This window comes from Drosophila miranda, chromosome 4 (assembly GCF_003369915.1).
Source record: "Drosophila miranda strain MSH22 chromosome 4, D.miranda_PacBio2.1, whole genome shotgun sequence".
Classification (NCBI taxonomy): Eukaryota; Metazoa; Arthropoda; class Insecta; order Diptera; family Drosophilidae; genus Drosophila; species Drosophila miranda.
Genome location: NC_046677.1, coordinates 4,337,276 through 4,398,223, shown reverse-complemented (window position 1 = coordinate 4,398,223; position 60,948 = coordinate 4,337,276). Strand labels below are relative to the sequence as shown.

At 42.4% G+C, this 60,948-nt stretch overlaps 4 protein-coding genes and 12 long non-coding RNA genes across 42 annotated transcripts; 1 reads left to right on the top strand and 15 right to left on the bottom strand.

Moving 5' to 3' along the window:
- Nucleotides 1–11,908: 11,908 nt before the first annotated feature.
- LOC108151266 lies at nt 11,909–13,510 on the bottom strand. 2 transcript variants are annotated; one of them, XM_033393467.1, is made up of 5 exons: nt 13,345–13,510; nt 12,564–13,282; nt 12,265–12,491; nt 12,061–12,208; nt 11,909–11,994 (listed from the first exon to the last, which is right to left on the bottom strand). In XM_033393467.1, exons 1-4 carry the CDS (start codon nt 13,409–13,411, stop codon nt 12,196–12,198), a joined length of 1,026 nt encoding a protein of 341 aa, XP_033249358.1. In that variant the 5' UTR covers nt 13,412–13,510; the 3' UTR covers nt 11,909–11,994; nt 12,061–12,195. The 2 variants fall into 2 exon arrangements, with proteins under 2 accessions (XP_033249358.1, XP_017135277.1); XM_017279788.2 differs by having other exon boundaries at nt 12,265–13,282.
- Nucleotides 13,511–14,586: 1,076 nt separating this feature from the next.
- LOC117189003 lies at nt 14,587–14,807 on the bottom strand. The gene is made up of 2 exons (XR_004473059.1): nt 14,743–14,807; nt 14,587–14,676 (listed from the first exon to the last, which is right to left on the bottom strand). It is a non-coding gene; the product is annotated as an uncharacterized LOC117189003 (long non-coding RNA).
- A 4,351-nt stretch (nt 14,808–19,158) lies between these two features.
- LOC117188607 lies at nt 19,159–20,436 on the bottom strand. Its single transcript, XR_004472721.1, has 4 exons — nt 20,384–20,436; nt 20,254–20,322; nt 19,737–20,189; nt 19,159–19,682 (listed from the first exon to the last, which is right to left on the bottom strand). It is a non-coding gene; the product is annotated as an uncharacterized LOC117188607 (long non-coding RNA).
- Nucleotides 20,437–21,329: 893 nt separating this feature from the next.
- LOC117188602 lies at nt 21,330–24,649 on the bottom strand. 3 transcript variants are annotated; one of them, XR_004472710.1, is made up of 8 exons: nt 24,630–24,648; nt 24,500–24,568; nt 23,987–24,435; nt 23,703–23,871; nt 22,153–23,662; nt 21,658–22,100; nt 21,528–21,596; nt 21,330–21,463 (listed from the first exon to the last, which is right to left on the bottom strand). It is a non-coding gene; the product is annotated as an uncharacterized LOC117188602 (long non-coding RNA). The 3 variants fall into 3 exon arrangements; XR_004472709.1 differs by having other exon boundaries at nt 22,153–23,640; XR_004472711.1 differs by lacking the exon at nt 21,658–22,100 and having other exon boundaries at nt 22,153–23,640; nt 24,630–24,649.
- Nucleotides 24,650–25,575: 926 nt separating this feature from the next.
- LOC117188600 lies at nt 25,576–31,898 on the bottom strand. 9 transcript variants are annotated; one of them, XR_004472692.1, is made up of 12 exons: nt 31,721–31,898; nt 31,591–31,659; nt 31,078–31,526; nt 30,794–30,995; nt 29,172–30,731; nt 28,763–28,831; nt 28,250–28,698; nt 27,966–28,134; nt 26,416–27,903; nt 25,906–26,363; nt 25,776–25,844; nt 25,576–25,711 (listed from the first exon to the last, which is right to left on the bottom strand). XR_004472692.1 is itself a non-coding variant. In XM_033392604.1 (3 exons), the coding sequence occupies exons 2-3, from the start codon at nt 30,838–30,840 to the stop codon at nt 30,471–30,473; spliced, it is 330 nt and encodes a 109-aa protein (XP_033248495.1). In that variant the 5' UTR covers nt 30,841–30,995; nt 31,078–31,369; the 3' UTR covers nt 30,407–30,470. The 9 variants fall into 9 exon arrangements, 1 of the variants encoding a protein (XP_033248495.1); XR_004472694.1 differs by having other exon boundaries at nt 29,172–30,635; XR_004472693.1 differs by having other exon boundaries at nt 30,794–30,927.
- A 768-nt stretch (nt 31,899–32,666) lies between these two features.
- Nucleotides 32,667–36,001, bottom strand: LOC117188603. 4 transcript variants are annotated; one of them, XR_004472712.1, is made up of 7 exons: nt 35,824–36,001; nt 35,694–35,762; nt 35,181–35,629; nt 34,897–35,098; nt 33,275–34,834; nt 32,866–32,934; nt 32,667–32,801 (listed from the first exon to the last, which is right to left on the bottom strand). It is a non-coding gene; the product is annotated as an uncharacterized LOC117188603 (long non-coding RNA). The 4 variants fall into 4 exon arrangements; XR_004472714.1 differs by having other exon boundaries at nt 33,275–34,738; XR_004472713.1 differs by having other exon boundaries at nt 34,897–35,030.
- A 768-nt stretch (nt 36,002–36,769) lies between these two features.
- Nucleotides 36,770–37,578, bottom strand: LOC117188604. Of its 2 annotated transcripts, XR_004472716.1 has the most exons (3): nt 37,378–37,578; nt 36,969–37,037; nt 36,770–36,904 (listed from the first exon to the last, which is right to left on the bottom strand). It is a non-coding gene; the product is annotated as an uncharacterized LOC117188604 (long non-coding RNA). The 2 variants fall into 2 exon arrangements; XR_004472717.1 differs by lacking the exons at nt 36,770–36,904; nt 36,969–37,037 and adding an exon at nt 37,065–37,326 and having other exon boundaries at nt 37,378–37,571.
- A 3,284-nt stretch (nt 37,579–40,862) lies between these two features.
- On the bottom strand, nt 40,863–47,568 carry LOC117188601. 4 transcript variants are annotated; one of them, XR_004472706.1, is made up of 6 exons: nt 47,554–47,568; nt 43,253–43,454; nt 41,715–43,190; nt 41,191–41,662; nt 41,061–41,129; nt 40,863–40,996 (listed from the first exon to the last, which is right to left on the bottom strand). It is a non-coding gene; the product is annotated as an uncharacterized LOC117188601 (long non-coding RNA). The 4 variants fall into 4 exon arrangements; XR_004472708.1 differs by lacking the exon at nt 47,554–47,568 and adding an exon at nt 43,537–43,551 and having other exon boundaries at nt 41,715–43,212; XR_004472705.1 differs by lacking the exon at nt 47,554–47,568 and adding an exon at nt 43,537–43,551.
- LOC117188609 lies at nt 43,922–44,357 on the bottom strand. The gene is made up of 3 exons (XR_004472725.1): nt 44,181–44,357; nt 44,051–44,119; nt 43,922–43,986 (listed from the first exon to the last, which is right to left on the bottom strand). It is a non-coding gene; the product is annotated as an uncharacterized LOC117188609 (long non-coding RNA).
- On the bottom strand, nt 45,128–45,931 carry LOC117188606. Its single transcript, XR_004472720.1, has 3 exons — nt 45,735–45,931; nt 45,326–45,394; nt 45,128–45,261 (listed from the first exon to the last, which is right to left on the bottom strand). It is a non-coding gene; the product is annotated as an uncharacterized LOC117188606 (long non-coding RNA).
- A 370-nt stretch (nt 47,569–47,938) lies between the features above and the next one.
- On the bottom strand, nt 47,939–48,333 carry LOC117188610. The gene is made up of 3 exons (XR_004472726.1): nt 48,198–48,333; nt 48,068–48,136; nt 47,939–48,003 (listed from the first exon to the last, which is right to left on the bottom strand). It is a non-coding gene; the product is annotated as an uncharacterized LOC117188610 (long non-coding RNA).
- An 811-nt stretch (nt 48,334–49,144) lies between these two features.
- Nucleotides 49,145–49,948, bottom strand: LOC117188605. 2 transcript variants are annotated; one of them, XR_004472718.1, is made up of 3 exons: nt 49,752–49,948; nt 49,343–49,411; nt 49,145–49,278 (listed from the first exon to the last, which is right to left on the bottom strand). It is a non-coding gene; the product is annotated as an uncharacterized LOC117188605 (long non-coding RNA). The 2 variants fall into 2 exon arrangements; XR_004472719.1 differs by lacking the exons at nt 49,145–49,278; nt 49,343–49,411 and adding an exon at nt 49,439–49,700 and having other exon boundaries at nt 49,752–49,943.
- Nucleotides 49,949–50,964: 1,016 nt separating this feature from the next.
- LOC117188608 lies at nt 50,965–52,307 on the bottom strand. 3 transcript variants are annotated; one of them, XR_004472724.1, is made up of 5 exons: nt 52,255–52,307; nt 52,125–52,193; nt 51,612–52,060; nt 51,328–51,529; nt 50,965–51,287 (listed from the first exon to the last, which is right to left on the bottom strand). It is a non-coding gene; the product is annotated as an uncharacterized LOC117188608 (long non-coding RNA). The 3 variants fall into 3 exon arrangements; XR_004472722.1 differs by having other exon boundaries at nt 50,965–51,265; XR_004472723.1 differs by having other exon boundaries at nt 50,965–51,265; nt 51,328–51,461.
- Nucleotides 52,308–53,201: 894 nt separating this feature from the next.
- LOC108163303 lies at nt 53,202–57,282 on the bottom strand. Of its 5 annotated transcripts, none has more exons than XR_004472700.1 (9): nt 57,070–57,268; nt 56,575–57,017; nt 56,445–56,513; nt 55,936–56,380; nt 55,652–55,853; nt 54,054–55,589; nt 53,530–54,001; nt 53,400–53,468; nt 53,202–53,335 (listed from the first exon to the last, which is right to left on the bottom strand). It is a non-coding gene; the product is annotated as an uncharacterized LOC108163303 (long non-coding RNA). The 5 variants fall into 5 exon arrangements; XR_004472702.1 differs by having other exon boundaries at nt 54,054–55,529; XR_004472701.1 differs by having other exon boundaries at nt 55,652–55,820.
- LOC108163304 (male-specific sperm protein Mst84Da) lies at nt 55,810–59,487 on the top strand. 2 transcript variants are annotated; one of them, XM_033392605.1, is made up of 2 exons: nt 55,810–55,832; nt 59,224–59,487. In XM_033392605.1, exon 2 carries the CDS (start codon nt 59,244–59,246, stop codon nt 59,400–59,402), a length of 159 nt encoding a protein of 52 aa, XP_033248496.1. In that variant the 5' UTR covers nt 55,810–55,832; nt 59,224–59,243; the 3' UTR covers nt 59,403–59,487. The 2 variants fall into 2 exon arrangements, with proteins under 2 accessions (XP_033248496.1, XP_017154006.1); XM_017298517.2 differs by lacking the exon at nt 55,810–55,832 and adding an exon at nt 59,071–59,163.
- On the bottom strand, nt 58,299–59,070 carry LOC117185888. The gene is made up of 2 exons (XM_033392603.1): nt 58,983–59,070; nt 58,299–58,909 (listed from the first exon to the last, which is right to left on the bottom strand). Exons 1-2 carry the CDS (start codon nt 59,044–59,046, stop codon nt 58,383–58,385), a joined length of 591 nt encoding a protein of 196 aa, XP_033248494.1. The 5' UTR covers nt 59,047–59,070; the 3' UTR covers nt 58,299–58,382.
- Nucleotides 59,488–60,948: the final 1,461 nt, after the last annotated feature.

Genomic DNA, 60,948 nt, shown 5'->3' with positions numbered 1-60,948 from the left:
CGTCCAAGGAGGGCGAAGAATGCGGAATGCGTCTACATTTTCGAACTTCGACAAACTGTCGGGGGAAAAGTTTGTCAAGCCGGGAAATCCCGTCGAGAGTGAGATGTAAAATTTGCACAAAATGTAAGGACGTGGCATAGGAAAATGCATTCTCGATTGGAAAATTGAACAAAAGTATTTCGAATACGTGCGGGAATATTTATGTGGCTAATTCTTAACGGAAAAAGAAAAACGAAACTGAGGCAAAAGTTGGGTGGGGTTTAAAATGCAAATCTTTTCTGAAAGTACGGAAGTTGACACTTAAGTTTATAAATCCAATAAAAATCACATTAGCCCCGCGGCGCTGCGGCGGCGGAAGGCAAACAGCGGCGGACTCTGATATCCTCCCACAAAAGTGGAACTTAAACGAGAAGGAGGCAGTCCCCAGAAGTAGCTAAGCGCAACTTGAGGCACCCCTGCCCCCCGCGGCATAAGAAATGCTAATGATCGCCCACAAAAGTGTTTAAACGGAAGCCGGCGAAAAATACCACAAAAGGCTTTTAAATATACTCCGAGTAAAAGCGGTGAAATGTCCACTAATGGTTCGTGAATCTATTCGTGAATACAAAGAGTATTTTAAAGAGATTTTGGTTTAGTTTTTTTTATAGAATTTGTCATCCCTAAAATGGTTCATTTCGGACTTTTGGTGCCATTTATCGTCAGAATCGATCAAAAATAAATTAAATAAATAAATTTAAAAATTTCATTTTACGTTTCCATGGGGTCCTTTAATATGACCTTAAAGGTAAAGGACATTAAAACTGTAAAATAAAATTTATAGTTTTTATATTATATTAATATTCATATTACATTCGAGAATATTTTACATTAATTTATATTTTAACTTTAATTGTTAGAAATAAAAAATATTATAATAACGAGGGGGAACGTTATGAGTTGCTGCGGACACCGCAACTCTACAGTTATACCCGATACTAAGTCAGTATGGCTCTCCTCCGGCAGAGGCCGCTAATATTAAACGACACGACAAAGAGTGCGTGCGAGAGAGACAGAAAATCAGTCTGAGCGTGACGTCGGGGGCTGCGTAGCCAGTGCAAATTGATTTGTTCCTTTTGGCTATAAAAATGATCTGATCTGATCCAGATTCAGCGATCTGATTGATATGGTCATTATCTATGATTCTGCGTTTTTAGTTTTCTCGAATCTGCAATATTGTGGATGCAACAGATTTTCGTTCTTTGTGTGGGCGGAAGGGGGTGGCGCGAAATTTTGAGGTACACGTTTTATAGTAAGATCGAACAGGAGTGCGGATACCAAATTTGGTTACTCTAGCCTTAATAGTCTCTGAGATTTTTGAATATCCCCAGATTTTCGTCCTTTGCGGGGGCGGAAGGGGGTGTGGCGAAATTTTGAAACAAACTCGTCTCGGTCCGATATATTAGGAGTGTGGATACCAAATTTGGTTGTTCTAGCTTTTATAGTCTCTGAGATCTAGGCGCTAATGTTTTACTCTAAGCAAAGCCGCCTATGCTACGTGTGTGTTAGAGAGAGACAGGGCGAGAAAAAATGAAATTGTTTTCTTGATGCTGGCTATAATAATAATACGATCCAATTCAGATTCCGCAGTCTTAAAGATATGGTCATTCTTTACAATTCTCATATCTTTAAAATTGTGGATGCCACAGATTTTCGTCCTTTGTGGGGGCGGAAGTGGGCGGGGCAAAGTTTTGAAATATTTTTGTAGCAGTGACATATCACAGAAGTCTGGATCCAAAACATCGTTGCTCTAGCTTTTATAGTCTTTGAGCACTAGGCGCTGAAGGGGACGGACAGACGTACAGACGGACAGACGGACGGACGGACAGACAGACAGGGCTCAATCGACTCGGCTATTGATGCTGATCAAGCATACATATACTTTATGGGGTCGGAAACGATTCCTTCTGGACGTTACACACATCCACCAAATCTAATATACCCCAATACTCATTTTGAGTATCGGGTATAAAAATAAATAATGAGCATAAATTATAAAAATAATAGAACAAATAATAAAAATAAGAGGTATTTCAAATATTTATAATTCATGATTTGAATTATAAAAATTGTTTTTTAATTTTAAAATATTTGTTTCCTTTTATTTCGATTAAAATTAAATTTATTATAAAAGTGCGTTGGGGCGGTTTCTTCCATCTTTTCTGCTTGTGCGATTATTTGTGCATTTAAATTTATACATAAGCAATTACGAGAAGTACAAGGACTCCTGCCACAAAATGGGGCACTTGTCTAGGCGTGAAAGGCGCCACCGATGGATGGCCTGATGCCTGATGGCTGACACAGAAGCATCTGTGCCTGTGCCTGCCTCTGTGTGTGTGTGTGTGTTGGTGCGGCGCCAAAGACCAATTATGCGCACATTTCATGCATAAGAAAATTCAATTCCACGTTCATTTGCACATGCAAATCAAATTTATTTGCGGCAAACACACTCTCCTGTGGCTGCAGGACATGCCACCCCCCGAGCAGGACCTTGCCACCGCGCACTGCATTTGCAAGTAGTTGGTGGAGAGAGCCTGCTGTCTTCCGTCACTCCCAGCCTTTGAAAATGTTTCTCAAATTCTGCCGCGAACTTTGACAGCATCTTCCCCCTTTTTGCAGGCCCTTTTTCCATCCTATTTTCAAGCATTTTCCTTGCCATTTCCAACCAATTTCAATATGCCTTTTCCACGCACTTTCACAGCTTTTCAATTTTCCATTTAGTGGAGTGGCAGAGTGCCGGATGGGGGGGGGAGTTCTATGGTAATTCTAATGGCATTTCATCGCAGCCCATGAAAAGCCCTCATCACATGTGAATGTTCTTTTGTATCTCCTGAATAGATGGATGTATCTTAGATAATTACCGTTGGGAAAATGCGGTATTTTCATGGAAAATTCCCTGATTTCTTTGCCTCTCTAAAGCAGGTGAAAGATTAAGCAGCCCGTCATGAAAACGCTATAAAGATATTTAACATTTTCCCTTATTAAACAATAAAGGAAATCCTTGTTCTCTCTCTGTCTCTCTCTCTCTCTCTCTCTCTCTGTGGATCAAGTGGCTTTCCATGTGTTTGACATTTGTCATCCGTCCACTCCATTGCCGGACCCTAGAGAGGACTCCATATATAGAGGGCACTACATTATACTCATCCGCTCTTTGTAGTAGTCGTGGCCCCCCCCCCCCCCCCCCCCCCCCCCCCCCCCCCAACGGAAGGGAGGGCGCCTGCCTGGCTCCACTCGAAAACTTGAATAATTAAAAATACAATATTGAAGTGCAAACATCTGGCAGAAAGAACGGAAAACAAAAACAGGACAGCAGATGACCGTCTCCCTGCTGCACTTAGTCAAAGATATCCACTCGCAAGGACAACGAAGGGAGATCCTTGGGTGACACTGGGACATGCCGGGAAATGCTGACAAGCTGCGCAAACAATCGAAGCAAAAGGCATGACGGGACAACAAAAGAGTGAAGAAAAATGCAGTACGGGTCTGTGGGTCTCTGATTTTGCTGCAGGCTGCAGGGAATGTGGGGTTTGGGGCCAGGGGATGTGTGTGTGTGGTGGAGTGCTTATGGGTCAACGCCAGAAACAAGCTATGAGAATTTGCCACGCTCCTCTGGGCTGATGAATGTTGGCAACCGAAACGGGGACCGCCGGGAGATGCCAACGTGACTGGGAATTTTCCTCTTAAATCTAGAGAAGATGGGTGTTTATATGGAACTTATAAGAAATTTAACAAGATAAACTTGTTGGCCATCCAAAATGTAACCCTAGATGTGCCCTAGATGGTTTTTCCATCCCAAATACCCTTACCATTAGCAGACATCCTTCAGTATGTTTCATATGGAAACCGATTGCATGTGGGGCATATCCTTCAATCAATGGCTCATCTCTAGACCCAAAGAAATGTCAACGTTGTTGTTGGTGGGGTTTTCTGGCCGCATGCCTTTGTTTAGCTTCACTCTTGGCCGCTGGTCATCCGCTGTGTTTGCTCCTCCACTGTACTGTTTTATTTATTGTTTGCGCTCATTTGAGTCAATTACGACAAACGGAGATTGTTAATTGTTTTGCTGCTGCTACGAGTATCTGCAGAGTGTGGTGGCCGGCCGTTCAAGTCTAAGACAAACAAGCCGCATCCTGCATCAGGGCTCAGAGAGGGGTAGCGGTAGCCTCCTCGTCCTCGTCCACGTCTCTTCAGATTGTTTCATATTATTTATTCGTCCTGAGACGACTTGGTTCTTCTTTGTTTTTGCTGTCTGTCTGTCTGCCCGACTCCTGTTTTGTTCTGTCGTTTTTGGCATTTGCTACGCTCTCTTCTCTCTCCCTCTCTGTGTGCTTGCTTTTGGCCAATAAACGAGCCAACTCCGACGGTGGATGGGCCCTCTTGGGGTCGCGTTTAATGGTGCGTTTAACATTTCATTCGGTCTCTAGAAAGAGTATCCCCTTTTCGCCTTCTGGTCTGGCAGGGCGGGTGGGAGAGGGGATGGAAAGGAGGCCATGCTGCTGATGTTGACTTGTTGTCCTGGCTCCTGTGTGTGTCCTGTCTCTTGCGTAAACTTTAATTGACTGTCAGTTCATTTGAGGTAAGTTTTAATTAATTTTTGCTAGCGTTTGCTTGGGCTGGCACTTGTGTCTACGACAAGGACTCGGGGACGTGGATATCCCAGCGAAGGATACAACAGGCTAAGTGGTGCATGACACTCAAATGTCCTGCTAATTGTTTAGCTAACATTTTTTGCGGCCACGCCTTCCTTCCTGCCATCCTTGAGGGTTCCTTTTTATGAGGGGGCTCTCAACTTTTGCATCAGCGAACATTAAAATTATTAATGGCACTCAAGGTCTGAAAATCAAACAAAAGGCGGAGTTTTTTTAAGGATTTGAACAGGATATTAATATGAAATTTCATATGCCCGTTGTTCCAGCAGACGATCGTAATTACTCTATCGTAGCGTGTGCGATGTTGTGAGCAGAGCTTTTGCTCTCACACGCCGCGCTCTTGTACTGCTCTCTGCGCATTCAAGATCGGCTCGACGGTGGAGTCGGCGAGCTCTGCTATCTCTGGCTGCGACCAGTCGAGTAAATGCTTTGAAGTCGAGCACTTGTTTTATTTAGTCATAAATTACCTGACAGTTTAACGTAAAAAACCGAAACTAGAGCCCGCTGGACCGGAGTCATCATAACGTTTGTTTTGGAAAAACTCTTCCGAATTTTCATTGGCGCCCGAGCAGGGACATCGGCATCCAGCATTTCGTGGAAATTCGCACGACAAACCAGTGACCTACAGTGCATCTTCGTTGTCTCGGCACAAGTCATTGGTTTTTTTTGTTCTGTTGCGAATAGAGCTCTAGCTGGCTGGTTTTGTGCGACAAATTGGATTCATCTTTACTCAACAAAAAAGGAAAGTGTTCGGCTAATCTATGCCGAATTCTCAGGTATTTAGTGCGAAAAAAATTGAGTGCTAGAACCAAGCCACCGTTTTGTGCGCTGTGTTTCTCTATTTGGCCACTGATCTCAATTTCATTGGCACCTCGTTGAATTGGAATACCAATTAAATAAAACACAAAGTAATAAAATAAACCAAAGTGAACAGCCAGCAACATAAAATATTTATTATATGCGGAATATTGGTGGATTGAAGAAAAGTGCAAATTGATGAGGGTTTACGGTACTTGCTAATCAGACGCTCCGGTCATTGCCGCTGTTTTCAATTCTCTTTTGCGAAGTACCGCTTATTGGTGCTGCCTTTACTTCGGTAACGCTATCGTTGCGCCAAATTGTGCATAATTTGGCTGCGTTTGGTTGTGTGCATTGGCAGCATAATTTGTGTTTGTTTCGCTGCGTTAACCCTTTGAAGCCGATACATAGTTTTTTGTGGAAATTTCGCGTTCTTTCATAGTTTTTGCATACCCTACAGTATTTTGGTTAACCATTGTCTAAACCCAGTGCATTACTTTCCGACCCTCTTGAAGTAAGAGAAAGCGCCAGAATGAGTGAAAAGGAAAGGGAAATTGTTACCAGGGAAGGAGGTTCAAAAGAAGGAGGGGGTCCAAAAGTCCTGCAAAAGTTAGCAACAGCAATGCAAAGACACGATAGGGTGATGGGCGATCTAAGGCGTGTGAGAACGGCCTTTGAAGAAAAAACTATTTCGTTCGACTCTCTTCAAATTAAATGCAGACTCGAGCTGATCGAAAATTATTGTGAAAAGTTGATGGATATACAGGCAGACATGGATTGTTTAAATCCCAACAACGATCTACGAGCATCGGTCGAGGATATGTGTGTTACCACAAAGGCTCTGTACATGTCTGCACTTAAAGAACCCGAAACTCAGCGAATACAGAGGAGGGATAGGAGTAGCCAGCGTCATTCATCACATCTGCCTAAAATGAATCTCCCCAAGTTTAGTGGAAAACATTCTGAATTTAAAAACTTTATAAGCCTTTTCGAGAGTTTGGTGCATAACGACCCAATATTATCAAATGTGGAAAAATTCAACCACTTACTGTCGTGTCTCGTTGACGATGCATTGGGAACAGTGAAGGCGTTTCAGATCTCTGCAGACAATTATGAGAAGGCTCTTGATAGTTTGAAGGAGGTTTACGACAAAAAATATTTGATCTTTTCTGATACTGTTTCGCAGTTGTTTGACATTCCCAGCACAACAAAAGCTTCTGCTTCATGCCTTAGGTCCCTCATTGACACGGTGTCAGCCATATATTCTTCTCTGCAGTCGTTAGGAAGTGAAAAAGACATAAATAGCGCGATGCTAATTCACATAGCGCTGTCTAAAGTAGATCCCACAACGAAGTCTCGGTTCGAAGAGCAACTGGATTACGATAAACTACCGTCTTGGTCCGAGTGCGCAGCCCAGCTGAATCGGCGCTATCAGCATCTAGCTGCCGAAGAGTCAACACGGAATAAGGGTAAAACTAAACAAGAGACAAGTAAAGGACCCACTAAATCGTCATTTTCATGTGCAAAGACGGATAGGCGAGCTGATTCGAAATGTAGCTATTGCCACGCGGGGAATCATACCATAAGCAATTGTCAATCGTTTAGTGCTCTTCCTGTTCTTCAACGGTTCGATATCACCAAGCAACTCCGACTGTGCATAAATTGTTTGAAGCCAGGTCATACAGTGACGAGGTGCAAGACAGCAAAATGTCGAGTGTGCTCTAAGCCCCATAACACTCTGCTTCATCGATACGGGGTTGAGCCACAGCAAAATGGGCCTAGTTCTGTGCCAGTAGAACATTCGTCATCGTCTGAGCCTCAGACAGCTTATTCTAGTCACGTTGCTAGTGCTGACCAGGTTATTCTTGCTACCGCTGTTGTAAAGGTGCAAGATCGGTCCGGACAATTTCAGTATGCACGTGCACTTCTAGATTCCGGCTCCCAAATTAATTTTATATCCGAGGATCTAGCCCAGCGCTTACGATTGCGCCGTGATGAGTCGTGCCTTAATATCACAACTGTTGGAAAAAACTCGCCCGTCATAAAGCACAAGATTCATACTTCAGTCCAATCTCGTATCAACGATCACAACTTTGATTCCGATTTCTGGGTGTTAAGGTCGATTTCCACATACCAACCCGATCATGTTGTCAATTTCGCCCAATGGAAGATACCAGCAAACCTGCAGATGGCAGACCCGCAGTTTTACAAGCCTGCTTAGGTTGACTTATTGATAGGGGCAGAAACCTTTTTTGAGTTAATGTGTGTAGGCCAATTAAAGGCAAGTTCCGAACATCCAACAATCCAGAAAACATTGTTGGGATGGATTGTATCAGGAAAATATAAGGCATCAGCACAGGATGCTGTATGCCATATCGCTGTTGGTAGCGATCATTGTTCTCTCGACTCTCTGGTGGAGCGCTTTTGGGAATTGGAACAGGTCCCAGAGAAGTCGAAGGCTGTATATACAGCTGAACAATTGGCTTGCGAACAAAACTTTAAGCAGACTTTACGCAGGCTCGAATCGGGTCGTTTTGAAGTGGGGCTGCCATTTAAAATAAATCCCAACGTGTTGGGTTTCTCGTTCGAGACGGCAAAACGCCGCTTTCTATCCCTAGAACGCAGACTTGCACGAGATCAGTATTTGCATGATCTGTATATGGAGTTTATGAAAGAGTATCTCATCCTTGGCCACATGTCATTGCTTCCAGACACTCCTCCAGGACGCCATTACTACATTCCACATCAATGTGTCCTGAGACCTGATGGTAAAACCACCAAGCTACGCGTCGTTTTCGATGCATTGAGCAAAACATCGACTTCAATCTCATTAAATGAGACTTTGATGGTGGGTGCAACTATTCAGAGGGAGCTTTACGCGACTCTTGCCCGATTTCGATTAAACCGTTTTGCGCTCACAGCTGACATCTCCAAAATGTATAGGCAAGTTCAGGTCGCCGAAGAAGACCGAAATTTCCAATTGATTCTGTGGAGGGAAAAGGCAAATGTAGATGTTCAAACGTATCGCCTGAATACGGTTACTTATGGGACAGCCTCAGCTCCATTTCTGGCCATCCGCTGTCTCGTTGAATTGGCAGACGTTTATGCTGAGTCCCATCCTATTGCATCACAAGTCATAAAAAGTGACTTTTAAGTCGATGATATGCTTACTGGAGCAAACAGTCTGGAAGATTTAGAACGTATTCGGCTGGAAGTGTGTGAGGTCTTAGAATCCGGGGGTTTTAAGTTGGCCAAGTGGGCGTCAAATCATCCCCAGCTGCTGTCCGATAGTGTCCAGGAGAAATCGCTGCAGTTTGATCCTTCGTCGTCTGTTAAAACGCTCGGAATTAGATGGAATCCGCAAAATGATTTGTTCCATTATCATTTAGATGACTCATTTGATTCATTGACCCCTACAAAGCGAAACATTTTGTCAGTTGCGTCCCGATTGTTCGACCCATTAGGGTTATTATGTCCCTTAATAACGAGGGCAAAAATATTGCTGCAGCAATTGTGGCGGCAAAAGTTGGATTGGGACGAGTCGGTTCCCATGAGTTTGCACACGAGTTGGAACCACTTCAAGCAAAATTTGTTTGAATTAGACAAGATAACCATACCTCGCTACATTGGCCTTCCCACGCATAAAAGCGTTCAGATTCACGGATTCGCAGACGCATCAGGTGAAGCGTACGGATGCTGCATTTACATCCGTACCAGTGATGGTAAAAATGTCGTGTCTAAGCTTCTTACCGCAAAGTCTCGAGTAGCTCCTCTCAAAACGAAATCGATTCCAAGACTCGAATTGTGCGCAGCACTCCTGTTATCCACTTTATGGGCTCAAGTAAAACCGCTCCTGGACAAGTTCATGATCGAAAGTGTGAACTTTTGGTCGGACTCCCAAGTCACCTTGTACTGGCTGGAAAGGGATCCAGCCACGCTCGCAACGTTTGTGGCCAATAGGGTTGCTGAAATCCAGGAATCGTCAAGCGGTGTGACTTGGCGGCACGTTCCTACTGAGCAAAACCCAGCCGATTTGGTGTCACGTGGCACAGACGTAGACGGTGTAACGTGCTCATTGTGGACTGAGGGTCCCCAATTTCTGCTCAGGAATTCTGAGGAGTGGCCATGTCTACATCAGGTTGAGTTGTCCCCAGAAATGGAACGGTCGGAAAACAAGAAGTGTTTGGCAACACATTCAGTGGCAAAGTGTCAGGCCAATGATTTCATCGAGTTGATTGAAAGATGCTCTTCCTTTGAGAAATTGCTTCGGATTATGGCATATGTAAACCGGTTCCTACAAGGAAGAAAGCGTAGTCGAGAGGTCGTTCTGTCAGCCAAAGAACTTAAGGTCTCATTTCTAAGGCTGGTAGAAGTAGTCCAAAGACACGAGTTGGGACCAGAATTCCACAAGCTAGCGAGGTCGGAAATCCTGTCACCGCATCTTCAACGACTAAACCCGTTCATACATACGAGCGAACTCGACGGAGTAACGCTGCGACTGATTCGAGTGGGAGGAAGGTTGCTCAACGCAGAGATTCCGTATGACGCCAAATTTCCTCTGCTGCTGTCGCAAAAGTCGCAGTTCGTGACGCTTTATCTTCGCAATTTGCATCGGACTCACTACCATGCAGGCGCCAAAGTCATGGTTTCGTTGCTAAGGCAGCAGATATGGCTAATCAATGCTCGAGAAGCATGTACAAGGATCCTGAGAAATTGTGTGCACTGCTTCCGATACAAGCCAGTCCTACAGGGACAGATCATGGGAAACCTGCCAGCTGATAGAGTGCGAAGAGCTCGGCCCTTTTTGATTTGTGGGGTAGATTTCTGCGGCCCATTCTACGTGTCTCTCAAGATTCGCGGCAGGCCCCCTATTAAGACATATGTAGCCGTCTTCGTCTGCTTTGTATCAAAGGCTGTTCACCTGGAGCTTGTAGCAGATTTGTCCACTGATAGTTTTTTATCTGTTTTTAAAAGGTTCATCGGGAGAAGAGGCCTTCCGGAGAAGGTGTACAGCGACAACGCCACCAACTTCGTGGGCGCGAGCAAGGTGCTGAACGAGCTGCATCAAGCGTACCAGAGGGACCAGGACCGGCTCAAGGCGTACGCAGCGCGCCAAGGCGTCGAGTGGTGTTTCATACCACCGAGAGCACCACACTTCGGCGGATTGTGGGAGGCAGCCGTCAAATCAGCCAAGCAGAGGTTGGTACGCGGAGTGGGCAACGCCAAGCTCACCGCGGACGAGCTGTGCACCCACCTGGTAGAGGTAGAGGCTCTTCTCAACTCCCGGCCAATCGCGTCCCCAGGCAACGATCCCAGCGATGGAGAAGCGCTAACGCCAGGGCACCTGCTGATCGGGCAGCCGCTTCTTTCGCTACCGCCCGAATCAGATCACGACGACAGATGCAGCAGGGGAAGCTTCGCGTACTTGAAGCGGTGGCGAATGCTGTCAGCGCTCAAGCAGCAGTTTTGGCAGGGCTGGTCCAAGGACTACCTGGTCAGCCTGCAGAAGCGTCACCAGTGGGCTACCAAAGGGCCAGACTTGGACATTGGCTGTCTAGTGCTCGTCCACGAGGACAACACACCGCCACAGAAGTGGACCACAGGACGAGTGGTGGCCGCAATCAAGGGAGAAGATGGGAGAGTGCGCGTCGCCGAGGTGCGAACACCCGCGGGCGTAATTAAACGCCCCATACACAAATTGGCAAAACTGCCAATAGACGGTTGAAGCACCGGAGGTCTTCAACGGGGCCGGAATGTTGCAGCAGACGATCGTAATTACCCTATCGTAGCGTGTGCGATGTTGTGAGCAGAGCTTTTGCTCTCACACGCCGCGCTCTTGTACTGCTCTCTGCGCATTCAAGATCGGCTCGACGGTGGAGTCGGGGAGTTCTGCTATCTCTGGCTGCGACCAGTCGAATAAATGCTTTGAAGTCGAGCACTTGTTTTATTTAGTCATAAATTACCTGACAGTTTAACGTAAAAAACCGAAACTAGAGCCCGCTGGACCGGAGTCATCATAACGTTTGTTTTGGAAAAACTCTTCCGAATTTTCACCCGTTTTATGGCTGCCTTTTTGGGGCTGTTCTCTTGAAGATAACTTTAATTTGAAGGCTTAAATACGATCCAGTTCCAAAGAAAGATTCCCTTTAGATGGTTCGGGCATTCAGATATGTTTAGAGACTAGAGATTTCTTTATTTTCAAGGAAACAACTATCCTACGTCAATGCCAACTCTCAAAAGGCAGATGTCTCTTTTAAAAGGACGACCCTGAACCTACTTTCAAGCCATATAATGTTGAAACCCTATCTGGAGTGTCCTCAAAAAACATGGAACTTTGCAGATCTTTGGTAGTCTCTTCCCCAGGCGGACTTTACAACAAATGAAAACTCTATCGCCTCTCAGAAAACTGATTTGCACCCTTGAAATATGGTTACATTTTTTTTATTTCATAAAATTCCATTTACATTAGCAGAACATCTCGAATAATTCAACGTCCGAAACGTTCTCGAGCCTGTAATTGTCATAGATACAAACTTGGAATTCATGCAATTCAAAAGGTTAGGAAATAAATCCTTACCCTCTGTTCTTCTGCTTATGTCCATGAAGAAATTCTATCCGGTCTTCCCGCTGAAGATCCTACAGATCCCTTCCAGTCGAAGGTCCAGGAGATTGCATCTTCATCCTCTTCGTGGGATACATTTTCGATCTGGTCTCAGGGGTTGAGCCTGGGGAGCACGAGCACGGCTTATAGCTGTAGGCCAATGCAATACAAATCTCTTACCAATTTTCAACAATTTCTTCGTTGGCCCTTTCGGGGCTCTTGGTGATGCGGGCCGTGCGTTGCGATGGAATGTGTTCGTAATCTGACTGTTTTCCTTGACTTTCCTTTTTGGGCACCTTTTGATCCTTCTGCAGCTTTTTTTCAGGAAGCTGCTTCTTGGGCAAGAATTTATCAACACTATTGATTTTATTCAGTTTCCAGTGATAGTCGTGGCGGAATATTTTGGGCTGAAAGTCGATTAGCATATGAGCGCATTGCTCCATCCTTCGAATGGTGCACATCGTGCGATCGTTTCTTACGATTTTCTTCTTTATGCTGGCTATATCTATATGCCTATCTCGGAGAGTGGTAGATTCCATCGAAGGCGCCTTCTCCTCCTCGACTGGAGGGAGCATGTCCCTTGCCCTTCGATTGGGCTCCCCGTTGCCTTCGATATTTTGCTTCGTGCTGGCTATATCAATAAGGTTATCTATATACTCCAACTGCCGATCCTTGAGACTCTGCTGCTGCTGCTGCCCGACACTCTTGTGCTTCCTTTTGACTTCTGGGAGTGTGGCAGATTCCTTTGGAGGATGGATGTCCCTTACCCTTCGATTGGGTTTCCTCTGATCGCGTTGATCCTCCTCGTGATGGCTTTCTCCGAGCCGTGCGTACCTGCTGGCCAGATCGGATGTCTCATAGCCAAACGGCGACCCCACCTGCGTGATGTTGTACTGCATTAGGTCCATGAGGCGCTGCGTTGTCCTTCCCTTCGTTTCCATGGTATTGGGGGCGAGGCTTTGCTGCTCCACGCGATGCCTTTTCAGTAGGTGACTGCTGAAGTTCTGCTGCATGGCCGCCCTTGCCAGTTCGCCTCGCCTTTCCTCAATCGGCAGCAGCGATTCGATTGCATTCCTTAGAACCGTGCTCAAAGGACCTTTTTTCGACCAGCCCGTGGTGTCTTTGCCGGTTGGCTGCTGCGGATCCCGAAGCGTATTCAAAGTATATTTATTCATTGCCCGACTCCAACAACTAAATGCTACAAGCGATTTATCTTTTTTAATGGTTTTCTCCAATGAATGGATGTATCTGATGGCTTACCGTTTTTTCTCACATTAAAACGTGTGCAAATCTTCGTTAAAACATAAAATGTACTTTTGACTGCCATAATTATCACAAAAAAAAAAATTAAAACAATATAAACTAAAAAAAAACTTAAAATTTCGACATCTAGGTTGTTTACCCTCGGAACTTAGTCAAACGAATGAGAGTTTCGAGTTTTTGGACAGCCCAAATCGACATCAATACGGAAAACCGGGCTACTAGACCAAGACCGGGCTGTAAGACTATTGTGGTATATTGTGGCATACAGTATAAACAGATATATAAGGCCAATAGTGGAAAATCATTTCAATCGACTTGCAAATGAAATTTCTGTATAAATACGGCATCATTTTACGAAATAGTGAGACTCAATCAAAATCAAAAACCAAGTAAATTGGACAATCCATCATTCTATATTAATCAAGAAAAGACTAGTAAAGAAACAAATAAATTAATAAAGGGTGAATATATCCCCATATATATATTTTATTACAGGGTAATACAGGACTTGATGTCGCTGTAACAGCTCTCTTCAGGGGAACAGCTGTAATAGATGAACAGCGCTGTTAGCAGCCCCAAGTTAATAGTCTGTTGAGGCTGTCTCCAATAACAGCCTGTTACAAAGCTCTGTATCCACTCTCTGAGAGCTGGCAGCGCTCTAGCTCTGTAGCTTTCGCTCTTAAGATCCACGCGGCTGTCAAGATCCACAAGGCTGGACTTAGCTTTTAAGCAGGAACATATGTATGTACCTTCATATATAATTAATTACATATCAATGAAGACGCTGCGGTACCCTGCAGTACGGGTCATTAATGACTCAGCTGCTGACACGTCGATGACCGCGTCACTACCCCCGATGACATAGTCGATGACCGGCCATACGCTGAGACATTGTCATCGAGCATTGCCGAAAAATTATGCACTTAATAAGCGATGATTTTTCACGAAAAATCATGCATTTTATAAGTGATGATTTTTTGGCTTAAATCATCGCTTATTAAATGCATGATTTTTGCCTAAAGATCATGCACATAATAAGCGATGATTTTTACCTAAAAATCATGCATTTTATAGGTGATGATTTTTACCTAAATATCATGCACTTAATAAGTGATGATTTTTTACGAAAAATCATGCATTTAATATAAAAAGTAATACATTGTAATTGTTTATTTTTCCAATTATTTTTATTTATTATTATTCATTATTGTCTGCTTTGTATTTTTTTTTCTCTTGAGGTCTTCTGAAAATGACTATTCTTAATGTTGTGAATAGCCTTCCGAATCACTTTTTCTGCTGGCTCGTCGGGTATTTTCATCTTCACCGCCGCTGAAATAATTTTTTATTTAACACGCGTACAACACATATTATTAATTATTTAAAAACTGCACTTACCTGATAATAATAATAATCACAGATTACATATTTTCACTTATTAAAACTCCGTGTGACGATTGGAAATAGCAAAGAACAAAGCAAAAGAGTTCTGTCGACGCAGGCGCAAAGAAGACGAAAAGATAAAACGAAGTTCTCTGCTACTGCGCACGGTCGGCAGAACCGAATTACGTTCGGCACGCGCGGAAAAGAAAGAAACAAAAGAAAAAACAAAGGGTTCGATTTGGCTGGCGTCAACGCCTCGATGACATTGTAGATGACATTCGTCATCGCTCACTGCTGGTACTGCAGGGTACTTATTCTTCGCCTACACTACTTCGACTACTTTTTTGTACTTGGACATCCTGCGGACCTATCTTCCTTTTTTTTAGGTTTTTCCTTCGAGTCATAAATAATCAAATCAAAGCCCCTGTAAAGCCACTAGATGCCAGATACCTTCCACAGAATTGGGATGCGCTTCATTAAACGCTTCAATTAGTTAACTTTCAAATGAACCAAAAGGTCTCAAGGAATGTTGCTCAATATTTAACAACTTGCGTTTGGGGTCGAAACCTTTCCAGAAAACACCTTGAACATGACTTAAGCAACCATCATCGCCATCGTCATCATCATCATCATTATACTCCTACTCGTCGCTGAAGGAGCCTCGATTCGTCCCCGACGTGCTTCTCGTTGAGTTCTTTCCATGTTATTTCTCGTTTAGAAAAATTGCTCACGCACCGGTACGTCCTTTTATAGGGGAGAAGGGAGGGCCATAGCAGGGAAGGGATATTTTGGCAGGAGAGAGGGGAGGTCGGTTGGTCGGTAGTAGATTTTAAGTGCTGGACCGTTCCGTTCCTTCGCTATTTCTCTGTGGGTTTTGCTTTGGTTTTGGTTTTGATTTTGTTTACCGCTTACCGTTCACCATCCATCCGTTTACCGTTTCACAGTTCCTCCGTCCACCGCCCACCGTCCAACGTTCGTGTATCGTTCGTCGCCTAAGCGCATTAAAAGTTTTTTTTTTTACCTTACTTTTTCTTACTCTCTCGTTGTACTCTCATGGAGGGTATGATGGTTCCTGCTGGGGGTTTGTACGTCGCTGTCTACGACCCTGATCCCTAAATTGATTTATTAGACAGGTGGGAAAATAAAATATTTATATTCCCTGTATTCATATTTAATTTCTTAGAAATATGAATCATTTCAAATTTTTAAAAACTAAGCCTGAAGACGCTTCCAAATCCCCGCTGAAAAAATCATGTGTCAATAAAATATATGGGTTCTTCCCTCAACCGATAGCAAAAGCCAATGTAAATTGTAGAATATATCTGAGATTTATTGAGAATAATCTCTCGTCGATTACTGTAGATAAAATATTGCAAAAATTCATCCGACAGAGTATTCCCTGATTCGGTTTCATCTTCATTCATTCTCTGCCTAACATTTTTGTATTCTTTATATTTTGCTGTGCACTTTATCGAAAGCACATCACGTCTTGCACCTGATTTGCTGACAATCCTCGGACAAAACAGGACAGCAAAGGACATTCCAAACAGTGCCGAAGAGAACCCATCAAAAGCAGAGGCTTAAATATATCCCATACCCAAAAACAGTGGGAGAACTTTTGCCCGACGACTTGCATACGAAATTCTATGATAATAATTAAGATTAATTGCGCCTTGGATGGCCTTTTGATAAGTAATTTCAAAGAAAGTATCAGGTTTACGCATACCAGGATCCTGGTGATGGCCTGCAGAGGTGTTGGCCAAATTAAACCTGAATTGAGACCCTAATTGACAGAAGTAGAACCATGCCTGGCATATCTATAATATGCATCTCGGGATGGCTGTCTGGCTATCTGGCAAATATGCAAAATAGTTCCATCTTCAGTGTCTGCTTTGGCTCTGGAGCCAAATGCCCTTTGTTTGTCTTAATTGTCTTTGGCTAGGGCTTATGGCAATTCCAGGGGGCTGTTGGCCAGACACAGGACATTGGCTTTCAAAATATAAGATACGCAGTAATAGGCAGTAAATGCATATGGGAAAACTGTCTAAACATCGCTTTGAAGAGTAGATTCTGCCATCCATGGCTCTTGGCGTTGCAACGCGTTGACTTTCCCTAATTGCCATCTTGTGGAGGGGAGTGGAGTCCACGCACAATGGGATTCACACATCATTCCCAAAAAGAAGCTACACGAAAGCCCTCCAGAAAACGAGCACCATGTCCTTGTCACACACATCCTGAAGCCGCAGGCCCGAATGGAAGCACAGCACAATTCCATGCAAATTCCAACTGCATCTGCATCTATCTCACATCTAGCATTTGTTGGTAATTAGATTGCAATTGGAATGGCGTTGGCGTTGGCTAACGTGGCGTATGCGCAATGCCCCCAGTGGCCTCAGTGTCCTGCCCGTTGGCTTTTCCTCTGCCGTTGACATAAATTGCTGATTATGCATAAAAGTGCAAGCCCGAAATGCAGTTGGAAAACCATTCAAGTCTTTGGCAAACTTCTTTTTGGTCAATTGAGCTGGTTACCCAGGAAATGCCAGGATGGCTTTAACCCATGGCACACCAAAGAGAAAAATAGCAATTGTATATAAAATTGGGTTAATTTTGGATGGTGTTTCGTGTAAATTTTACTCCTTTTTAAACTATAAACACAAATCTCTCTTTAGTTTCTTTTCAATCGAATATTTTCCCAATATTTGTGCCATAAAATCTCTAAAAAGCCATCTTTCAATGCAATTTTTCGTCAATAAGCCAAGGGTTAAATTGCATGTAGATATAGTGGCCGGAACGGTGCCGGGGGCGCCCCTTCAATTGGCCATTTGCCTGCACTCTGCCACAGATACTACGAGCACGAATCGTATGCATGTTGGGGATTTATTAACTGTTGAATTGGAAAAAAATGCAGACAGGACAGACACTGGACTAGGGGGGAGGGTGGAGGGTGGAGGGGGTGCCATGCACCATTAGTCTCTTGAGCCAACAAAATGCAAACAAAAATCACCCTAGTCCAGAGTCCGAGTGGGAGTTCAAGTCTGAGGTTCAAAGGAAATGGAGGAAAATGGGGGGGAAATGGTCTAGCTTTTGCATGGGTAAGCGTGGAAAGCACTGCGCTGACTAAGCATACGCAGGGAAATTGAAAAGACAACTCGCGTATCTTTGGTGAGCAGAGCAGCATTTTGTGCATAAAATTGATGAAGAATTCGAGAGCAGAAGAGTACGGGAATACTCTCGTATATAGACAAATTTGTATGCATTATTTCCTCCCTCTCTCTCACTATCTGTGTGGGGGAAGGAAGCCCCCCTGCTTATAAATCAATTGGGAATGCAAACAGCTTACTCTCTTAGCTGGCAAATAGGAAAAGAATTCCTTCCTGCTTTGCTTAAAAAAAAGTACTATGTGTACGAGATTAAAGAAATGCAAACGTTGGGATACCATGAGCTACCCTTATAGTAAGAAACACAGTAAGAGGATGGAAGTACATGGAGGAAGAATGCCAGTAGATGTAGAATGACTGTACGTGTATATAGATGACATTATCGTTCTATTTCCATGGGAATAAATGAAGAATAATATGTAAGAATATATATAATAATAAATCAGAATTATATATATCCAAGAATTCTATTAAAAGAGCAAGACAGGCAGTGAAAGGAGGTACCATGTAGATGTAGAATGACGGTAGGATCAAATGAAGACAACTGTAGATGTAGATGTAGCTGTAGAATGACTCTAAATGTAGATGTAGATGCATATGACTGGAGATGTAGAATGACTTCGTAATGAAGATTTTATAAGAATAAAGGAGCACCAATAACACTGATTCATATAGGATTTTCATCGCTGAACACGAATCTGGTCTTTAAAAGTGCCTATCAATCGAGATTTTAAGAAAAACCCTTTTTCAATCTTGTGTAGAGAATAATGTACCTTGTACAACACTCCTCCTCCGAACATCGATAACAACGATTGCGTCTAACAATTAATCAATGCATCTCAAGGGACGCTACAACAAGAAAATAATGCAACAATAACTAGCCTTGCCTCGAGCCCTACTATTGAGCCTGGTACTATTGAAGTATCTGGTCATTGCCGATTCTTCGCCTTGCGGCAACTCAATTCGCACCAAAAACCCATCAAATAAAATAATAAAAAAAAACGCGTGAGCTGTCAAAAAAATTTAATTAAATCTAAAATGCCTTAATCAATCAAAAATTTTCATGGGCGCTTGCGCTCTACTTGCAGTCCTAGGGCGGTACACCATGGCACTTTTGGAGGCCTGATTCGTGTTCAGCGATGAAAGCCCTATAGTCCCAACAGTGTAAGAGATCTTTAAGTGATTTCTCAAGCCCCCAGTCCCCAAAGTAGCCTTCCTTTTGGCACTATTATCCAAGAAATAGCTAAAAACCCATCTTTTTTAAAACCCACAATTTTAAACATTTTACGTATTGCATTTATTCTTTTTTTGTTGATTTTCTGTACTCCTTGTTATGTTTGTATCCTAAGACTAAGACTAAATTGGCTTTTTTTTATGGTTTTACAGTATTTCTTGCTTTGATTCTATTGCATAGCTGTTTCCATCCATCAATTTGGCTGAACCAGAACCCAGCACCTGGATTTCTTTCTAAAGAAGTGGCCGTGGAACATCAGCAACAGCCCGGACCACAGCCTCCACAGGGATAACAGCATGGATAGCAGTAGGGGGAGCAGCACGGTGAACAGCAGGGCGAGCAACAGGGGCTACAGCATGGACTGCAGCAGGGCCCACAGCAGGGGCTGCAGCATGGATTGCAGCAGGGACCACAGCAGGGGCTGCAGCAAGGATAACAGCCGCCACCACACATCCTGTCGCCGAATATTCGCCACTTCTTCACGGAAACAGGTGCCGGCTCTGGTTTTGGGTAACTCTTTCTTTCTTTTGATTATACCTGGCAGGGCATACTACGATAGGAACCTAAAGTTTCCAAAAGTGAATTACTACAATTTTTGCTATTTTTTATACACTTACATAGAACGAAAATTTAACAAAAAATATAGATGTTTACGGGAACAGGAATGGAAACAGACTGAGGAAAATCCCATTTCGAATATGCCTGATCTACCAAAGAATAGGGCTACTAAGATTTTCGAGTTTTTTAAAAAGGGAGAGCCGTATCCAAACATAAAATAAGATAACATTTATCTTGGTCTTGCTTGGCCATGAAAAAACTGTCAAATGAAATGAAAATGTCAGCGGCAGTTCTTCAAGGGGTTCTGTGCTTTAATTCAGGGGAAAAGCAACACTGGATAACAACCCTTATAAGCCCCCCTTAAAAATTATGGCACAATAATTAAGTGCTAATAATAATCACAATCAGACATCTTTTTTATTATATCTTTTTTAACATGGAACTTTGAAAAAAAAAACTTGTATTGGCTAATTCCAGCTGGTCCTTCGGTATTAATTTGTATTAAGTGAAAGCTAAGCAAAAGACAAACGAAATTGCAATTATATATAAATAAATATATGATATATGTATACTTACAAAAACCATTCTGTCGATGGCTTTCTTTGAAACGTAACCCGTATCTGTAGAAATCATTATTGCTGCATCCTGCAAAATCAAATTAAGAATTAGCATAAGATTGTCAAGAATAAATCTCTAAAGGACTTACCCCCAAGTCGACGATTGCGTTGCGAGAACATGTAAAACATGTTTTACCCTAATTCCAAACATATGGCCAAACACGTATCCTTTGAGTATTAAGTTGTGCTTTGAGGCATGAGGCAAATCAAGCACACAAAATTTTCATTGTGCAATTTGTGCCAACACGAGAGGCGTCACTTATCTGTGCGGAGGCATTTTCCTTGAGCAACACATTGTGCAATCGAAATCCTGCACACATCACATAAATTCCTTCCATTCGCGAATACAAGACCCATTCCTATTGGCTATGGTTGACCCAACCTCCATCAAGGGAGAGATCCTTGAGATGACTGGCGAGCATGTGGAGCAGCTCCATTCAATGTGGTCCCTCATGTTCGAGCCGAAGACATGCGAGGACTTTCTGCACAAACTCAAGGCGCACGCGGATAATTTCTATACGGATCTGCTGACCGAGTCGCGGGAGAAGCAGGCGGCCATCCTGGATGACATAGCCGCACTCCGAGCCGAGGCCAGCGACCTCACCCGACTCCTCCATGAGACGGTGGACATTGGTCAGAGGCCAACGATGTGCCACTGATCATATGGCAGCTGAAGCTGGACAAAAGCATTGAGCATCTGCGCGAGGAGCTCTTGAAACGTCGGGCGGAGATCGGGGAGCTGCTGCTCCAGCAGGAGCAGCTCTGCGAAGAGCTGGGCGCACTGCCGCTCCCTCTACTGGCGGACCCGCTGCCCCTGCCCGATGAGATGGACGGCTTTCGCGACCATCTCGACAACCTGCGCTCTCAGCGCGCAGTGCGCCAGACGGAGCTGGACCAGCTGCGCAAGGCCATCAAGCATGGCATGAAGATGCTCGAGCTGATGCCCCAGACCGATGCAGAGGATCGCCTACTGAACGATCTGAGCCACAATCTAACACCAGAGACACTAGAGCGGCTGCGGCAGATGCGCAACAGTTATGCCGGTCATGGTCTTGCTTGGCCATGAAAAAACTGTCAAATGAAACATTTTTAACATGGAACTTTGAAAAAAAAACTTGTATTGGCTAATTCCAGCTGGTCCTTCGGTATTAATTTGTATTAAGTGAAAGCTAAGCAAAAGACAAACGAAATTGCAATTATATATAAATAAATATATGATATATGTATACTTACAAAAACCATTCTGTCGATGGCTTTCTTTGAAACGTAACCCGTATCTGTAGAAATCATTATTGCTGCATCCTGCAAAATCAAATGAAGAATTAGCATAAGATTGTCAAGAATAAATCTCTAAAGGACTTACCCCCAAGTAGACGATTGCGTTGCGAGAACATGTAAAACATGTTTTACCCTAATTCCAAACATATGGCCAAACACGTATCCTTTGAGTATTGAGTTGTGTTAATCGACCATTTTTCATTTGCTTTGCTGAAGTGCGTCCAGTGCGTAGAGTGTAGGTTAGTTTTGCAGATTGGCGTAGAGTGTAATTAACTCCGCAGATTGGCGTAGAGTGTAAATAACTCCGCAGATTGGCGTAGAGTGTAGATAAGTGTGCAGATCAGAGTATAAGTGTGCAGATTAGCGTATAAGAAGTATGCTTATACATATGTATATGCTTATCGAAGTGTAGTTTGTGTATAAGAGTCTGGTAGATTGAAATGCGGTTCAATGAGTGTGGACTGGGTAGCTTAAAGTGTGGATTGTGTAGTTTGGAGTATGGAGTGTGGGCTGAATTGTGTGGAAATACTGCGGAATGGATCCATGTTAATATGCCAAAACAAATTTCACTTGTCACTACCTTTTAGCCATCATTGGAATTAGGATTTACGAATAATAATTTTTACACTTGTGATACTTTTCGCAAACAAAATTTTTTAACTCGCGTAAACATTTTTACACACAAATTTTTTTACTCAAATAATTTTCATAATTTTTTTTTCCCGAAAATAATTTTTAGTTGTTGCCTGAACGAGAGCCGGAAAACGAATGAAAAATTGTTTGGTTTTACAACTAAGGGCCTGAATATTCCAAAGGTTACAGAATACAGCCTACTGTGATGTATATTTTTTAGTGAAAAATTATATTTGTGGGGGGGGAGGAAATGGGGGTTTGTATCCTAACGACAGCTGCCCCATTTCTAAAGCACTGTAAGGTGTGGGTACTCTTATGTAAAGCCTTTGCCAAAAGTCTCGTCAGCAGGGTTTTTTTCCATTGGCCGGGGTCACTTGAGAGGCCTCTGTTGATGGAAACCGTCTTCGAGGGCATGTAGGGCTTTGCGGAAACCCAAATTGTTAAATCGCCTTCCAGCATTCGATTTACTACATATCCAAACTTGTTAGGACCGTGTCAGAGATTAGGCTTCTTCTTTTCTTGCATTTTTCTTGTACTTCGCCTCCAAGCGCACTGTCAAATTGTCTTATCTCTTGATCTTCATTTCATCTGCAAGCGAGAGCTTTGCTTCCCGACCGCAATGCACGCACACATACATACACTCTCGCAGTTGCTTTGTGGCTGTCTTTTTATTCCCGATCGTGTCTTTCGTCTTCTCTCTCAGCATCAACAATGCGAGATTGCGAGAACACGAGAGCAGGGAGTTCGGATTCTCGGCAAACGGAACCCATTTGCTCTCTCAGCAACAAAAACATTAAAATGCCATCCACACTCTGCTGACACGAGTGTCTCTCGCTCTTTCACTCTCTCAGGCCACGCTCTCAGCAAATGCGGAGCAAGGAGCAACAAACGGGAGCTTACATTGCTGCCTAGTTTCTGTCTTTGTTTTGATCGGGTGGTTCTTATATCTACATATATACAATTTTTACATAAGGACTACAGATACCCTCGTATACCACAAATTGTTATTTTTTTACACAATGGGCGATACACAATGGCGTATCAATGTAATTGCACTTTTGGAGGCCTGATTCGTGTTCAGCGAGAAAAATCCTATAATCCCAACAGTGTAGGGGATCCTTAAGTGATTTTTTAAGCACCCAGCCCCCAAATTAGCCTTCCCTTTGGCACTATTGTCCATGAAATAGTTAAAAACTAATTTTATTTGCTTAATTGTACGGATTTCATGTAGTTTCTTGCTATGATTTTATTGCATAGCTGTTTGCATCAATAAATTTGGCTGAACCAGAATCCAGCGCCTGGGGCCCCACAGGGATAGCAGCAGGGATAGGAGCAGGGATAGGAGCAGGGGGAGCAGCAGGGAGTGCAGCAGGGGCTGCAGAACGAACTGCAGCACGGACTGCAGCACGGACTGCAGCAGGGTCCACAGCAGGGGCTGCAGCAAGGAGAACAGAAAACTATTAAAATTTTTAATTTTGACAGAAAGACCACAGATACCTTCTTGTGCTGCAAATTGTTTTAATTTCCAGCATAAAGTATGCCATGATTTCATCTTCCGCATGGACTATATTTTGTAGGTGCTTAAATCGCACATTTATTTCAGCCAATCTTTGGAGCTCCAACCCTTCGGACTGTTTTGTGAAAAAATAATCTTTTTTTTCCAACTCTTCCAAGCAAAGTAAGCAAAGTCAAAATTCAAATAAAAAAACAAAATTTTAAATATTTTTTTTGGCAGGACAAAAGCAAATTACTAAAATTTTTGCTATTTTTTATACACTTACATAGAACGAAAATTCAACAATATAGATGTTTACGGGAACAGGAATGGAAACAGACTGAGGAAAATCCCATTTCAAATATGCCTGATCTACCAAAGAATAGGGCTACTAAGTTTTAAAAGTTTATTAAAAAGGGAGAGCCGTATCCAAACATAAAATAAGATAACATTTATCTTGGTCTTGCTTGGCCATGAAAAAACTGTCAAATGAAATGAAAATGTCAGCGGCAGTTCTTCAAGGGGTTCTGTGCTTTAATTCAGGGGAAAAGCAACACTGGATAACAACCCTTATAAGCCCCCCTTAAAAATTATGACACAATAATTAAGTGCTAATAATAATCACAATCAGACATCTTTTTTATTATATCTTTTTTAACATGGAACTTTGAAAAAAAAAACTTGTATTGGCTAATTCCAGCTGGTCCTTCGGTATTAATTTGTATTAAGTGAAAGCTAAGCAAAAGACAAACGAAATTGCAATTATATATAAATAAATATATGATATATGTATACTTACAAAAACCATTCTGTCGATGGCTTTCTTTGAAACGTAACCCGTATCTGTAGAAATCATTATGGCTGCATCCTGCAAAATCAAATTAAGAATTAGCATAAGATTGTCAAGAATAAATCTCTAAAGGACTTACCCCCAAGTCGACGATTGCGTTGCGAGAACATGTAAAACATGTTTTACCCTAATTCCAAACATATGGCCAAACACGTATCCTTTGAGTATTAAGTTGTGCTTTGAGGCATGAGGCAAATCAAGCACACAAAATTTTCATTGTGCAATTTGTGCCAACACGAGAGGCGTCACTTATCTGTGCGGAGGCATTTTCCTTGAGCAACACATTGTGCAATCGAAATCCTGCACACATCACATAAATTCCTTCCATTCGCGAATACAAGACCCATTCCTATTGGCTATGGTTGACCCAACCTCCATCAAGGGAGAGATCCTTGAGATGACTGGCGAGCATGTGGAGCAGCTCCATTCAATGTGGTCCCTCATGTTCGAGCCGAAGACATGCGAGGACTTTCTGCACAAACTCAAGGCGCACGCGGATAATTTCTATACGGATCTGCTGACCGAGTCGCGGGAGAAGCAGGCGGCCATCCTGGATGACATAGCCGCACTCCGAGCAGAGGCCAGCGACCTCACCCGACTCCTCCATGAGACGGTGGACATTGGTCAGAGGCCCGACGATGTGCCACTGATCATATGGCAGCTGAAGCTGGACAAAAGCATTGAGCATCTGCGCGAGGAGCTCTCGAAACGTCGGGCGGAGATCGGGGAGCTGCTGCTCCAGCAGGAGCAGCTCTGCGAAGAGCTGGGCGCACTGCCGCTCCCTCTACTGGCGGACCCGCTGCCCCTGCCCGATGAGATGGACGGCTTTCGCGACCATCTCGACAACCTGCGCTCTCAGCGCGCAGTGCGCCAGACGGAGCTGGACCAGCTGCGCAAGGCCATCAAGCATGGCATGAAGATGCTCGAGCTGATGCCCCAGACCGATGCAGAGGATCGCCTACTGAACGATCTGAGCCACAATCTAACACCAGAGACACTAGAGCGGCTGCGGCAGATGCGCAACAGTTATGCCGGTCATGGTCTTGCTTGGCCATGAAAAAACTGTCAAATGAAACATTTTTAACATGGAACTTTGAAAAAAAAAACTTGTATTGGCTAATTCCAGCTGGTCCTTCGGTATTAATTTGTATTAAGTGAAAGCTAAGCAAAAGACAAACGAAATTGCAATTATATATAAATAAATATATGATATATGTATACTTACAAAAACCATTCTGTCGATGGCTTTCTTTGAAACGTAACCCGTATCTGTAGAAATCATTATTGCTGCATCCTGCAAAATCAAATTAAGAATTAGCATAAGATTGTCAAGAATAAATCTCTAAAGGACTTACCCCCAAGTAGACGATTGCGTTGCGAGAACATGTAAAACATGTTTTACCCTAATTCCAAACATATGGCCAAACACGTATCCTTTGAGTATTGAGTTGTGTTAATCGACCATTTTTCATTTGCTTTGCTGAAGTGCGTCCAGTGCGTAGAGTGTAGGTTAGTTTTGCAGATTGGCGTAGAGTGTAAATAAGATTTCAGATTGGCGTAGAGTGTAATTAACTCCGCAGATTGGCGTAGAGTGTAAATAACTCCGCAGATTGGCGTAGAGTGTAGATAAGTGTGCAGATCAGAGTATAAGTGTGCAGATTAGCGTATAAGAAGTATGCTTATACATATGTATATGCTTATCGAAGTGTAGTTTGTGTATAAGAGTCTGGTAGATTGAAATGCGGTTCAATGAGTGTGGACTGGGTAGCTTAAAGTGTGGATTGTGTAGTTTGGAGTATGGAGTGTGGAGATACTGCGGAATGGATCCATGTTAATATGCCAAAACAAATTTCACTTGTCACTACCTTTTAGCCATCATTGGAATTAGGATTTACGAATAATAATTTTTACACTTGTGATACTTTTCACAAACAAAATTTTTTAACTCGCGTAAACATTTTTACACACAAATTTTTTTACTCAAATAATTTTCATAATTTTTTTTTCCCGAAAATAATTTTTAGTTGTTGCCTGAACGAGAGCCGGAAAACGAATGAAAATTTGTTTGGTTTTACAACTAAGGGCCTGAATATTCCAAAGGTTACAGAATACAGCCTACTGTGATGTATATGTTTTAGTGAAAAATTATATTTGTGGGGGGGGAGGAAATGGGAGTTTGTATCCTAACGACAGCTGCCCCATTTCTAAAGCACTGTAAGGTGTGGGTACTCTTATGTAAAGCCTTTGCCAAAAGTCTCGTCAGCAGGGTTTTTTTCCATTGGTCGGGGTCACTTGAGAGGCCTCTGTTGATGGAAACCGTCTTCGAGGGCATGTAGGGCTTTGCGGAAACCCAAATTGTTAAATCGCCTTCCAGCATTCGATTTACTACATATCCAAACTTGTTAGGACCGTGTCAGAGATTAGGCTTCTTCTTTTCTTGCATTTTTCTTGTACTTCGCCTCCAAGCGCACTGTCAAATTGTCTTATCTCTTGATCTTCATTTCATCTGCAAGCGAGAGCTTTGCTTCCCGACCGCAATGCACGCACACATACATACACTCTCGCAGTTGCTTTGTGGCTGTCTTTTTATTCCCGATCGTGTCTTTCGTCTTCTCTCTCAGCATCAACAATGCGAGATTGCGAGAACACGAGAGCAGGGAGTTCGGATTCTCGGCAAACGGAACCCATTTGCTCTCTCAGCAACAAAAACATTAAAATGCCATCCACACTCTGCTGACACGAGTGTCTCTCGCTCTTTCACTCTCTCAGGCCACGCTCTCAGCAAATGCGGAGCAAGGAGCAACGAACGGGAGCTTACATTGCTGCCTAGTTTCTGTCTTTGTTTTGATCGGGTGGTTCTTATATCTACATATATACAATTTTTACATAAGGACTACAGATACCCTCGTATACCACAAATTGTTATTTTTTTACACAATGGGCGATACACAATGGCGTATCAATGTAATTGCACTTTTGGAGGCCTGATTCGTGTTCAGCGAGAAAAATCCTATAATCCCAACAGTGAAGGGGATCCTTAAGTGATTTTTTAAGCACCCAGCCCCCAAATTAGCCTTCCCTTTGGCACTATTGTCCATGAAATAGTTAAAAACTAATTTTATTTGCTTAATTGTACGGATTTCATGTAGTTTCTTGTTATGATTTTATTGCATAGCTGTTTGCATCAATAAATTTGGCTGAACCAGAATCCAGCGCCTGGGGCCCCACAGGGATAGCAGCAGGGATAGGAGCAGGGATAGGAGCAGGGGGAGCAGCAGGGAGTGCAGCAGGGGCTGCAGAACGAACTGCAGCACGGACTGCAGCACGGACTGCAGCAGGGTCCACAGCAGGGGCTGCAGCAAGGAGAACAGAAAACTATTAAAATTTTAAATTTTGACAGAAAGACCACAGATACCTTCTTGTGCTGCAAATTGTTTTAATTTTCAGCATAAAGTATGCCATGATTTCATCTTCCGCATGGACTATATTTTGTAGGTGCTTAAATCGCACATTTATTTCAGCCAATCTTTGGAGCTCCAACCCTTCGGACTGTTTTGTGAAAAAATAATCTTTTTTTTCCAACTCTTCCAAGCAAAGTAAGCAAAGTCAAAATTCAAATAAAAAAACAAAATTTTAAATATTTTTTTTGGCAGGACAAAAGCAAATTACTAAAATTTTTGCTATTTTTTATACACTTACATAGAACGAAAATTCAACAATATAGATGTTTACGGGAACAGGAATGGAAACAGACTGAGGAAAATCGCATTTCAAATATGCCTGATCTACCAAAGAATAGGGCTACTAAGTTTTAAAAGTTTATTAAAAAGGGAGAGCCGTATCCAAACATAAAATAAGATAACATTTATCTTGGTCTTGCTTGGCCATGAAAAAACTGTCAAATGAAATGAAAATGTCAGCGGCAGTTCTTCAAGGGGTTCTGTGCTTTAATTCAGGGGAAAAGCAACACTGGATAACAACCCTTATAAGCCCCCCTTTAAAATTATGACACAATAATTAAGTGCTAATAATAATCACAATCAGACATCTTTTTTATTATATCTTTTTTAACATGGAACTTTGAAAAAAAAAACTTGTATTGGCTAATTCCAGCTGGTCCTTCGGTATTAATTTGTATTAAGTGAAAGCTAAGCAAAAGACAAACGAAATTGCAATTATATATAAATAAATATATGATATATGTATACTTACAAAAACCATTCTGTCGATGGCTTTCTTTGAAACGTAACCCGTATCTGTAGAAATCATTATTGCTGCATCCTGCAAAATCAAATGAAGAATAGAGTGTAATTAACTCCGCAGATTGGCGTAGAGTGTAAATAACTCCGCAGATTGGCGTAGAGTGTAGATAAGTGTGCAGATCAGAGTATAAGTGTGCAGATTAGCGTATAAGAAGTATGCTTATACATATGTATATGCTTATCGAAGTGTAGTTTGTGTATAAGAGTCTGGTAGATTGAAATGCGGTTCAATGAGTGTGGACTGGGTAGCTTAAAGTGTGGATTGTGTAGTTTGGAGTATGAAGTGTGGGCTGAATTGTGTGGAGATACTGCGGAATGGATCCATGTTAACAGCCAAAACAAATTTCACTTGTCACTACCTTTTAGCCATCATTGGAATTAGGATTTACGAATAATAATTTTTACACTTGTGATACTTTTCACAAACAAAATTTTTTAACTCGCGTAAACATTTTTACACACAAATTTTTTTACTCAAATAATTTTCATAATTTTTTTTTCCCGAAAATAATTTTTAGTTGTTGCCTGAACGAGAGCCGGAAAACGAATGAAAAATTGTTTGGTTTTACAACTAAGGGCCTGAATATTCCAAAGGTTACAGAATACAGCCTACTGTGATGTATATTTTTTAGTGAAAAATTATATTTGTGGGGGGGGAGGAAATGGGGGTTTGTATCCCAACGACAGCTGCCCCATTTCTAAAGCACTGTAAGGTGTGGGTACTCTTATGTAAAGCCTTTGCCAAAAGTCTCGTCAGCAGGGTTTTTTTCCATTGGTCGGGGTCACTTGAGAGGACTCTGTTGATGGAAACCGTCTTCGAGGGCATGTAGGGCTTTGCGGAAACCCAAATTGTTAAATCGCCTTCCAGCATTCGATTTACTACATATCCAAACTTGTTAGGACCGTGTCAGAGATTAGGCTTCTTCTTTTCTTGCATTTTTCTTGTACTTCGCCTCCAAGCGCACTGTCAAATTGTCTTATCTCTTGATCTTCATTTCATCTGCAAGCGAGAGCTTTGCTTCCCGACCGCAATGCACGCACACATACATACACTCTCGCAGTTGCTTTGTGGCTGTCTTTTTATTCCCGATCGTGTCTTTCGTCTGCTCTCTCAGCATCAACAATGCGAGATTGCGAGAACACGAGAGCAGGGAGTTCGGATTCTCGGCAAACGGAACCCATTTGCTCTCTCAGCAACAAAAACATTAAAATGCCATCCACACTCTGCTGACACGAGTGTCTCTCGCTCTTTCACTCTCTCAGGCCACGCTCTCAGCAAATGCGGAGCAAGGAGCAACGAACGGGAGCTTACATTGCTGCCTAGTTTCTGTCTTTGTTTTGATCGGGTGGTTCTTATATCTACATATATACAATTTTTACATAAGGACTACAGATACCCTCGTATACCACAAATTGTTATTTTTTTACACAATGGGCGATACACAATGGCGTATCAATGTAATTGCACTTTTGGAGGCCTGATTCGTGTTCAGCGAGAAAAATCCTATAATCCCAACAGTGTAGGGGATCCTTAAGTGATTTTTTAAGCACCCAGCCCCCAAATTAGCCTTCCCTTTGGCACTATTGTCCATGAAATAGTTAAAAACTAATTTTATTTGCTTAATTGTACGGATTTCATGTAGTTTCTTGTTATGATTTTATTGCATAGCTGTTTGCATCAATAAATTTGGCTGAACCAGAATCCAGCGCCTGGGGCCCCACAGGGATAGCAGCAGGGATAGGAGCAGGGGGAGCAGCAGGGAGTGCAGCAGGGGCTGCAGCACGGACTGCGGCACGGACTGCAGCAGGGTCCACAGCAGGGGCTGCAGCACGGACCGAAGCAGGGTCCACAGCAGGGGCTGCAGCACGGACCGCAGCACGGACTGCAGCACGGACTGCAGCAGGGTCCACAGCAGGGGCTGCAGCAAGGAGAACAGAAAACTATTAAAATTTTAAATTTTGACAGAAAGACCACAGATACCTTCTTGTGCTGCAAATTGTTTTAATTTCCAGCATAAAGTATGCCATGATTTCATCTTCCGCATGGACTATATTTTGTAGGTGCTTAAATCGCACATTTATTTCAGCCAATCTTTGGAGCTCCAACCCTTCGGACTGTTTTGTGAAATAATATTCAATTTTTTCCAACTCTTCCAAGCAAAGTAAGCAAAGTCAAAATTCAACTAAAAAAACAAAATTTTAAATATTTTTTTTGGCAGGACAAAAGCAAATTACTAAAATTTTTGCTATTTTTTATACACTTACATAGAACGAAAATTCAACAATATAGATGTTTACGGGAACAGGAATGGAAACAGACTGAGGAAAATCCCATTTCAAATATGCCTGATCTACCAAAGAATAGGGCTACTAAGTTTTAAAAGTTTATTAAAAAGGGAGAGCCGTATCCAAACATAAAATAAGATAACATTTATCTTGGTCTTGCTTGGCCATGAAAAAACTGTCAAATGAAATGAAAATGTCAGCGGCAGTTCTTCAAGGGGTTCTGTGCTTTAATTCAGGGGAAAAGCAACACTGGATAACAACCCTTATAAGCCCCCCTTAAAAATTATGACACAATAATTAAGTGCTAATAATAATCACAATCAGACATCTTTTTTATTATATCTTTTTTAACATGGAACTTTGAAAAAAAAAACTTGTATTGGCTAATTCCAGCTGGTCCTTCGGTATTAATTTGTATTAAGTGAAAGCTAAGCAAAAGACAAACGAAATTGCAATTATATATAAATAAATATATGATATATGTATACTTACAAAAACCATTCTGTCGATGGCTTTCTTTGAAACGTAACCCGTATCTGTAGAAATCATTATGGCTGCATCCTGCAAAATCAAATTAAGAATTAGCATAAGATTGTCAAGAATAAATCTCTAAAGGACTTACCCCCAAGTCGACGATTGCGTTGCGAGAACATGTAAAACATGTTTTACCCTAATTCCAAACATATGGCCAAACACGTATCCTTTGAGTATTAAGTTGTGCTTTGAGGCATGAGGCAAATCAAGCACACAAAATTTTCATTGTGCAATTTGTGCCAACACGAGAGGCGTCACTTATCTGTGCGGAGGCATTTTCCTTGAGCAACACATTGTGCAATCGAAATCCTGCACACATCACATAAATTCCTTCCATTCGCGAATACAAGACCCATTCCTATTGGCTATGGTTGACCCAACCTCCATCAAGGGAGAGATCCTTGAGATGACTGGCGAGCATGTGGAGCAGCTCCATTCAATGTGGTCCCTCATGTTCGAGCCGAAGACATGCGAGGACTTTCTGCACAAACTCAAGGCGCACGCGGATAATTTCTATACGGATCTGCTGACCGAGTCGCGGGAGAAGCAGGCGGCCATCCTGGATGACATAGCCGCACTCCGAGCAGAGGCCAGCGACCTCACCCGACTCCTCCATGAGACGGTGGACATTGGTCAGAGGCCCGACGATGTGCCACTGATCATATGGCAGCTGAAGCTGGACAAAAGCATTGAGCATCTGCGCGAGGAGCTCTCGAAACGTCGGGCGGAGATCGGGGAGCTGCTGCTCCAGCAGGAGCAGCTCTGCGAAGAGCTGGGCTCACTGCCGCTCCCTCTACTTGCGGACCCGCTGCCCCTGCCCGATGAGATGGACGGCTTTCGCGACCATCTCGACAACCTGCGCTCTCAGCGCGCAGTGCGCCAGACGGAGCTGGACCAGCTGCGCAAGGCCATCAAGCATGGCATGAAGATGCTTGAGCTGATGCCCCAGACCGATGCAGAGGATCGCCTACTGAACGATCTGAGCCACAATCTAACACCAGAGACACTAGAGCGGCTGCGGCAGATGCGCAACAGTTATGCCGGTCATGGTCTTGCTTGGCCATGAAAAAACTGTCAAATGAAACATTTTTAACATGGAACTTTGAAAAAAAAACTTGTATTGGCTAATTCCAGCTGGTCCTTCGGTATTAATTTGTATTAAGTGAAAGCTAAGCAAAAGACAAACGAAATTGCAATTATATATAAATAAATATATGATATATGTATACTTACAAAAACCATTCTGTCGATGGCTTTCTTTGAAACGTAACCCGTATCTGTAGAAATCATTATTGCTGCATCCTGCAAAATCAAATGAAGAATAGAGTGTAATTAACTCCGCAGATTGGCGTAGAGTGTAAATAACTCCGCAGATTGGCGTAGAGTGTAGATAAGTGTGCAGATCAGAGTATAAGTGTGCAGATTAGCGTATAAGAAGTATGCTTATACATATGTATATGCTTATCGAAGTGTAGTTTGTGTATAAGAGTCTGGTAGATTGAAATGCGGTTCAATGAGTGTGGACTGGGTAGCTTAAAGTGTGGATTGTGTAGTTTGGAGTATGGAGTGTGGGCTGAATTGTGTGGAGATACTGCGGAATGGATCCATGTTAACAGCCAAAACAAATTTCACTTGTCACTACCTTTTAGCCATCATTGGAATTAGGATTTACGAATAATAATTTTTACACTTGTGATACTTTTCACAAACAAAATTTTTTAACTCGCGTAAACATTTTTACACACAAATTTTTTTACTCAAATAATTTTCATAATTTTTTTTTCCCGAAAATAATTTTTAGTTGTTGCCTGAACGAGAGCCGGAAAACGAATGAAAAATTGTTTGGTTTTACAACTAAGGGCCTGAATATTCCAAAGGTTACAGAATACAGCCTACTGTGATGTATATTTTTTAGTGAAAAATTATATTTGTGGGGGGGGAGGAAATGGGGGTTTGTATCCTAACGACAGCTGCCCCATTTCTAAAGCACTGTAAGGTGTGGGTACTCTTATGTAAAGCCTTTGCCAAAAGTCTCGTCAGCAGGGTTTTTTTCCATTGGTCGGGGTCACTTGAGAGGCCTCTGTTGATGGAAACCGTCTTCGAGGGCATGTAGGGCTTTGCGGAAACCCAAATTTTTAAATCGCCTTCCAGCATTCGATTTACTACATATCCAAACTTGTTAGGACCGTGTCAGAGATTAGGCTTCTTCTTTTCTTGCATTTTTCTTGTACTTCGCCTCCAAGCGCACTGTCAAATTGTCTTATCTCTTGATCTTCATTTCATCTGCAAGCGAGAGCTTTGCTTCCCGACCGCAATGCACGCACACATACATACACTCTCGCAGTTGCTTTGTGGCTGTCTTTTTATTCCCGATCGTGTCTTTCGTCTTCTCTCTCAGCATCAACAATGCGAGATTGCGAGAACACGAGAGCAGGGAGCTCGGATTCTCGGCAAACGGAACCCATTTGCTCTCTCAGCAACAAAAACATTAAAATGCCATCCACACTCTGCTGACACGAGTGTCTCTCGCTCTTTCACTCTCTCAGGCCACGCTCTCAGCAAATGCGGAGCAAGGAGCAACGAACGGGAGCTTACATTGCTGCCTAGTTTCTGTCTTTGTTTTGATCGGGTGGTTCTTATATCTACATATATACAATTTTTACATAAGGACTACAGATACCCTCGTATACCACAAATTGTTATTTTTTTACACAATGGGCGATACACAATGGCGTATCAATGTAATTGCACTTTTGGAGGCCTGATTCGTGTTCAGCGAGAAAAATCCTATAATCCCAACAGTGTAGGGGATCCTTAAGTGATTTTTTAAGCACCCAGCCCCCAAATTAGCCTTCCCTTTGGCACTATTGTCCATGAAATAGTTAAAAACTAATTTTATTTGCTTAATTGTACGGATTTCATGTAGTTTCTTGTTATGATTTTATTGCATAGCTGTTTGCATCAATAAATTTGGCTGAACCAGAATCCAGCGCCTGGGGCCCCACAGGGATAGCAGCAGGGATAGGAGCAGGGGGAGCAGCAGGGAGTGCAGCAGGGGCTGCAGCACGGACTGCGGCACGGACTGCAGCAGGGTCCACAGCAGGGGCTGCAGCACGGACCGAAGCAGGGTCCACAGCAGGGGCTGCAGCACGGACCGCAGCACGGACTGCAGCACGGACTGCAGCAGGGTCCACAGCAGGGGCTGCAGCAAGAAGAACAGAAAACTATTAAAATTTTAAATTTTGACAGAAAGACCACAGATACCTTCTTGTGCTGCAAATTGTTTTAATTTCCAGCATAAAGTATGCCATGATTTCATCTTCCGCATGGACTATATTTTGTAGGTGCTTAAATCGCACATTTATTTCAGCCAATCTTTGGAGCTCCAACCCTTCGGACTGTTTTGTGAAATAATATTCAATTTTTTCCAACTCTTCCAAGCAAAGTAAGCAAAGTCAAAATTCAACTAAAAAAACAAAATTTTAAATATTTTTTTTGGCAGGACAAAAGCAAATTACTAAAATTTTTGCTATTTTTTATACACTTACATAGAACGAAAATTCAACAATATAGATGTTTACGGGAACAGGAATGGAAACAGACTGAGGAAAATCCCATTTCAAATATGCCTGATCTACCAAAGAATAGGGCTACTAAGTTTTAAAAGTTTATTAAAAAGGGAGAGCCGTATCCAAACATAAAATAAGATAACATTTATCTTGGTCTTGCTTGGCCATGAAAAAACTGTCAAATGAAATGAAAATGTCAGCGGCAGTTCTTCAAGGGGTTCTGTGCTTTAATTCAGGGGAAAAGCAACACTGGATAACAACCCTTATAAGCCCCCCTTAAAAATTATGACACAATAATTAAGTGCTAATAATAATCACAATCAGACATCTTTTTTATTATATCTTTTTTAACATGGAACTTTGAAAAAAAAAACTTGTATTGGCTAATTCCAGCTGGTCCTTCGGTATTAATTTGTATTAAGTGAAAGCTAAGCAAAAGACAAACGAAATTGCAATTATATATAAATAAATATATGATATATGTATACTTACAAAAACCATTCTGTCGATGGCTTTCTTTGAAACGTAACCCGTATCTGTAGAAATCATTATTGCTGCATCCTGCAAAATCAAATTAAGAATTAGCATAAGATTGTCAAGAATAAATCTCTAAAGGACTTACCCCCAAGTCGACGATTGCGTTGCGAGAACATGTAAAACATGTTTTACCCTAATTCCAAACATATGGCCAAACACGTATCCTTTGAGTATTAAGTTGTGCTTTGAGGCATGAGGCAAATCAAGCACACAAAATTTTCATTGTGCAATTTGTGCCAACACGAGAGGCGTCACTTATCTGTGCGGAGGCATTTTCCTTGAGCAACACATTGTGCAATCGAAATCCTGCACACATCACATAAATTCCTTCCATTCGCGAATACAAGACCCATTCCTATTGGCTATGGTTGACCCAACCTCCATCAAGGGAGAGATCCTTGAGATGACTGGCGAGCATGTGGAGCAGCTCCATTCAATGTGGTCCCTCATGTTCGAGCCGAAGACATGCGAGGACTTTCTGCACAAACTCAAGGCGCACGCGGATAATTTCTATACGGATCTGCTGACCGAGTCGCGGGAGAAGCAGGCGGCCATCCTGGATGACATAGCCGCACTCCGAGCAGAGGCCAGCGACCTCACCCGACTCCTCCATGAGACGGTGGACATTGGTCAGAGGCCCGACGATGTGCCACTGATCATATGGCAGCTGAAGCTGGACAAAAGCATTGAGCATCTGCGCGAGGAGCTCTCGAAACGTCGGGCGGAGATCGGGGAGCTGCTGCTCCAGCAGGAGCAGCTCTGCGAAGAGCTGGGCTCACTGCCGCTCCCTCTACTTGCGGACCCGCTGCCCCTGCCCGATGAGATGGACGGCTTTCGCGACCATCTCGACAACCTGCGCTCTCAGCGCGCAGTGCGCCAGACGGAGCTGGACCAGCTGCGCAAGGCCATCAAGCATGGCATGAAGATGCTTGAGCTGATGCCCCAGACCGATGCAGAGGATCGCCTACTGAACGATCTGAGCCACAATCTAACACCAGAGACACTAGAGCGGCTGCGGCAGATGCGCAACAGTTATGCCGGTCATGGTCTTGCTTGGCCATGAAAAAACTGTCAAATGAAACATTTTTAACATGGAACTTTGAAAAAAAAACTTGTATTGGCTAATTCCAGCTGGTCCTTCGGTATTAATTTGTATTAAGTGAAAGCTAAGCAAAAGACAAACGAAATTGCAATTATATATAAATAAATATATGATATATGTATACTTACAAAAACCATTCTGTCGATGGCTTTCTTTGAAACGTAACCCGTATCTGTAGAAATCATTATTGCTGCATCCTGCAAAATCAAATGAAGAATAGAGTGTAATTAACTCCGCAGATTGGCGTAGAGTGTAAATAACTCCGCAGATTGGCGTAGAGTGTAGATAAGTGTGCAGATCAGAGTATAAGTGTGCAGATTAGCGTATAAGAAGTATGCTTATACATATGTATATGCTTATCGAAGTGTAGTTTGTGTATAAGAGTCTGGTAGATTGAAATGCGGTTCAATGAGTGTGGACTGGGTAGCTTAAAGTGTGGATTGTGTAGTTTGGAGTATGGAGTGTGGGCTGAATTGTGTGGAGATACTGCGGAATGGATCCATGTTAACAGCCAAAACAAATTTCACTTGTCACTACCTTTTAGCCATCATTGGAATTAGGATTTACGAATAATAATTTTTACACTTGTGATACTTTTCACAAACAAAATTTTTTAACTCGCGTAAACATTTTTACACACAAATTTTTTTACTCAAATAATTTTCATAATTTTTTTTTCCCGAAAATAATTTTTAGTTGTTGCCTGAACGAGAGCCGGAAAACGAATGAAAAATTGTTTGGTTTTACAACTAAGGGCCTGAATATTCCAAAGGTTACAGAATACAGCCTACTGTGATGTATATTTTTTAGTGAAAAATTATATTTGTGGGGGGGGAGGAAATGGGGGTTTGTATCCTAACGACAGCTGCCCCATTTCTAAAGCACTGTAAGGTGTGGGTACTCTTATGTAAAGCCTTTGCCAAAAGTCTCGTCAGCAGGGTTTTTTTCCATTGGTCGGGGTCACTTGAGAGGCCTCTGTTGATGGAAACCGTCTTCGAGGGCATGTAGGGCTTTGCGGAAACCCAAATTTTTAAATCGCCTTCCAGCATTCGATTTACTACATATCCAAACTTGTTAGGACCGTGTCAGAGATTAGGCTTCTTCTTTTCTTGCATTTTTCTTGTACTTCGCCTCCAAGCGCACTGTCAAATTGTCTTATCTCTTGATCTTCATTTCATCTGCAAGCGAGAGCTTTGCTTCCCGACCGCAATGCACGCACACATACATACACTCTCGCAGTTGCTTTGTGGCTGTCTTTTTATTCCCGATCGTGTCTTTCGTCTTCTCTCTCAGCATCAACAATGCGAGATTGCGAGAACACGAGAGCAGGGAGTTCGGATTCTCGGCAAACGGAACCCATTTGCTCTCTCAGCAACAAAAACATTAAAATGCCATCCACACTCTGCTGACACGAGTGTCTCTCGCTCTTTCACTCTCTCAGGCCACGCTCTCAGCAAATGCGGAGCAAGGAGCAACGAACGGGAGCTTACATTGCTGCCTAGTTTCTGTCTTTGTTTTGATCGGGTGGTTCTTATATCTACATATATACAATTTTTACATAAGGACTACAGATACCCTCGTATACCACAAATTGTTATTTTTTTACACAATGGGCGATACACAATGGCGTATCAATGTAATTGCACTTTTGGAGGCCTGATTCGTGTTCAGCGAGAAAAATCCTATAATCCCAACAGTGTAGGGGATCCTTAAGTGATTTTTTAAGCACCCAGCCCCCAAATTAGCCTTCCCTTTGGCACTATTGTCCATGAAATAGTTAAAAACTAATTTTATTTGCTTAATTGTACGGATTTCATGTAGTTTCTTGTTATGATTTTATTGCATAGCTGTTTGCATCAATAAATTTGGCTGAACCAGAATCCAGCGCCTGGGGCCCCACAGGGATAGCAGCAGGGATAGGAGCAGGGGAGCAGCAGGGAGTGCAGCAGGGGCTGCAGCACGGACTGCGGCACGGACTGCAGCAGGGTCCACAGCAGGGGCTGCAGCACGGACCGAAGCAGGGTCCACAGCAGGGGCTGCAGCACGGACCGCAGCACGGACTGCAGCACGGACTGCAGCAGGGTCCACAGCAGGGGCTGCAGCAAGGAGAACAGAAAACTATTAAAATTTTAAATTTTGACAGAAAGACCACAGATACCTTCTTGTGCTGCAAATTGTTTTAATTTCCAGCATAAAGTATGCCATGATTTCATCTTCCGCATGGACTATATTTTGTAGGTGCTTAAATCGCACATTTATTTCAGCCAATCTTTGGAGCTCCAACCCTTCGGACTGTTTTGTGAAATAATATTCAATTTTTTCCAACTCTTCCAAGCAAAGTAAGCAAAGTCAAAATTCAACTAAAAAAACAAAATTTTAAATATTTTTTTTGGCAGGACAAAAGCAAATTACTAAAATTTTTGCTATTTTTTATACACTTACATAGAACGAAAATTCAACAATATAGATGTTTACGGGAACAGGAATGGAAACAGACTGAGGAAAATCCCATTTCAAATATGCCTGATCTACCAAAGAATAGGGCTACTAAGTTTTAAAAGTTTATTAAAAAGGGAGAGCCGTATCCAAACATAAAATAAGATAACATTTATCTTGGTCTTGCTTGGCCATGAAAAAACTGTCAAATGAAATGAAAATGTCAGCGGCAGTTCTTCAAGGGGTTCTGTGCTTTAATTCAGGGGAAAAGCAACACTGGATAACAACCCTTATAAGCCCCCCTTTAAAATTATGACACAATAATTAAGTGCTAATAATAATCACAATCAGACATCTTTTTTATTATATCTTTTTTAACATGGAACTTTGAAAAAAAAAACTTGTATTGGCTAATTCCAGCTGGTCCTTCGGTATTAATTTGTATTAAGTGAAAGCTAAGCAAAAGACAAACGAAATTGCAATTATATATAAATAAATATATGATATATGTATACTTACAAAAACCATTCTGTCGATGGCTTTCTTTGAAACGTAACCCGTATCTGTAGAAATCATTATTGCTGCATCCTGCAAAATCAAATGAAGAATTAGCATAAGATTGTCAAGAATAAATCTCTAAAGGACTTACCCCCAAGTCGACGATTGCGTTGCGAGAACATGTAAAACATGCTTTACCCTAATTCCAAACATATGGCCAAACACGTATCCTTTGAGTATTAAGTTGTGCTTTGAGGCATGAGGCAAATCAAGCACACCAAATTTTCATTGTGCAATTTGTGCCAACACGAGAGGCGTCACTTATCTGTGCGGAGGCATTTTCCTTGAGCAACACATTGTGCAATCGAAATCCTGCACACATCACATAAATTCCTTCCATTCGCGAATACAAGACCCATTCCTATTGGCTATGGTTGACCCAACCTCCATCAAGGGAGAGATCCTTGAGATGACTGGCGAGCATGTGGAGCAGCTCCATTCAATGTGGTCCCTCATGTTCGAGCCGAACACAAACTGCACAAACTCAAGGCGCACGCGGATAATTTCTATACGGATCTGCTGACCGAGTCGCGGGAGAAGCAGGCGGCCATCCTGGATGACATAGCCGCACTCCGAGCCGAGGCCAGCGACCTCACCCGACTCCTCCATGAGACGGTGGACATTGGTCAGAGGCCCGACGATGTGCCACTGATCATATGGCAGCTGAAGCTGGACAAAAGCATTGAGCATCTGCGCGAGGAGCTCTCGAAACGTCGGGCGGAGATCGGGGAGCTGCTGCTCCAGCAGGAGCAGCTCTGCGAAGAGCTGGGCGCACTGCCGCTCCCTCTACTGGCGGACCCGCTGCCCCTGCCCGATGAGATGGACGGCTTTCGCGACCATCTCGACAACCTGCGCTCTCAGCGCGCAGTGCGCCAGACGGAGCTGGACCAGCTGCGCAAGGCCATCAAGCATGGCATGAAGATGCTCGAGCTGATGCCCCAGACCGATGCAGAGGATCGCCTACTGAACGATCTGAGCCACAATCTAACACCAGAGACACTAGAGCGGCTGCGGCAGATGCGCAACAGTTATGCCGGTCATGGTCTTGCTTGGCCATGAAAAAACTGTCAAATGAAACATTTTTAACATGGAACTTTGAAAAAAAAACTTGTATTGGCTAATTCCAGCTGGTCCTTCGGTATTAATTTGTATTAAGTGAAAGCTAAGCAAAAGACAAACGAAATTGCAATTATATATAAATAAATATATGATATATGTATACTTACAAAAACCATTCTGTCGATGGCTTTCTTTGAAACGTAACCCGTATCTGTAGAAATCATTATTGCTGCATCCTGCAAAATCAAATGAAGAATTAGCATAAGATTGTCAAGAATAAATCTCTAAAGGACTTACCCCCAAGTAGACGATTGCGTTGCGAGAACATGTAAAACATGTTTTACCCTAATTCCAAACATATGGCCAAACACGTATCCTTTGAGTATTGAGTTGTGTTAATCGACCATTTTTCATTTGCTTTGCTGAAGTGCGTCCAGTGCGTAGAGTGTAGGTTAGTTTTGCAGATTGGCGTAGAGTGTAAATAAGATTGCAGATTGGCGTAGAGTGTAATTAACTCCGCAGATTGGCGTAGAGTGTAAATAACTCCGCAGATTGGCGTAGAGTGTAGATAAGTGTGCAGATCAGAGTATAAGTGTTTAGATTAGCGTATAAGAAGTATGCTTATACATATGTATATGCTTATCGAAGTGTAGTTTGTGTATAAGAGTCTGGTAGATTGAAATGCGGTTCAATGAGTGTGGACTGGGTAGCTTAAAGTGTGGATTGTGTAGTTTGGAGTATGGAGTGTGGGCTGAATTGTGTGGAGATACTGCGGAATGGATCCATGTTAATATGCCAAAACAAATTTCACTTGTCACTACCTTTTAGCCATCATTGGAATTAGGATTTACGAATAATAATTTTTACACTTGTGATACTTTTCACAAACAAAATTTTTTAACTCGCGTAAACATTTTTACACACAAATTTTTGTACCCAAATAATTTTCATAATTTTTTTTTCCCGAAAATAATTTTTAGTTGTTGCCTGAACGAGAGCCGGAAAACGAATGAAAAATTGTTTGGTTTTACAACTAAGGGCCTGAATATTCCAAAGGTTACAGAATACAGCCTACTGTGATGTATATTTTTTAGTGAAAAATTATATTTGTGGGGGGGGAGGAAATGGGGGTTTGTATCCCAACGACAGCTGCCCCATTTCTAAAGCACTGTAAGGTGTGGGTACTCTTATGTAAAGCCTTTGCCAAAAGTCTCGTCAGCAGTGTTTTTTTCCATTGGTCGGGGTCACTTGAGAGGCCTCTGTTGATGAAAACCGTCTTCGTGGGCATGTAGGGCTTTGCGGAAACCCAAATTGTTAAATCGCCTTTCAGCATTCGATTTACTACATATCCAAACTTGTTAGGACCGTGTCAGAGATTAGGCTTCTTCTTTTCTTGCATTTTTCTTGTACTTCGCCTCCAAGCGCACTGTCAAATTGTCTTATCTCTTGATCTTCATTTCATCTGCAAGCGAGAGCTTTGCTTCCCGACCGCAATGCACGCACACATACATACACTCTCGCAGTTGCTTTGTGGCTGTCTTTTTATTCCCGATCGTGTCTTTCGTCTTCTCTCTCAGCATCAACAATGCGAGATTGCGAGAACACGAGAGCAGGGAGTTCGGATTCTCGGCAAACGGAACCCATTTGCTCTCTCAGCAACAAAAACATTAAAATGCCATCCACACTCTGCTGACACGAGTGTCTCTCGCTCTTTCACTCTCTCAGGCCACGCTCTCAGCAAATGCGGAGCAAGGAGCAACGAACGGGAGCTTACATTGCTGCCTAGTTTCTGTCTTTGTTTTGATCGGGTGGTTCTTATATCTACATATATACAATTTTTACATAAGGACTACAGATACCCTCGTATACCACAAATTGTTATTTTTTTACACAATGGGCGATACACAATGGCGTATCAATGTAATTGCACTTTTGGAGGCCTGATTCGTGTTCAGCGAGAAAAATCCTATAATCCCAACAGTGTAGGGGATCCTTAAGTGATTTTTTAAGCACCCAGCCCCCAAATTAGCCTTCCCTTTGGCACTATTGTCCATGAAATAGTTAAAAACTAATTTTATTTGCTTAATTGTACGGATTTCATGTAGTTTCTTGTTATGATTTTATTGCATAGCTGTTTGCATCAATAAATTTGGCTGAACCAGAATCCAGCGCCTGGGGCCCCACAGGGATAGCAGCAGGGATAGGAGCAGGGAGTGCAGCAGGGGGAGCAGCAGGGAGTGCAGCAGGGGCTGCAGAACGAACTGCAGCACGGACTGCAGCAGGGTCCACAGCAGGGGCTGCAGCAAGGAGAACAGAAAACTATTAAAATTTTAAATTTTGACAGAAAGACCACAGATACCTTCTTGTGCTGCAAATTGTTTTAATTTCCAGCATAAAGTATGCCATGATTTCATCTTCCGCATGGACTATATTTTGTAGGTGCTTAAATCGCACATTTATTTCAGCCAATCTTTGGAGCTCCAACCCTTCGGACTGTTTTGTGAAATAATATTCAATTTTTTCCAACTCTTCCAAGCAAAGTAAGCAAAGTCAAAATTCAACTAAAAAAACAAAATTTTAAATATTTTTTTTGGCAGGACAAACGCAAATTACTAAAATGTTTGCTATTTTTTAACCACTTACATAGAACGAAAATTCAACAATATAGATGTTTACGGGAACAGGAATGGAAACAGACTGAGGAAAATCCCATTTCAAATATGCCTGATCTACCAAAGAATAGGGCTACTAAGTTTTAAAAGTTTATTAAAAAGGGAGAGCCGTATCCAAACATAAAATAAGATAACATTTATCTTGGTCTTGCTTGGCCATGAAAAAACTATCAAATGAAATGAAAATGTCAGCGGCAGTTCTTCAAGGGGTTCTGTGCTTTAATTCAGGGGAAAAGCAACACTGGATAACAACCCTTATAAGCCCCCCTTTAAAATTATGACACAATAATTAAGTGCTAATAATAATCACAATCAGACATCTTTTTTATTATATCTTTTTTAACATGGAACTTTGAAAAAAAAAAACTTGTATTGGGTAATTCCAGCTGGTCCTTCGGTATTAATTTGTATTAAGTGAAAGCTAAGCAAAAGACAAACGAAATTGCAATTATATATAAATAAATATATGATATATGTATACTTACAAAAACCATTCTGTCGATGGCTTTCTTTGAAACGTAACCCGTATCTGTAGAAATCATTATTGCTGCATCCTGCAAAATCAAATTAAGAATTAGCATAAGATTGTCAAGAATAAATCTCTAAAGGACTTACCCCCAAGTCGACGATTGCGTTGCGAGAACATGTAAAACATGCTTTACCCTAATTCCAAACATATGGCCAAACACGTATCCTTTGAGTATTAAGTTGTGCTTTGAGGCATGAGGCAAATCAAGCACACAAAATTTTCATTGTGCAATTTGTGCCAACACGAGAGGCGTCACTTATCTGTGCGGAGGCATTTTCCTTGAGCAACACATTGTGCAATCGAAATCCTGCACACATCACATAAATTCCTTCCATTCGCGAATACAAGACCCATTCCTATTGGCTATGGTTGACCCAACCTCCATCAAGGGAGAGATCCTTGAGATGACTGGCGAGCATGTGGAGCAGCTCCATTCAATGTGGTCCCTCATGTTCGAGCCGAAGACATGCGAGGACTTTCTGCACAAACTCAAGGCGCACGCGGATAATTTCTATACGGATCTGCTGACCGAGTCGCGGGAGAAGCAGGCGGCCATCCTGGATGACATAGCCGCACTCCGAGCCGAGGCCAGCGACCTCACCCGACTCCTCCATGAGACGGTGGACATTGGTCAGAGGCCCGACGATGTGCCACTGATCATATGGCAGCTGAAGCTGGACAAAAGCATTGAGCATCTGCGCGAGGAGCTCTCGAAACGTCGGGCGGAGATCGGGGAGCTGCTGCTCCAGCAGGAGCAGCTCTGCGAAGAGCTGGGCGCACTGCCGCTCCCTCTACTGGCGGACCCGCTGCCCCTGCCCGATGAGATGGACGGCTTTCGCGACCATCTCGACAACCTGCGCTCTCAGCGCGCAGTGCGCCAGACGGAGCTGGACCAGCTGCGCAAGGCCATCAAGCATGGCATGAAGATGCTCGAGCTGATGCCCCAGACCGATGCAGAGGATCGCCTACTGAACGATCTGAGCCACAATCTAACACCAGAGACACTAGAGCGGCTGCGGCAGATGCGCAACAGTTATGCCGGTCATGGTCTTGCTTGGCCATGAAAAAACTGTCAAATGAAACATTTTTAACATGGAACTTTGAAAAAAAAACTTGTATTGGCTAATTCCAGCTGGTCCTTCGGTATTAATTTGTATTAAGTGAAAGCTAAGCAAAAGACAAACGAAATTGCAATTATATATAAATAAATATATGATATATGTATACTTACAAAAACCATTCTGTCGATGGCTTTCTTTGAAACGTAACCCGTATCTGTAGAAATCATTATTGCTGCATCCTGCAAAATCAAATGAAGAATAGAGTGTAATTAACTCCGCAGATTGGCGTAGAGTGTAAATAACTCCGCAGATTGGCGTAGAGTGTAGATAAGTGTGCAGATCAGAGTATAAGTGTGCAGATTAGCGTATAAGAAGTATGCTTATACATATGTATATGCTTATCGAAGTGTAGTTTGTGTATAAGAGTCTGGTAGATTGAAATGCGGTTCAATGAGTGTGGACTGGGTAGCTTAAAGTGTAGATTGTGTAGTTTGGAGTATGGAGTGTGGGCTGAATTGTGTGGAGATACTGCGGAATGGATCCATGTTAACAGCCAAAACAAATTTCACTTGTCACTACCTTTTAGCCATCATTGGAATTAGGATTTACGAATAATAATTTTTACACTTGTGATACTTTTCACAAACAAAATTTTTTAACTCGCGTAAACATTTTTACACACAAATTTTTTTACTCAAATAATTTTCATAATTTTTTTTTCCCGAAAATAATTTTTAGTTGTTGCCTGAACGAGAGCCGGAAAACGAATGAAAAATTGTTTGGTTTTACAACTAAGGGCCTGAATATTCCAAAGGTTACAGAATACAGCCTACTGTGATGTATATTTTTTAGTGAAAAATTATATTTGTGGGGGGGGAGGAAATGGGGGTTTGTATCCCAACGACAGCTGCCCCATTTCTAAAGCACTGTAAGGTGTGGGTACTCTTATGTAGAGCCTTTGCCAAAAGTCTCGTCAGCAGGGTTTTTTTCCATTGGTCGGGGTCACTTGAGAGGACTCTGTTGATGGAAACCGTCTTCGAGGGCATGTAGGGCTTTGCGGAAACCCAAATTGTTAAATCGCCTTCCAGCATTCGATTTACTACATATCCAAACTTGTTAGGACCGTGTCAGAGATTAGGCTTCTTCTTTTCTTGCATTTTTCTTGTACTTCGCCTCCAAGCGCACTGTCAAATTGTCTTATCTCTTGATCTTCATTTCATCTGCAAGCGAGAGCTTTGCTTCCCGACCGCAATGCACGCACACATACATACACTCTCGCAGTTGCTTTGTGGCTGTCTTTTTATTCCCGATCGTGTCTTTCGTCTTCTCTCTCAGCATCAACAATGCGAGATTGCGAGAACACGAGAGCAGGGAGTTCGGATTCTCGGCAAACGGAACCCATTTGCTCTCTCAGCAACAAAAACATTAAAATGCCATCCACACTCTGCTGACACGAGTGTCTCTCGCTCTTTCACTCTCTCAGGCCACGCTCTCAGCAAATGCGGAGCAAGGAGCAACGAACGGGAGCTTACATTGCTGCCTAGTTTCTGTCTTTGTTTTGATCGGGTGGTTCTTATATCTACATATATACAATTTTTACATAAGGACTACAGATACCCTCGTATACCACAAATTATTTTTTTACACAATGGGCGATACACAATGGCGTATCAATGTAATTGCACTTTTGGAGGCCTGATTCGTGTTCAGCGAGAAAAATCCTATAATCCCAACAGTGTAGGGGATCCTTAAGTGATTTTTTAAGCACCCAGCCCCCAAATTAGCCTTCCCTTTGGCACTATTGTCCATGAAATAGTTAAAAACTAATTTTATTTGCTTAATTGTACGGATTTCATGTAGTTTCTTGTTATGATTTTATTGCATAGCTGTTTGCATCAATAAATTTGGCTGAACCAGAATCCAGCGCCTGGGGCCCCACAGGGATAGCAGCAGGGATAGGAGCAGGGAGTGCAGCAGGGGGAGCAGCAGGGAGTGCAGCAGGGGCTGCAGAACGAACTGCAGCACGGACTGCAGCAGGGTCCACAGCAGGGGCTGCAGCAAGGAGAACAGAAAACTATTAAAATTTTAAATTTTGACAGAAAGACCACAGATACCTTCTTGTGCTGCAAATTGTTTTAATTTCCAGCATAAAGTATGCCATGATTTCATCTTCCGCATGGACTATATTTTGTAGGTGCTTAAATCGCACATTTATTTCAGCCAATCTTTGGAGCTCCAACCCTTCGGACTGTTTTGTGAAAAAATAATCTTTTTTTTCCAACTCTTCCAAGCAAAGTAAGCAAAGTCAAAATTCAACTAAAAAAACAAAATTTTAAATATTTTTTTTGGCAGGACAAACGCAAATTACTAAAATTTTTGCTATTTTTTAACCACTTACATAGAACGAAAATTCAACAATATAGATGTTTACGGGAACAGGAATGGAAACAGACTGAGGAAAATCCCATTTCAAATATGCCTGATCTACCAAAGAATAGGGCTACTAAGTTTTAAAAGTTTATTAAAAAGGGAGAGCCGTATCCAAACATAAAATAAGATAACATTTATCTTGGTCTTGCTTGGCCATGAAAAAACTATCAAATGAAATGAAAATGTCAGCGGCAGTTCTTCAAGGGGTTCTGTGCTTTAATTCAGGGGAAAAGCAACACTGGATAACAACCCTTATAAGCCCCCCTTTAAAATTATGACACAATAATTAAGTGCTAATAATAATCACAATCAGACATCTTTTTTATTATATCTTTTTTAACATGGAACTTTGAAAAAAAAAAACTTGTATTGGGTAATTCCAGCTGGTCCTTCGGTATTAATTTGTATTAAGTGAAAGCTAAGCAAAAGACAAACGAAATTGCAATTATATATAAATAAATATATGATATATGTATACTTACAAAAACCATTCTGTCGATGGCTTTCTTTGAAACGTAACCCGTATCTGTAGAAATCATTATTGCTGCATCCTGCAAAATCAAATTAAGAATTAGCATAAGATTGTCAAGAATAAATCTCTAAAGGACTTACCCCCAAGTCGACGATTGCGTTGCGAGAACATGTAAAACATGCTTTACCCTAATTCCAAACATATGGCCAAACACGTATCCTTTGAGTATTAAGTTGTGCTTTGAGGCATGAGGCAAATCAAGCACACCAAATTTTCATTGTGCAATTTGTGCCAACACGAGAGGCGTCACTTATCTGTGCGGAGGCATTTTCCTTGAGCAACACATTGTGCAATCGAAATCCTGCACACATCACATAAATTCCTTCCATTCGCGAATACAAGACCCATTCCTATTGGCTATGGTTGACCCAACCTCCATCAAGGGAGAGATACTTGAGATGACTGGCGAGCATGTGGAGCAGCTCCATTCAATGTGGTCCCTCATGTTCGAGCCGAAGACATGCGAGGACTTTCTGCACAAACTCAAGGCGCACGCGGATAATTTCTATACGGATCTGCTGACCGAGTCGCGGGAGAAGCAGGCGGCCATCCTGGATGACATAGCCGCACTCCGAGCCGAGGCCAGCGACCTCACCCGACTCCTCCATGAGACGGTGGACATTGGTCAGAGGCCCGACGATGTGCCACTGATCATATGGCAGCTGAAGCTGGACAAAAGCATTGAGCATCTGCGCGAGGAGCTCTCGAAACGTCGGGCGGAGATCGGGGAGCTGCTGCTCCAGCAGGAGCAGCTCTGCGAAGAGCTGGGCGCACTGCCGCTCCCTCTACTGGCGGACCCGCTGCCCCTGCCCGATGAGATGGACGGCTTTCGCGACCATCTCGACAACCTGCGCTCTCAGCGCGCAGTGCGCCAGACGGAGCTGGACCAGCTGCGCAAGGCCATCAAGCATGGCATGAAGATGCTCGAGCTGATGCCCCAGACCGATGCAGAGGATCGCCTACTGAACGATCTGAGCCACAATCTAACACCAGAGACACTAGAGCGGCTGCGGCAGATGCGCAACAGTTATGCCGGTCATGGTCTTGCTTGGCCATGAAAAAACTGTCAAATGAAACATTTTTAACATGGAACTTTGAAAAAAAAACTTGTATTGGCTAATTCCAGCTGGTCCTTCGGTATTAATTTGTATTAAGTGAAAGCTAAGCAAAAGACAAACGAAATTGCAATTATATATAAATAAATATATGATATATGTATACTTACAAAAACCATTCTGTCGATGGCTTTCTTTGAAACGTAACCCGTATCTGTAGAAATCATTATTGCTGCATCCTGCAAAATCAAATGAAGAATAGAGTGTAATTAACTCCGCAGATTGGCGTAGAGTGTAAATAACTCCGCAGATTGGCGTAGAGTGTAGATAAGTGTGCAGATCAGAGTATAAGTGTGCAGATTAGCGTATAAGAAGTATGCTTATACATATGTATATGCTTATCGAAGTGTAGTTTGTGTATAAGAGTCTGGTAGATTGAAATGCGGTTCAATGAGTGTGGACTGGGTAGCTTAAAGTGTGGATTGTGTAGTTTGGAGTATGGAGTGTGGGCTGAATTGTGTGGAGATACTGCGGAATGGATCCATGTTAACAGCCAAAACAAATTTCACTTGTCACTACCTTTTAGCCATCATTGGAATTAGGATTTACGAATAATAATTTTTACACTTGTGATACTTTTCACAAACAAAATTTTTTAACTCGCGTAAACATTTTTACACACAAATTTTTTTACTCAAATAATTTTCATAATTTTTTTTTCCCGAAAATAATTTTTAGTTGTTGCCTGAACGAGAGCCGGAAAACGAATGAAAAATTGTTTGGTTTTACAACTAAGGGCCTGAATATTCCAAAGGTTACAGAATACAGCCTACTGTGATGTATATTTTTTAGTGAAAAATTATATTTGTGGGGGGGGAGGAAATGGGGGTTTGTATCCCAACGACAGCTGCCCCATTTCTAAAGCACTGTAAGGTGTGGGTACTCTTATGTAAAGCCGGGTTTTTTTCCATTGGTCGGGGTCACTTGAGAGGACTCTGTTGATGGAAACCGTCTTCGAGGGCATGTAGGGCTTTGCGGAAACCCAAATTGTTAAATCGCCTTCCAGCATTCGATTTACTACATATCCAAACTTGTTAGGACCGTGTCAGAGATTAGGCTTCTTCTTTTCTTGCATTTTTCTTGTACTTCGCCTCCAAGCGCACTGTCAAATTGTCTTATCTCTTGATCTTCATTTCATCTGCAAGCGAGAGCTTTGCTTCCCGACCGCAATGCACGCACACATACATACACTCTCGCAGTTGCTTTGTGGCTGTCTTTTTATTCCCGATCGTGTCTTTCGTCTGCTCTCTCAGCATCAACAATGCGAGATTGCGAGAACACGAGAGCAGGGAGTTCGGATTCTCGGCAAACGGAACCCATTTGCTCTCTCAGCAACAAAAACATTAAAATGCCATCCACACTCTGCTGACACGAGTGTCTCTCGCTCTTTCACTCTCTCAGGCCACGCTCTCAGCAAATGCGGAGCAAGGAGCAACGAACGGGAGCTTACATTGCTGCCTAGTTTCTGTCTTTGTTTTGATCGGGTGGTTCTTATATCTACATATATACAATTTTTACATAAGGACTACAGATACCCTCGTATACCACAAATTGTTATTTTTTTACACAATGGGCGATACACAATGGCGTATCAATGTAATTGCACTTTTGGAGGCCTGATTCGTGTTCAGCGATAAAAATCCTATAATCCCAACAGTGTAGGGGATCCTTAAGTGATTTTTTAAGCACCCAGCCCCCAAATTAGCCTTCCCTTTGGCACTATTGTCCATGAAATAGTTAAAAACTAATTTTATTTGCTTAATTGTACGGATTTCATGTAGTTTCTTGTTATGATTTTATTGCATAGCTGTTTGCATCAATAAATTTGGCTGAACCAGAATCCAGCGCCTGGGGCCCCACAGGGATAGCAGCAGGGATAGGAGCAGGGGGAGCAGCAGGGAGTGCAGCAGGGGCTGCAGCACGGACTGCGGCACGGACTGCAGCACGGACTGCAGCAGGGTCCACAGCAGGGGCTGCAGCACGGACCGCAGCACGGACTGCAGCACGGACTGCAGCAGGGTCCACAGCAGGGGCTGCAGCAAGGAGAACAGAAAACTATTAAAATTTTAAATTTTGACAGAAAGACCACAGATACCTTCTTGTGCTGCAAATTGTTTTAATTTCCAGCATAAAGTATGCCATGATTTCATCTTCCGCATGGACTATATTTTGTAGGTGCTTAAATCGCACATTTATTTCAGCCAATCTTTGGAGCTCCAACCCTTCGGACTGTTTTGTGAAATAATATTCAATTTTTTCCAACTCTTCCAAGCAAAGTAAGCAAAGTCAAAATTCAACTAAAAAAACAAAATTTTAAATATATTTTTTGGCAGGACAAAAGCAAATTACTAAAATTTTTGCTATTTTTTATACACTTACATAGAACGAAAATTCAACAATATAGATGTTTACGGGAACAGGAATGGAAACAGACTGAGGAAAATCCCATTTCAAATATGCCTGATCTACCAAAGAATAGGGCTACTAAGTTTTAAAAGTTTATTAAAAAGGGAGAGCCGTATCCAAACATAAAATAAGATAACATTTATCTTGGTCTTGCTTGGCCATGAAAAAACTGTCAAATGAAATGAAAATGTCAGCGGCAGTTCTTCAAGGGGTTCTGTGCTTTAATTCAGGGGAAAAGCAACACTGGATAACAACCCTTATAAGCCCCCCTTAAAAATTATGACACAATAATTAAGTGCTAATAATAATCACAATCAGACATCTTTTTTATTATATCTTTTTTAACATGGAACTTTGAAAAAAAAAACTTGTATTGGCTAATTCCAGCTGGTCCTTCGGTATTAATTTGTATTAAGTGAAAGCTAAGCAAAAGACAAACGAAATTGCAATTATATATAAATAAATATATGATATATGTATACTTACAAAAACCATTCTGTCGATGGCTTTCTTTGAAACGTAACCCGTATCTGTAGAAATCATTATTGCTGCATCCTGCAAAATCAAATTAAGAATTAGCATAAGATTGTCAAGAATAAATCTCTAAAGGACTTACCCCCAAGTCGACGATTGCGTTGCGAGAACATGTAAAACATGTTTTACCCTAATTCCAAACATATGGCCAAACACGTATCCTTTGAGTATTAAGTTGTGCTTTGAGGCATGAGGCAAATCAAGCACACAAAATTTTCATTGTGCAATTTGTGCCAACACGAGAGGCGTCACTTATCTGTGCGGAGGCATTTTCCTTGAGCAACACATTGTGCAATCGAAATCCTGCACACATCACATAAATTCCTTCCATTCGCGAATACAAGACCCATTCCTATTGGCTATGGTTGACCCAACCTCCATCAAGGGAGAGATCCTTGAGATGACTGGCGAGCATGTGGAGCAGCTCCATTCAATGTGGTCCCTCATGTTCGAGCCGAAGACATGCGAGGACTTTCTGCACAAACTCAAGGCGCACGCGGATAATTTCTATACGGATCTGCTGACCGAGTCGCGGGAGAAGCAGGCGGCCATCCTGGATGACATAGCCGCACTCCGAGCCGAGGCCAGCGACCTCACCCGACTCCTCCATGAGACGGTGGACATTGGTCAGAGGCCCGACGATGTGCCACTGATCATATGGCAGCTGAAGCTGGACAAAAGCATTGAGCATCTGCGCGAGGAGCTCTCGAAACGTCGGGCGGAGATCGGGGAGCTGCTGCTCCAGCAGGAGCAGCTCTGCGAAGAGCTGGGCGCACTGCCGCTCCCTCTACTGGCGGACCCGCTGCCCCTGCCCGATGAGATGGACGGCTTTCGCGACCATCTCGACAACCTGCGCTCTCAGCGCGCAGTGCGCCAGACGGAGCTGGACCAGCTGCGCAAGGCCATCAAGCATGGCATGAAGATGCTCGAGCTGATGCCCCAGACCGATGCAGAGGATCGCCTACTGAACGATCTGAGCCACAATCTAACACCAGAGACACTAGAGCGGCTGCGGCAGATGCGCAACAGTTATGCCGGTCATGGTCTTGCTTGGCCATGAAAAAACTGTCAAATGAAACATTTTTAACATGGAACTTTGAAAAAAAAACTTGTATTGGCTAATTCCAGCTGGTCCTTCGGTATTAATTTGTATTAAGTGAAAGCTAAGCAAAAGACAAACGAAATTGCAATTATATATAAATAAATATATGATATATGTATACTTACAAAAACCATTCTGTCGATGGCTTTCTTTGAAACGTAACCCGTATCTGTAGAAATCATTATTGCTGCATCCTGCAAAATCAAATGAAGAATTAGCATAAGATTGTCAAGAATAAATCTCTAAAGGACTTACCCCCAAGTAGACGATTGCGTTGCGAGAACATGTAAAACATGTTTTACCCTAATTCCAAACATATGGCCAAACACGTATCCTTTGAGTATTGAGTTGTGTTAATCGACCATTTTTCATTTGCTTTGCTGAAGTGCGTCCAGTGCGTAGAGTGTAGGTTAGTTTTGCAGATTGGCGTAGAGTGTAAATAAGATTGCAGATTGGCGTAGAGTGTAATTAACTCCGCAGATTGGCGTAGAGTGTAAATAACTCCGCAGATTGGCGTAGAGTGTAGATAAGTGTGCAGATCAGAGTATAAGTGTGCAGATTAGCGTATAAGAAGTATGCTTATACATATGTATATGCTTATCGAAGTGTAGTTTGTGTATAAGAGTCTGGTAGATTGAAATGCGGTTCAATGAGTGTGGACTGGGTAGCTTAAAGTGTGGATTGTGTAGTTTGGAGTATGGAGTGTGGGCTGAATTGTGTGGAGATACTGCGGAATGGATCCATGTTAATATGCCAAAACAAATTTCACTTGTCACTACCTTTTAGCCATCATTGGAATTAGGATTTACGAATAATAATTTTTACACTTGTGATACTTTTCACAAACAAAATTTTTTAACTCGCGTAAACATTTTTACACACAAATTTTTGTACCCAAATAATTTTCATAATTTTTTTTTCCCGAAAATAATTTTTAGTTGTTGCCTGAACGAGAGCCGGAAAACGAATGAAAAATTGTTTGGTTTTACAACTAAGGGCCTGAATATTCCAAAGGGTACAGAATACAGCCTACTGTGATGTATATTTTTTAGTGAAAAATTATATTTGTGGGGGGGGAGGAAATGGGGGTTTGTATTCTAACGACAGCTGCCCCATTTCTAAAGCGCTGTAAGGTGTGGGTACTCTTATGTAAAGCCTTTGCCAAAAGTCTCGTCAGCAGGGTTTTTTTCCATTGGCCGGGGTCACTTGAGAGGCCTCTGTTGATGGAAACCGTCTTCGAGGTCATGTAGGGCTTTGCGGAAACCCAAATTGTTAAATCGCCTTCCAGCATTCGATTTACTACATATCCAAACTTGTTAGGACCGTGTCAGAGATTAGGCTTCTTCTTTTCTTGCATTTTTCTTGTACTTCGCCTCCAAGCGCACTGTCAAATTGTCTTATCTCTTGATCTTCATTTCATCTGCAAGCGAGAGCTTTGCTTCCCGACCGCAATGCACGCACACATACATACACTCTCGCAGTTGCTTTGTGGCTGTCTTTTTATTCCCGATCGTGTCTTTCGTCTGCTCTCTCAGCATCAACAATGCGAGATTGCGAGAACACGAGAGCAGGGAGTTCGGATTCTCGGCAAACGGAACCCATTTGCTCTCTCAGCAACAAAAACATTAAAATGCCATCCACACTCTGCTGACACGAGTGTCTCTCGCTCTTTCACTCTCTCAGGCCACGCTCTCAGCAAATGCGGAGCAAGGAGCAACGAACGGGAGCTTACATTGCTGCCTAGTTTCTGTCTTTGTTTTGATCGGGTGGTTCTTATATCTACATATATACAATTTTTACATAAGGACTACAGATACCCTCGTATACCACAAATTGTTATTTTTTTACACAATGGGCGATACACAATGGCGTATCAATGTAATTGCACTTTTGGAGGCCTGATTCGTGTTCAGCGAGAAAAATCCTATAATCCCAACAGTGTAGGGGATCCTTAAGTGATTTTTTAAGCACCCAGCCCCCAAATTAGCCTTCCCTTTGGCACTATTGTCCATGAAATAGTTAAAAACTAATTTTATTTGCTTAATTGTACGGATTTCATGTAGTTTCTTGTTATGATTTTATTGCATAGCTGTTTGCATCAATAAATTTGGCTGAACCAGAATCCAGCGCCTGGGGCCCCACAGGGATAGCAGCAGGGATAGGAGCAGGGAGTGCAGCAGGGGGAGCAGCAGGGAGTGCAGCAGGGGCTGCAGAACGAACTGCAGCACGGACTGCAGCAGGGTCCACAGCAGGGGCTGCAGCACGGACCGCAGCACGGACTGCAGCACGGACTGCAGCAGGGTCCACAGCAGGGGCTGCAGCAAGGAGAACAGAAAACTATTAAAATTTTTAATTTTGACAGAAAGACCACAGATACCTTCTTGTGCTGCAAATTGTTTTAATTTCCAGCATAAAGTATGCCATGATTTCATCTTCCGCATGGACTATATTTTGTAGGTGCTTAAATCGCACATTTATTTCAGCCAATCTTTGGAGCTCCAACCCTTCGGACTGTTTTGTGAAAAAATAATCTTTTTTTTCCAACTCTTCCAAGCAAAGTAAGCAAAGTCAAAATTCAACTAAAAAAACAAAATTTTAAATATTTTTTTTGGCAGGACAAACGCAAATTACTAAAATTTTTGCTATTTTTTAACCACTTACATAGAACGAAAATTCAACAATATAGATGTTTACGGGAACAGGAATGGAAACAGACTGAGGAAAATCTCATTTCAAATATGCCTGATCTACCAAAGAATAGGGCTACTAAGTTTTAAAAGTTTATTAAAAAGGGAGAGCCGTATCCAAACATAAAATAAGATAACATTTATCTTGGTCTTGCTTGGCCATGAAAAAACTGTCAAATGAAATGAAAATGTCAGCGGCAGTTCTTCAAGGGGTTCTGTGCTTTAATTCAGGGGAAAAGCAACACTGGATAACAACCCTTATAAGCCCCCCTTAAAAATTATGACACAATAATTAAGTGTTAATAATAATCACAATCAGACATCTTTTTTATTATCTCTTTTTTAACATGGAACTTTGAAAAAAAACTTGTATTGTAATTCCAGCTGGTCCTTCGGTATTAATTTGTAGTAAGTGAAAGCTAAGCAAAAGACAAACGAAATTGCAATTATATATAAATAAATATATGATATATGTATACTTACAAAAACCATTCTGTCGATGGCTTTCTTTGAAACGTAACCCGTATCTGTAGAAATCATTATTGCTGCATCCTGCAAAATCAAATGAAGAATTAGCATAAGATTGTCAAGAATAAATCTCTAAAGGACTTACCCCCAAGTAGACGATTGCGTTGCGAGAATATGTAAAACATGTTTTACCCTAATTCCAAACATATGGCCAAACACGTATCCTTTGAGTATTGAGTTGTGTTAATCGACCATTTTTCATTTGCTTTGCTGAAGTGCGTCCAGTGCGTAGAGTGTAGGTTAGTTTTGCAGATTGGCGTAGAGTGTAATTAACTCCGCAGATTGGCGTAGAGTGTAAATAACTCCGCAGATTGGCGTAGAGTGTAGATAAGTGTGCAGATCAGAGTATAAGTGTGCAGATTAGCGTATAAGAACTATGCTTATACATATGTATATGCTTATCGAAGTGTAGTTTGTGTATAAGAGTCTGGTAGATTGAAATGCGGTTCAATGAGTGTGGACTGGGTAGCTTAAAGTGTGGATTGTGTAGTTTGGAGTATGGAGTGTGGGCTGAATTGTGTGGAGATACTGCGGAATGGATCCATGTTAATATGCCAAAACAAATTTCACTTGTCACTACCTTTTAGCCATCATTGGAATTAGGATTTACGAATAATAATTTTTACACTTGTGATACTTTTCACAAACAAAATTTTTTAACTCGCGTAAACATTTTTACACACAAATTTTTGTACCCAAATAATTTTCATAATTTTTTTTCCCGAAAATAATTTTTAGTTGTTGCCTGAACGAGAGCCGGAAAACGAATGAAAAATTGTTTGGTTTTACAACTAAGGGCCTGAATATTCCAAAGGTTACAGAATACAGCCTACTGTGATGTATATTTTTTAGTGAAAAATTATATTTGTGGGGGGGAGGAAATGGGGGTTTGTATCCTAACGACAGCTGCCCCATTTCTAAAGCACTGTAAGGTGTGGGTACTCTTATGTAAAGCCTTTGCCAAAAGTCTCGTCAGCAGGGTTTTTTTCCATTGGTCGGGGTCACTTGAGAGGCCTCTGTTGATGGAAACCGTCTTCGAGGGCATGTAGGGCTTTGCGGAAACCCAAATTGTTAAATCGCCTTCCAGCATTCGACTTACTACATATCCAAACTTGTTAGGACCGTGTCAGAGATTAGGCTTCTTCTTTTCTTGCATTTTTCTTGTACTTCGCCTCCAAGCGCACTGTCAAATTGTCTTATCTCTTGATCTTCATTTCATCTGCAAGCGAGAGCTTTGCTTCCCGACCGCAATGCACGCACACATACATACACTCTCGCAGTTGCTTTGTGGCTGTCTTTTTATTCCCGATCGTGTCTTTCGTCTTCTCTCTCAGCATCAACAATGCGAGATTGCGAGAACACGAGAGCAGGGAGTTCGGATTCTCGGCAAACGGAACCCATTTGCTCTCTCAGCAACAAAAACATTAAAATGCCATCCACACTCTGCTGACACGAGTGTCTCTCGCTCTTTCACTCTCTCAGGCCACGCTCTCAGCAAATGCGGAGCAAGGAGCAACGAACGGGAGCTTACATTGCTGCCTAGTTTCTGTCTTTGTTTTGATCGGGTGGTTCTTATATCTATATACAATTTTTACATAAGGACTACAGATACCCTCGTATACCACAAATTGTTATTTTTTTACACAATGGGCGATACACAATGGCGTATCAATGTAATTGCACTTTTGGAGGCCTGATTCGTGTTCAGCGATAAAAATCCTATAATCCCAACAGTGTAGGGGATCCTTAAGTGATTTTTTAAGCACCCAGCCCCCAAATTAGCCTTCCCTTTGGCACTATTATCCATGAAATAGTTAAAAACTAATTTTATTTGCTTAATTGTACGGATTTCATGTAGTTTCTTGTTATGATTTTATTGCATAGCTGTTTGCATCAATAAATTTGGCTGAACCAGAATCCAGCGCCTGGGGCCCCACAGGGATAGCAGCAGGGATAGGAGCAGGGATAGGAGCAGGGAAAGCAGCAGGGGAGCAGCAGGGAGTGCAGCAGGGGCTGCAGAACGGACTGCAGCACGGACTGCAGCAGGTTCCACATCAGGGGCTGCAGCACGGACCGCAGCAGGGTCCACAGCACGGGCTGCAGCACGGACCGCAGCACGGACTGCAGCAGGGTCCACAGCAGGGTCCACAGCATGGACTGCAGCACGGACCGCAGCAGGGTCCACAGCAGGGGCTGCAGCACGGACCGCAGCACGGACTTCAGCACGGACTGCAGCAGAGTCCACAGCAGGGTCCACAGCATGGACTGCAGCACGGACCGCAGCAGGGTCCACAGCAGGGGCTGCAGCAAGGAGAACAGCCGCCACCACACATCCTGTCGCCGAATAGTCGCCCCTTCTTCACGGAAATAGGTGCCGCTTTTGGTTTTGGGGAATACTTTCTTTGAACTAGAAGAAGAACCTTAAGTTTTGGAGTATATTCCCAAAAAAAAAAATATTAAAATTTTTAATTATGACAGAAAGACCACAGATACCTTCTTGTGCTGCAAATTGTTTTAATTTCCAGCATAAAGTATGCCATGATTTCAGCTTCCGCATGGACTATATTTTGTAGGTGCTTAAATCACACATTTATTTCATTCAATCTTTGGAGCTCCAACCCTTCGGACTGTTTTGTGAAATAAAATTCAATTTTTTCCAACTCTTCCAAGCAAAGTAAGCAAAGTCAAAATTCAAATAAAAAAAAAAACAACATTTTAAATATTTTTTTGACAGGACAAAAGCAAATTACAAAGATGTGCAGCTGGCCTTGCTATCCCTCTGCCACCCTCTGCCCGTGCGGTGGGTGTGGACCCAGTGGCTTCTACGATCCCTGCTTTGGACCCTACAATGGTCCATTCAACTCGTGGTGCGGTGCCAGCGGTCCAGGGTGCTGGGGCGGAGGCTGTTGCTAGTCGGCGCTGGACAGGACAGATCACGCAACAGTCGGGAGGGTTTGAAGATTCAAAAATGCAATAAAAATGCTGTGTTTTAAGTATATTTTTAAGAGATTTTAATGGGTGGGGGCTACAGTGGAGATTGCTAAGGACCAGCCGATTCTTCACTCGGAAAATACCAATTTATAAATATATTTATAGAACGGAATGAAATATATTCCCAGGCCTTCTATTTCCATTAAAGCTAGAACTTGACAGTGTTTTCCATGAATGTAATCCTTTCGTGTCATCAGGCAACCCTTTAAAGCCCCTTCTTTCACTCGTTTCACCTTTTGTGTTGGATTTTTGAACTAGTTTCTGGCTGTGGTTCGTTTGGTTCTCCTGGCTGTGTGTCCTGCTACTAAATTATGTGATGCCTTGATTACATGTTATGATATCCCATAAAGGATGTGTGACTTCTGCTGGTAGTGCAAGTGAATCCAATGCGGGGTCCACTGCATGGTGTGGCTGCTGCTGATGTGATCTGTGGCTAGAGTTCTGTCAAAGCAAAAGCCAAATGTGGCACTGAAGGTGATTAGGAAGGGCTTTAGCGCCTCTATAGAGGCACTGTAGCACCCATCTGTAGCGTTTCAAACCCTAACAAAATCATCCGAAAAGAAGGGCCTTCTGTAATTAAAAAATGTTCAACTGTCAACTAAAAATATAAAACAATAAACAGAAAAACACGAGTTTCCGCTGTCAAACACTGAAAAAAATGACACCTGTCCTGTAGGAGGTTTTTCATTGCATGTGACACTGGAAAACACTCATTCACTCACTATCCAATGAAAAGAGGCTTCTCCTCCCCTGAGAAATCAATTAGTTTGAGGTTTTTCCCCAGAGAGAGAGAAAGAAAGAGGGAAATATAATGATATTTTAATTGAACATATGGATAGGGGTTCTGCGCACCCAAAAGTAGTGGGGAAAATGAGGCATGAGGCCTGAAGGAAGGCATCCTTTTGCCTCTCCGAAGGCTTTCAATTGCTAATTAATTCATATGTGTGTGTGCGGTGTGGTGTGCGGCTTGGTGTGGTGTCAAAAAGTTTATGTTGTGCTCTAATTAAAAGTGTATGTAGGAGAGTGTACACTGTACACCAGCTAAATCTAATTTGCACATTTTCGCACTTAATTCACACGAAGACGAAACAGGCTGAGGCAAAAACATGGCACTTGAGAGGCAGACGACAGACGACAGACGACAGCATTGGCATGCCCCCGTCGCAGGCACCAAAATGTGCGGCTAATATCCTTTCATTAATTCAGTTTGTGTCTCTCGTGTGTTTGTGTGTGTGTCTCCTGGAGGCGCTCCATGTGGCAAATGGATGCATACGCATTAATTTCCGCTTTGTCTTTCACATTTTCCCTTAACCATGCGCCTCCCTGCGCCTCCTGCGCCCCCAGCGCCTTGTGCTATGCGGTTCTTGACTTAATTATTGACTTTAATGATACTTTCCTGAGACTTTCGAGAGGGCTTAAAAAATGGTTTAAAAAAGGGCTGACATCTTGTGGGGAAATTTAATTAAAA

Bases quoted from the DNA above. Each gene is read 5' to 3' on its own strand.
- LOC108151266 (XM_017279788.2), bottom strand. From the start codon at position 13,411: ATGGCAGTCAAAAGTACATTTTATGTTTTAACGAAGATTTGCACACGT. The intron at 13,283-13,344 runs GTAAGCCATCAG...AATCGCTTGTAG, and splicing joins TTTTAATGTGAGAAAAAACG to CATTTAGTTGTTGGAGTCGG.
- LOC117188600 (XM_033392604.1), bottom strand. From the start codon at position 30,840: ATGGCATACTTTATGCTGGAAATTAAAACAATTTGCAGCACAAGAAG. The intron at 30,754-30,793 runs GTATCTGTGGTC...AAATTTTAATAG, and splicing joins ACAATTTGCAGCACAAGAAG to TTTTCTGTTCTCCTTGCTGC.
- LOC117185888 (XM_033392603.1), bottom strand. From the start codon at position 59,046: ATGCGGAAGCTGAAATCATGGCATACTTTATGCTGGAAATTAAAACAA. The intron at 58,910-58,982 runs GTATCTGTGGTC...CCAAAACTTAAG, and splicing joins ACAATTTGCAGCACAAGAAG to GTTCTTCTTCTAGTTCAAAG.
- LOC108163304 (XM_033392605.1), top strand. From the start codon at position 59,244: ATGTGCAGCTGGCCTTGCTATCCCTCTGCCACCCTCTGCCCGTGCGGT.